Raw genomic sequence first — 72089 nt, 5'->3', positions numbered from 1 at the left:
CTATAGTTTTCCATATGCCGTCTGAATCCATGTTTCATAATTGCAGTACTAAGTGCACTGCGTTAGGCTTCGTCATATTACTCTATTAGTAATGAAATAAATAAGTGGATTCACAGAGGCATTTATGAGTACAAATGTTTCTTGAACATGAGTAAAAACGTGTAACTGAAACCGATCCAAGAAACTTACACCAAACAAATCCATGGTAAAATAAGTCATGAATATAATGAATATCGTAGAACACAAGAAAAAGACTGTTCCATTTGCGATAACCATAGTTGCTATTTGATTAATGTTCCGTTCCAATTCCGTGGATAACTGTAGCGTTTTGTTGTGTTTTCGTTTACGTAAAGTTATAAGAATCCTCGTATACATGTAACAAGTGTTTGTCAATAGGAATAGATAAACAAGTACGTAAGCAATATTTGTGATTTTGTAGTATACAAGTGCAAAATCTTCTGGCGCTGTAAATATCGTAATTTGATGAGGATATGCAATAAATTGATCATCCGAAGGCCATAAAATACACACAACTAATGGTGTTCTAAAGGCCTGTACTGCAATTATACTGGTTATTCCGAAACTTACTATTATAGACATCAGAGAAAGTTTGATAGTCCGCTTTATTCCTTTGATCAGACGGTATTTTAACGGATGACATATAGCCAGATATCGCTCTAGTGAAACAAGGGTAACAAATGATATGGATGAAAGGAAGCTAAACCATTTGAGAATTTCAGCGATTCCATGTAAAATTGGCATGTTACCAAAACGTACTGGACTATGAAGTAAAATATTGGCTAGGTACATTCCATCACCTACCAATGTGAATAGGTCCGTACAAGCTAAACAGAACAAGTAAATAAACGTAGATGTATGTAGGGAAGATACTCTAATCACAGTCCAGATGAACGTTGCATTGCCAATAATGCCTATTAGGATTATACAAGGCATAACAAACTTGAATAAATCCAATTCATACGGTCGGTACACGTATAGCAAAGCAGTAGTGGAATTCAGAAGATCCAAATTGACAGAACATGACGTATTCATGCTTTAATGTTCTTAATTATTTCTCCAAAAACAATAATTTGCGGATATATAGCTCTGTTACAGCTAACTTATGCGCGCAGATTATGCTGATAAAACCATTATTTACCCTATATTGTCTTTTATCGTTAATCAGAGCAGATCACGTATGCTTCATGAAGACCTAGAACAGGAAAGTTGAGAAAGACATATAATCACCTGTTTATAGATACATGATATCCTGAAGTTTGCGGAACATGTTTTCTCCTCCAACCAATGCGATAATTACTAGTTTATATCTTAGCTTTTCTTTAAAAATCGCGAAATCGACAAAATACTTACAATATTCAATAATGTGAAACCGACTATCATAACATTTCGAGGGGCAGGTTCGTGTTTCATATTGCCGCTTTTGAAAAGGAATCAAAATAAAGAAAAAAAACGCAACTAATAATCCAACAGGTAAAGTGACCTAACAAATAAACCAATAAATACGAGAGAACGTGTTGCCTTGCCAAGGAACTCACAAATATGAGATTTTCATTTTGATTTTGGCGGAGGCATCAGTGATGTACAAATTAAATACTGAAAAGTGGCTGATGAAATATTTGATAATTTCGAGTAGTAGCTTGACAGATGAGATCGTGTTTTCGTACTAATTGGGATGATAACATTTTTAACATCTCGTTGTCTACTTTATACAGTAGTATTACAACAACATTTTTTAAGACAAGAACATTTTCAAGATGTCTGGTACTCTTGATTTTGGTGACTATTGGAAATCAAGCTGAGGCCTTATCTCAGCACTATTAATATATCTTATAACTTTCAATTTAATTCCAACTAATGAAGAACTACAAGGCAATATTTTGCACGTTTTTCTATTATTTGCCACATTTCGCTTCTGCGGGGATGTTTCAAAACAGCTAACTTTATATTCGTAATGATTATGTTGATTTGTCCGTTTAAGGTTAAATGCAATTGATTTTCAAGGCTTGATTCCAGAGGGGCGGAAGTTAATAATGGAAACAGCCATGCAGAAAAGAATGAACTCACGCGTACAATAGTGTATCAATCTGAACTAGAACACGGACAAACCGCGGCTCGTGAGTCATCCTATATGTTGCAGGGATAGGAAGGGCGACCATGATAGGACCATATGGGCTGATATGGGGGAGGGGGTGATTGCGGGCAGCCGTTTTCGGCAATTTTCCTTTGGATTTTCTAAATTTTCAATTTTTAAAATTATCCTGGATGATATCTGTCATGAAATAAATCAATGCTTCTATAGGCTATAATAGCCCTAGTATGCCTATTTATACCCTGATTATGCAATATATAGGCCTACAACAATAACTACAACAACAGTAACAAAACCAACAACCAATATTTTCTTAATCTAATATGTAAAAAATATATTCATAGGCCGCGCCTAGACTAGTATAGTCTAAAAATTCCTGAATTATATAAAAAAAAAAAAACGGGCAAAAACAATCAATCGCTGCAGTCAGAAAGAAAGAAACGAACAAGAAAAAAGAAAAAAGTGAGAGAAAAATAAAATAAAATAGATAGAATGGACCACATAGGGACTCGAACCCGTACCAAAGTTTTCCAGCTCAAAACTATAGTATTATATAGTCGAACGATACCAGTGCGCTAACCGATTGAGCTACTGAGTGATCTGTGAAATCGATTGATCTCAAACTGACTATTATGGAATAGTGCATACCAGGCTCTTATGATAAACAATCTCATCACCGCTGTAAATGTCGGAGGTATCGATGGCGAAAATCCTCGATTTTTGCAAAAGTAGCTTAAATTTGGAGTGAAATTCAAATGGGAAAGGAATCGACATACTTTTGAGAAATAATGTAGGCAGTTAGAAATCAAAATTAATGTTCCACAATCCAGATATCGATAATGTAACATAACAGTGTTTTGTGGTACAAGATTTTCGAAAATTGTTCCCAAAAACGGGCTAATAAAATTTAATCGGTACTGTTTTTGGTTGTTCCCATGGCAACATTATTTCTTTGGTCGATTTGTAGTTCAATACAAAAAGGAGAAAACAATCACTCGGCGTAGTTTTATACGGAGCGAATATTTGAAAAAAAACTGCATGGAACGTGTTTTTGATCTTGTGAACACGGTGCGTAAAAATGATTTAAACGAAGGATTTTCAAACGGATTCTAAAAATTTGTATAAAGACACAAAAATAATGTTAAGATATGTCCATGCACCAACATTTGACTCACTGCGATATTTGATTGCTGAGAAAACGCGGTTTTAGAGAACAACTTTATACGTCTTTTATACGTTTTTTATACGTTTCTTCGTGTAACCTTAATATTATCACTCAGAACAAATTTCATTCCTGAACTTAAGTTTCATGAAGACCTATAACTACATTTTGGTATAATATTGAGCATTATGACGAGGGCTGGGTTCGTGTTTCAGATTTTCCCGCTTTTGAAAAAAAAAGTGTAACTAATATTTCAGCTGGTACGGTTTACAAATAAACGAAGTGTTGCCTTGCCAACGAAGCCACGTGGTCATTAGATTTTCATTTTGATCGTCACTTACAGCAGCACATTGCTATTGTAAATAAATGTAATCGATAGTTAAGAAACGTGTCCTGATTTTAGGCGGGAGTTGTTTTTTGATCCAATCAGGCTATTCTTTACAGGCCAGTTTTGTGCCAAGCACTTTTGAAAATTAAATTCGGTATTTCTGAAAATACGTCATCGTGTGTGCCTATTGCATAATGGCTATATTGAAGCTTTCTCCACGACCAGGCCCGTAACCAGGATTTTTTTTTGGGGGGCTAATTTTGAAAAACTTGGGGCGGATTTCGAAAAGGTGCACTTTTATTCAAAATTTGTACCTTTTTTGACCAAACGGGCTATTTTTTGCTCGCTATGCTCTCAGATGGGACTTTTTGGGTCAAAAGGGGGAGGGGGGACTTTTGTGACATTTGGCGATTTGGAGGGGCATCTGCTCCCTCGCCCAGGTTACGGCCCTGTTCACGACAAATAAATACAAGAGCTAATAAATACTATGCTATTTCTGAATGCCCTTTCTCTGACAATAATTATGGTGGGAGTTAATGAAACACAACACGTTAAATGTGCTACTTCTAATGAGGCATTCAGACATGTTAGAAAAGGAATGAATCAAATGCGTGAGTAATATACATCGGAGTTACATTATATTGTATACATCAACAAATAAGAAAAATATGATCAACATTTTATACAATGAAATTTTACTTGACGTATCATATAGTGATAAGAAGGTGACAAAATTAACATCCATCAAAATATCATCCACTTTCGTCATGTCAACAGGGTTTGGTAGGCCACTGGAAAAAATCCCCGTGTGTCGGCACTCTTTCTCTTTTTTCAACGATCCTCCCACAGTTACGCAAGAAAGCAAGTCTTGCTATATATAATTTATATATACATTTCGGTCCACTGAATATAAACTAACATTCTTTCGAAGTAGCCCACTTTATGGTCATACTGAATTTTCCAGTGGTTGTCATTATCATGGTCGAGGCTGATCTATTGATATGCTTTCCCTTACATTAGCAGCGTAACACAGAGTTCGGGATTCGGGAAATATTTAAGTGTCGACATCTAAAGTTATCCATGATATACCTGTAAGAACCATTTAATACGACGATTTTCAATCGGTATCCCTGCTGTTCCATTCATGTAATCCTCCTTCATCACTAATCACTCTTTACTTTCATCTTCGTTTGCCCCCGTTGGAGGAGCACCATCATTTATTTATCATATAAAATTAATAAAGTAATAAATAAACCAACTTGAGGATCGACCTCAAATGGAATAAGAACTGATATACTTGAATAATAAACACAACCATATCCATAGCGTGACTTCTCTCTAGTCCGAAGGGTCGCTAGTCAGAGGGTTCTCTTGTCCGAAGAGTCGTTAGTCCGAAAAGCAAATTAAGTTCGCTAATCCGAATGTTCTCTAGTCCAAATATAGAATAAGGGTTATAGTTTTGGTTAGGGTGTTAGGGTTAGGGTTAGTGTTAGGTTAGGGTTAGGGTTAGGGTTAGCGAGCCTTATTCTATATTCGGACTAGAGAACCTTATTCATTATTCGGACTAGCGAACCTTGGGACTAGAGAACCCGATATTCGGACTAGCGAACCTTTTTCAGAATTCGGACTAGCAAATGGTAAATTACGTGTTCGGACTAGCGAACCTTCGCACTAAGGAGCTTTCGGACTAGGGAACCTTCGTACTAGAGACTTGTCACCATATATAGTCCAATTGCAAAAAACGGGTTTCGTGCAGTGCTGTGAACAAGTGAACAAGTTATAACTCTGCTCTAGGATGTGTCGTTACATAGGTAACATCGTGAAATAGGTCAAGGTCAATAAGATTCCTGGGACATATCCTGAGGATGCAAGAAGATGAACCATGCAGAAGATATGCTCTCTACACCCCATTACCTGGTAAAAGAAGACCTGGAAGGCAAAGAACATCCTACTTGTCTTATGTGCAAAAACTGTTGGGGGTTTCGACAACTTTCTACTGCCAGATGCCATTGCCACTTTGGCTTCAGATCGTAGTACATGGAGAAACTTTGTAGTCGCCTGCTTCGCACAGCCGAATGAAATGATGAATGAATGAATGAAGGGGTATTTTGGCTCAAACAACACAAAAGTATTATTCCTCTGGTAATAACGATTCAGAAAAAGTATAGTTTGGTATGGTTCTCGAGTTATAAGCAAAAAGGTCAAAGGTCACACCCTTTCACCGGGTTACCTATATAACGAGACATCGTAGATGGTGTAAGCTATTCCTTTTTTAATTGGTTTCAAAACTCTTATAAGCAGAGGCAATTTTTATGAAAAGCGGAACTTTTTTAGGTTTTGACACCGTGGTGCCCAAAATGAGACCTTGCTAATAACTCAATAATCATTCATCTCAGATAGGTCAAATTATACTTCACTGAATCGTTATAATCAGAGTTATACGTTGGCTTTATTTCAAACAAGATCTGAGCAATATTCAAATATGACCACTGAAATACATTTTTCTGACAAAGGTGCATTTTAAACATCAAATTCTTGTTAAAGTTTATGATATCAAAGCTGATTCTGGACCTCATTCACAAAAATCTCACGGGCAACTGCAGCAGGCAACTGCAGCACACCAGGAGCAGGGAGAAATCCCCCGGGGGTAATGTCTCCCCCCCCCCCCCCCCCCACACACTTTTTTGACCGGAATCCCTCCCACTTTAATCAACCCCGTAATGTGCTGTGTGTCACATGTCTGTGTGAACATAAATAATCAATTCTCTATTACAGACCCTGAAAAAAGTGTTAAAATATGCCAAATATTTTCAATTAGACCATTTTGCAAAATTTGCCAACCCCACGGCATGTGGATAAACAAACACCCAGCACTTTTATGTTTAAGGTTAGCCGAGAGTTTTTCATGCGCTTGATTTCAGAGGGGCGTAAGTTCATAACAGAAACAGCCATGCAGAAAATAAACAAGCGTACCGGGAAGTAGGCCTACTTACAATAGAATATCGATCCACGGTCAGACATGAAAAGGCTATGAAACTTGGCTTAGCTCGTGCCCGGAGCTCGGATGCCGGGGGTGGGGGGGTGGCACAAGCCGTTTTCGGCAATTTTCACAAGGATTTTATAAATTTTAAAATTGATTGGGGGCACTTCGTCAAGCTACGCCCTGGAAAATGTGTTGATTTTGAATTTATAGCCTTGATATCTTTGATGAAATCAATGCTGCTATTCCCCTGATTACAATGTAGGCCTAAGGGTAGGCAACAACAACAATATCAAAAAGCAATTATTTGTAAATCGAATTTGGGATGAAAATCAACAAGACAGACTTAGCAGGCCTACAAATGTCTGAATTATATAAAGTGAAAAACAATCAATCACGATTCACTGCACTTAGCGAATCAATCAAATAAAACTAAAAAGAAAGGAGCAAGAAAGAATAAAGAAATAGTGAAAAAGAGAAAGAAAGAGAGAGAAAGAAAATGAACGAAAAAGAAAGAAAAGAAAAAAAAAAGAAAGGAAAAAAGAAAGGGAGAAAGAAAAGAGGAAAGAAAGGAAGTAAAAAAAAAGAAAATTCAGCCACACGGAGACTCGAACCCACAAAAATAGTTCATATTAGATCACCAGTCCAACGCTCTATCCACTCGGCCATAGATCACCTTACACAATTGCCTATTCTCAAAGCGGATGATATAACTATAATTGGATGCAATTACATATGATTACAATCGCGTCCGCATTATGGCTCTTAGAATAAACACGCATGTCGGCGCTGAAATTTTGAACCAACTGATGGAGGAAAACCTCGTTTTTTGCAAAACTAGCTTCAATTTGGAGTGAAAATCAAATGGAATAGCAATTGGCAGAATGTTGAGAAATAATGTAGGTATTCAGATGTCTAAATTAACGTCTCGTAATCAAGATATCGATAATTTCACAAACCAGCTTTTTCTCAAGCAAATTCTCCAAAATTTTAAACAAAAACGGGCTTTTAAAATTAAATCGGTACTGTATATGGTTCTTCACCATGGAAACAATATTTCTTTGATCGATTTGTAATACAATACGAAAAAGAAGAAAACAATCGCTCGGTGTGGATTTATACGGAGCGCACATTTGAAAAAAACCTCATGGAACGTGTTTTTGATCTTGTGAACATGGTGGGTAAAAATGCTTTAAACGAAGGATTTTCAAATTTATTCTAATAATTTGTATATAACACACACAAAATGTTAAGCTACATCCAATGCACCAACATTTCACTCGCTGCGATATTTGATTACTGAGAAAACTCTGTTTTAGAGAACAACTTTATACGTCTTTTATACGTTTTTTATACGTCTCTTTGTGTAACCTTAAAGCAACAATAGTGAAAACCTGTCCACGAATTGCTTCGATTTTGGGCTTCATTTAACCCATTTTCAGATTTTTCTAACTAAATTTGTACACCATCATGCAGTTATTGTTAACTACATGTATGCACACAACACAGGGGAACTCACAATAGGCAATTGAACCCTACTGGTTGGAGGAGCACCATCATTTATTTATCATATAAAATTAATAAAGTAATAAATAAACCAACTTGAGGATCGACCTCAAATGGAATAAGAACTGATATACTTGAATAATAAACACAACCATATCCATAGCGTGACTTCTCTCTAGTCCGAAGGGTCGCTAGTCAGAGGGTTCTCTTGTCCGAAGGGTCGTTAGTCCGAAAAGCAAATTAAGTTCGCTAATCCGAATGTTCTCTAGTCCAAATATAGAATAAGGGTTATAGTTTTGGTTAGGGTGTTAGGGTTAGGGTTAGTGTTAGGGTTAGGGTTAGCGAGCCTTATTCTATATTCGGACTAGAGAACCTTATTTATTATTCGGACTAGCGAACCTTGGGACTAGAGAACCCGATATTCGGACTAATAATAATAATAATAATAAAACAGCATTTATATAGCACATTGTGAATCTCAGATTCCTCAATGCGCTTTACAGATTTAAAAACTACCAAACTTAATTTACAATATATGATTTTAACTTAAAAATTATACAAACAATACTATGCATAAAAATAGCAGACCAGCTGCAAGCAAACAACTTTAGAATGGCAATAGTAACACTAACACCTGTGAGAGGCCCACCGACAAAATCCCCAAGGGGGACTGTCGGTGCACCTCACACCGGCATCATCAATACATCAAATATACAGCAAGATAATAAAAATTACACTAATAATCTCATATAACAAAAAAGCACACTGAAACCAAATGCAAAGGTACACAACCATCTCCATCCAAAGATGGAGATGCCAGTGTAGAGTGTGTGAGAGACTCATCGATGTAAACACATCCATGAGCCTCCCACACACAAACAAAATTATACTCAACAGCAGAAATACATGGCATAACAAATCTAAACCCAAGCAAAAACAAAACCTACTCCATCCAAAGGATGGGCGGGGATGTCTATTTAAGAAGCATGAGAGACCCACCGATGTAGCATAAGAGCCCATCCGTGGGCCTCCCATGCCCCTTGAACATGCCCCTTGACTAGCGAACCTTTTTCAGAATTCGGACTAGCAAATGGTAAATTACGTGTTCGGACTAGCGAACCTTCGCACTAAGGAGCTTTCGGACTAGGGAACCTTCGGACTAGAGACTTGTCACCATATATAGTCCAGTTGCAAAAAACGGGTTTCGTGCAGTGCTGTGAACAAGTGAACAAGTTATAACTCTGCTCTAGGATGTGTCGTTACATAGGTAACATCGTGAAATAGGTCAAGGTCAATAAGATTCCTGGGACATATCCTGAGGATGCAAGAAGATGAACCATGCAGAAGATATGCTCTCTACACCCCATTACCTGGTAAAAGAAGACCTGGAAGGCAAAGAACATCCTACTTGTCTTATGTGCAAAAACTGTTGAGGGTTTCGACAACTTTCTACTGCCAGATGCCATTGCCACTTTGGCTTCAGATCGTAGTACATGGAGAAACTTTGTAGTCGCCTGCTTCGCAGCCGAATGAAATGATGAATGAATGAATGAAGGTGTATTTTGGCTCAAACAACACAAAAGTATTATTCCTCTGGTAATAACCATTCAGAAAAAGAATAGTTTGGTATGGTTCTCGAGTTATAAGCAAAAAGGTCAAAGGTCACACCCTTTCACCGGGTTACCTATATAACGAGACATCGTAGATGGTGTAAGCTATTCCTTTTTTAATTGGTTTCAAAACTCTTATAAGCAGAGGCAATTTTTATGAAAAGCGGGACTTTTTTAGGTTTTGACACCGTGGTGCCCAAAATGAGACCTTGCTAATAACTCAATAATCATTCATCTCAGATAGGTCAAACTATACTTTACTGAATCTTTATAATCAGAGTTATACGTTGGCTTTATTTCAAACAAGATCTGAACAATATTCAAATATGACCACTGAAATATATTTTTCTGACAAAGGTGCATTTTAAACATCCAATTGCTTCAATTTTGGGCTTCATTTAACCCATTTTCAGATTTTTCTAACTAAATTTGTACACAACAATATTACTAAAATGGTCCACCAAATGGCTTGAATTTAGCATGTTTCAAGTTTCTCACTTCTCAGGAGGGAATATCATCCTTAAGACACACCCTTTTGGACACTCAACACTATATGTTTAGAGCAATAATATATACAAAAGTGAAAACCTTTCTACGAATGGCTTTAATTCGACCTTCAAAAAGTGTACACAATAATAGTACCAAATGGCTTCAATTTTGGCCTTCATTTTGCAAAGGTTTTTCACTAGAGGGGTACATCCCCATCACACACCCTCCTACGTTGCGTAAGCGTGACGAGATGGCCACTTTGCGGCCATTATTTACATTTTTTATATACATCCGCCACTAACTAAAAAAATGACATTGATTGACCAATTTCGCAACTCCATAATACCCCGGGGTCACTCCTATAAAAAGTTGTAAGCATGCGTGTGAACAAAAATGTGGAATAAGGGTGGTTTATTCTACTGCAACGTGGGCCAGCGCGGGCCCGTGTTAAGGGTCTCAAAATCATTTATTATAGCAAATAAGGGTGTCTTTTTGATACCATGTGTCCGTGCTAAGGGTAGTTAAATCCAATCACATTCTTACCGCCGCATATGGAAAGGTTTCTATACAAAAACGATTCTCTTATAAACCATCTATGCACAGTTTCCACCTCTATACACCTGAGCACACATTTTCGTCCAAGAGCTTCCAAGCAAGCAGTGGATTGTCTCTACACAGTATTTGATTACGATTACACTACACGGTTGAGTGCATAGTATCGTAAGAGCTGTGGAGCTTCTAGCTGGAAAATGGGCCTCTGTGATTGGTTTGTGTCAAAATTATAATACTTATGTTGTTTAATGATGGCCCCTTGCATGGGCAAGTTTACGACGCCAGTTCGAGGCTCGGAAGAGTGAGAGTTGTGAATTAAGATTACATGTATTTTCTGCAACTAGTTGATATACTGCTGAATGGTTGGTACATACTTTTATAACATCCAAGATAGACAATGGCAAATTTTTGTTGCATGGCATCACAAAGACTGAATTGCACAGACTACAGAGAATTCAAAACATTGCTGCCAGACTTGTAACATACACATAACCACATCAGCCCATTACACCTGTTTTACATGACCTGCATTGGCTACCAGTTGAGCAAAGAATACACTGACAAAGTAGCCTTGTTTGTCTATAAGATTTTGAATGTATCAGATCCTGCTCCAGCATATTTAACAGAACTTGTAGAAATGTATTCACCAGCTCATAACCTCCGTTCAACTACAAAAGGACTTCAAGAAACAGTTGACATGTTTAAATGTTTGATTTCGACAACGTTAGCTTACTATTCGGTTGCCATTTTTTACAATTATATACTTTGGTTTTCCGGCTCCGTGGCTACATCAAAAGTTGCACGCCTTAATAGTCTGCCTGTACACAGACACAAATAGGTGATATCAGAGGGGTGATACGAGTTTAGTCAGTTACTTTTCATGAGATAAGGAAAAAGTGCTGTTAAAATATTAATTAGTGTTCATTCTCTGGATTCTCTTCGGGCTCTATATGGTCGAGGTTCAATGTTCTTAAACTTATCCCACATCTCTAAGATCGTTTTGAACAACGAGGAAACGCAATGCCGTCACTAAATGTCAGTTGTGCACTTTTTGAAGTCACTGTAATAGGACAGAATTGTCTACCGTTTTGCTATACATGTCTGTGTTTACCATATTTCCACCAATGTGTTTTATTGAAATGTGTTCATTGTTTGACTTGTTTCTCATATGCCGTCTGAATCCATGTTTCATAATTGCAGTACTAAGTGCGCTGCGATAGCTTCGATTAGTAATAAAATATATGAGTGGATTCACAGAGGCATTTATGAGTATAAAGATGTCCTGAACACGCTGAAAACCGTCTACCTGATATCGATCCAAGAAACGTACACCAAACAAGTCTAGGGTAGAATAGGTCTTCAGTGTAATGAATATAGTAGCACACAAGAAGTAGACTAACCCATTTGCGATAACCATAGTTGCTATTTGATTAATGTTCCTTTCTAATTCCGTGGACAACTGTAGCGTTTTGTTGTGTTTTCGTTTACGTAAAGTTATAAGAATCCTCATGTACATGTAACAAGTGCTTGTCAATAGGAATAGATAAATAAGTACGTAAGTAATATTTGTGATTTTGTAGTATACGAGTGAAAGTTCAACTATTGCTGCAAATGTCGTAATTTGATGAGGATACGCGTTAAATTGATCATCCGAAGGCCATACAATACACAAAACTAATGGCCGCCCAAAGTCCTGCACTACAATGGTGCTGGTTATTCCCAAACTTAGTACTATAGTCATCAGAGAAAGTTTGATAGTCCGCTTTGTTCCTTTGATCAGTCGGTGTTTTAGCGGGTGACATATTGCCAGATATCGTTCTAGTGAAACAAGGGTAACAAACGATACCGATGAAATAAAGCTAAACCATTTGAGAATTTCAGCGATTCCTTGCAACATTGGCCTGTTACCAAAACGTACTGGACTATTAAGTAAAGTGTTGGCTAGGTTCATTCCATCACCTACCAATGTGAATAGGTCCGTACAAGCTAAACTGAACAAGTACATAAACGTAGATGTATGTAGAGAAGATACTCGAATCACAGTCCAGATGAACGTTGCATTGCTAACAATGCCTATTAGGATTATACAAGGCATAACAAACTTGAATAAAACCAATTCATACGGTCGGAACACGTAAAAGAAAAGAGTTGTGGAATTCAGAAGGTCCAAACTGACAGAACATGACATGTTCATGTTGTATGTGCCTGATTGTTTCTCACGGAACAATAATTTGTGAAGATCGCTGTTTCACAACAGCTAACTTATTCGTAATTATTATGTTGATGATAGCATTCTTTTCTCCACAATTGTTTAGTATTGTCACTCAGAGCAGATTTCATTCCTGAACATAAGCTTCATGAAGACCTATTACCATGATTACTTCATTTTGCCACAATGACGAGAGGTGCGTTCGTGTTTCATATCTCCGCTTTTGAAAAGAAAATACTGGTAGAGTCTTCTACAAATAAACAATCATAAATGCGACGGTGCCAAGTACTGCCTTATTGCCAATTAATTGAGGTCATTTGATTTTTATTTAATTTCGTCACTTACAGCAGCACATTGTTATTGTAAATACCTTTAATTGATAGTTAAAGAAATATGTCCTGGTTATTGGATTCAATCAGGTTATTCTTTCTGCGTCAATATTTACAGAGCAAATCAATAGCTTCGTTAGTGTCAAGTGACCATAATTACATTTTGGTACTGTCGTCGGTGAACGTAGGGATGGGTTCGTGTTTCTTATTCCCAGTTATGAAAAGGAGCATAATTGCTCAAAATTTAAGAAAAAAATCACACACAAAATAATTTATTTACTTGATTTGTTTAGCATGTACGGACCTATTCACATTGATTGGTTTTGAAATGAACTTAGCCAATACTTTATCAGACTCGCTCAGAATCAGGCATGAGAATGATCATCCATTTAATAACCTACGAATTCTCATCCCTGCAGAATGCTACTGACCACCCTCTGTTGTAATAGTCGTGCTGGAAGTCGATCGATACATGTTGTAATCAACACAATTCTGAGATTTACTTTGAATTGAATTGAATTTAATTTAATTTAATTTAAAGCTTTTTGAATTTAATTTAATTTAATTTAAAGCTTTTTAATTGAATTTAATTTAATTTAAAGCTTTTTGCTTTGAATTTAATTTTTGTCAGTTGTGCACTTTTTGAAGTCATTGTAATTGGACAGAATTGTCTACCGTTTTGCTACACATGTCTGTGTTCACAATATTTCTACCAATGTGTTTCATCGAGATGTGTTCATACATACTCACGATATAACGACGTTTCTGATTGGATTTGCGCTCTTTTTTGCTGGTCATAAATACCGTTTATGACCAGTACGCAGGGCATAAACAAGCTGCGTCACGCAGCGTTAGAACCCAATTAACACGATCCACGATTTGCTAGTGATGCGTATACGCGCATGTCACCGCGCCCATCTCACGCGGGCGCAAAAGATGACGCGTATCACGCGTTGACTCCCGGCCGTTGACCTCATGAGCCGAGCTGCTCCTGCAAGTAGGCCTACTCATTTTCTTCCAATTTATGAAGGAAAACAGTATGGAAATGTTATTTAAACGTGTAAACCCTTATTATTTTCATCTGTATTGAATTGCTAAGAATGTTGGGTATGTATGAACGGGGTTCATTCATAGGATTTCGGGCATGATCGCTGTTTATGCCCTCGGCTTACGCCTCGGGCATAAACAGCGATCATGCCCTCAATCCTATGAATGAACCCCTAATTCATTGTTTGACTTGTTTCCCATATGCCGTCTGAATCCCTGTTAATGTTTCATAAATGCAGTACTAAGTGCACTGCGATAGCCTCGATTAGTAAGGAAATAAATGAGTGGATTCACAGAGGCATTTATCAGTATAAAGACGTCCTGAACACGCTGCAAACCGTTTACCTGATACTGATCCAAGAAACCTACACCACATAACTCTAGGGTAGAATAAGTCATGAATGTAATGCATAGCAAAGAACAGAAGAAGAAGACTAACCCATTTGCGATAACCATAGTTGATATTTGATTAATACTCCGTTCCAATTCCTTAGGTAACTGTAGCGTTTTGTTGTGTTTTCGTTTATGTAAAGTTATAAGAATCCTCGTGTACATGTAACAAGTGCTTGTCAATAGGAATAGATAAATAAGTACGTAAGCAATATTTGTGATTTTGTAGTATACGGGTGAAAGATCAACTATTGAAGCATGTTTCGTAATTTGATGAGGATATACGTTAAATTGATCATCCAAAGGCCATACAACACACACAACTAATGGCGTTCCAAAGTACTGCACTACAATGATACTGTTTATCCCCATACTTAGAACTATAGTAATCAGAGAAAGTTTGATAGTCCGTTTTGTTCCTTTGATCAGTCGGTGTTTTAGCGGGTGACATATTGCCAGATAGCGCTCTAGCGAAACAAGGGTAACAAACGATATCGAAGAAATAAAGCTAAACCATTTGAGAATTTCAGCGATTCCTCGTAACATTGGCATGTTACCATCACGTACTGGACTATTAAGTAAATTGTTGGCTAGGTTCATTCCATCACCTACCAATGTAAATAGGTCCGTACAAGCTAAACTGAACAAGTACATAAACGTAGATGTATGTAGAGAAGATACTCGAATCACAGTCCAGATGAACGTTGCATTGTTAACAATGCCTATTAGGATTATACAAGGCATAACAAACTTGAATAAAACCAATTCATACGGTCGGTACACGTAAAAGAAAAGAGTTGTGGAATTCAGAAGATCCAAATTGACAGAACATGACATATTCATGCTGTAAATGTGCCTGATTATTACTCCCAAAACAATAAGTTGTGGGGATAGATCACAGTTTCAAAACAGCTAACTTATTCGTAATGATTATGTTGATGATAACAATCTTTACTGCACATTTGTCTGTCAGAGCAGATTTCCTTCTTGAACAAAAGCTTCATGAAGACCTGTTAATACATTTTGGTATATATTGTGTTACAATGACGAAGGGTGTGGTGGGTAACTAATATGCTGGTACGGTGTTCTACAAAAAATTATTATAAATGCGGCGGCGCCAAGTGCTACCTTATTGCTAACGAAGTCACGCGGTCATTAGATTTTCAATTTCGATTGTCATAATCGATAGTTAAGAAACGTGTCCCGGTTTTTGGCGGGAGTTGTTTGATCGAATTAGGTTATTCCTTTTGTGCCATTATTTACATAAGATCCGAACAAATTAATACTTTCGTTTGTGTCAAATTTACCATTATTACATGTTGGTACTGTCGTCGGTGAACGTGGGGATGGGTTCGTGTTTCTTATTCGCAGTTATGAAAAGTAAAATTAAATTGTAACGTGTAGATAATATCCCAATGTCATGAGCGTGTTCTAAGATTCTAAGGTTATAAGATTTTCCAAACAGCCTGGCAATAAGAAATGCGGGCGAATATGCTGCCTTGTAAATTGCCAACGATATCAACGTAGGCGCGTTTGGAGTCGTAGAATATAGAGGTTGTGATGTTTCATGCGCCTTGCTCAGTACGTGCATTCATACGGGCGTTCATGCATGCGTTAGTCTCTGTTTCATGCTGCAATGTGCTTCTTTCGTCACCGAGCAATCCGACTGGGACCGGGACTAACGCTTGTGCTGGATACAAGGGCGACAAATAAGATATGCTGCGGTCTAGGGCTTATTCCCAGGTCTTTCATTCAGTATGCTTTACACTGCTTTCCGAATATTATGGTTGCCAAAAAAACCCAAATATTTCGGTAGATTAAGGACCACAACACGCATATATTATGACTTTATTTTTAAAACGATACTTTCTCGTGGGGAAAATCTGTTGCATTGCATGAACCGCGTGACGCAGCTCAAAACTGTCAATTTCAACGTCCTCCGTGTGCTACTCCGTGCGTTTGCATCAAAGATGCAAATCGCAATCTCTTTTTATACAGACCATCTCACCATGCTCACAGGCATTTCAATGGACAATCTGCGCGTATGAATGAAGTCAAATATTTACACTTTACTGTTGTTTTATTATAATGATTTGTTAAAAACAAAATGGGTCATATAATAGTTAGACTCTCCTTCGTTTATCAAATATCTTTAAATGTTTTAATATATTCAAAAACGGACACATTTTGTGCATTTTCTAGGTTGTCTACCAGTTCATTTTGTACGTACACAATCTTCAATACTAGCCAAAAGACATAGATAGGGAAATGAATGTATTGGTGGGTGACAGAGGTGGGTGATAGGGCAAAGCATGTCATAACAGGAGAACAAGATGTCCCATGGGGAGCTGTCCTTCCCCCTTGGCTACTGCCACTGCACCTCCCTATCCACGTCCAATGCCCTCCCTCTCCTCTTCTCTGCTCCCTTTCTTTCGAAATGCAACGTATGACATGTTCTATGCTATTGTCAAGTCAACAGACCAATTTTGCCTCATAGACAGCCAAAATAGAGAGTGGGGTTTAAATTGTTTCGGCTAAAAATGGACAAACATCTCTCCTGACAGTTATTACTAATATTATTTTATTACAGCATTTTGAGTAAATAATTAAAAATGAAAATCTTACATTATGTTTTACATTGTAATACAATTTAGATTTGGCCCTGGTCGCAATCGCATAGGTTGATTTTTTTAATCTAAGGAATTCAGCGAGTGAGTGACATAGAATTAAGTTAAATTTTTTACACAGTACAGTAGCTCCATTGTGCCGCTTACCAAGAGATCAATGATATGTTCATTCTCAATATTCTCTTCGGGCTCTCCATGGTCGAGGTTCAAAGTATCTAAACATTATCTCACAACTCTACGATCGTTTTGTATAACGAGGAAACGCAATGTCGTCACTAATGTCACTCAGTTGTGCACTTTTTGAAGTCACTGCAATAGGATAGAATTGTCTACTGTTTTGCTATACACGTCTGTGTTCACAATATTTCTGCCAATGTGTTTCATCGAGATATGTCCATTGTTTGCCTTGTTTCCCATATGCCGCCTGAATCCATGTTTCAAAAATGCAGTACTAAGTGCACTGCGATAGCCTTGATTAGTAATGAAATATATAAGTGGATTCACAGAGGCATTTATGAGTATAAATATTTCTTGAACATGATTGAAAACGTCTACCTGATACCGATCCAAGAAACTTACACCAAACAACTCTAGGGTAGAATAAGTCATCACTGTAATAAATATCGTTGAACACAAGAAGAAGACTAACCCATTTGCGATAACCATAGTTGCTATTTGATTAATGTTCCTTTCCAATTCCGTGGATAACTGTAGCGTTTTGTTGTATTTTCTTCTTCGTAAAGTTATAAGAATCCTCGTGTACATGTAACAAGTGCATGCCAATAGGAATAGAGAAAAAAGTACGTAAGCAATATTTGTGATTTTGAAGTATACAAGTGAAAAATCAAATGTTCCTGTAAATAACGTAATTTGATGAGGATATACATTAAATTGATCATCCGAAGGCCATAAAATACACAGCACTGATGGTGTTCCAAAGATCTGCACTGCAATGGTGCTGGTTATTCCCAAGCTCAGCATTATAGTCATCAGAGAAAGTTTGACGGTTCGTTTTGTTCCTTTGATCAGACGGTGTTTTAGCGGGTGACATATTGCCAGATATCGCTCTAGTGAAACAAGGGTAACAAATGATATCGATGAAATAAAGCTAAACCATTTGAGAATTTCAGCGATTCCATGTAAAATTGGCATGTTACCAAAACGTACTGGACTATTAAGTAAAGTATTGGCTAGGTTCATTCCATCACCTACCAATGTAAATAAGTCCGTACAAGCTAAACCGAACAAGTACATAAACGTAGATGTATGTAGAGACGATACTCGAATCACAGTCCAGATGAACGTTGCATTGCCAATAATGCCTATTAGGATTATACAAGGCAGAATAAACGTATATAAAACCAATTCATACGGTCGGTACACATAAAAGAACAGAGTTGTGGAATTCAGGAGATCTAACTTGAAAGCACATGACGTATTCATGCTTCAATGTTCTTAATTATATCTCCCAAAACAATAATTTGTGGAGATATAGCGTTGTTTCAAAACAGCTGACTTATTCGCACAGATTATGCTGATAAAACAATTATTTACCCCATATTTGTCTTTTATCGTTAATCAGAGCAGATTTCATTGAGAAAGACATGGGATCCCTGTATATAGATACATAATATCCTGAATTTTACGGAACATGTTTTCTCCTCCAACCAATGCGACAATTATTTACTTATTAGCTATTCTTTAAAACATGCAAGATCGACAAAATACTTCAACATTCGATAATGTGAAACTGACTATCATGACATTTCGAGGGGCGGGTTCGTGTTTCATATTGCCGCTTTTGAAAAAGAATAAAAGTAAAGAAAAAAACCACAGCTAATATTCCAACAGGTAAAGTGATCTAACAAATAAAACAATAAATACGGGTGAATATGTTGCCTTGCCAAGGAAGTCACACAGTTATCAGATTTAATTTTGATTGGCGGAGGCATCAGTGATGTCATACAAATTAAATACTCTGAAAAGTGGCTGATGAAATATTTGATAATTGAAGTATAAGCTTGACAGATGAGATCGTGTTTTCTTACTGATTGGGATTGTCACATTTTTAACATCTCGTTGTCTACTTTTAGGCAATAGTAATAGAACAACATTATTGACATTATTGAAGACAAGAACATTTTTAAAATGTCTGGTAGTCTTTTTTGGTAACCATTGGGAAGCAAGCTGAAGCTTTATCTCAGCACTATTATTGTATTAACTTACCTTTATAATCTAACTTTAGTGATCCAACTAAAGAAGCAAGAGACGAACTACAAGGCAACATTATGCACGTTTTTCTATTATTTGCCAAATTTCACTTCCCTGGGGATGTATCAAAACTTATTCAAATTGATTATGTTGATGATACTATTCTTTACTCCACCTTTGTCTGTTTGATATTGTCACTCAGAGCAGATTTCATTCCTGAACATAAGCTTCATGAAGACCTATCACTACATTTTGGTATATATTGTGCCACAATGATGAGGGGTGGGTTCGTGTTTCATATTCCCGCTTTTGAATTTTTTTTTTTTTTTTAAACAACAACGAGTAACTAATATTTCTGCTGGTACGGTCTACAAATAAACAAAGTGTTGCCTTGCCAACGAAGCCACGTGGTCATTAGATTTTCATTTTGATCGTCACTTACAGCAGCACATTGCTATTGTAAATAACTGTAATCGATAGTTAAGAAAAGTGTCCTGATTTTAGGCGGGAGTTTTTTTATCCAATTAGGCTATTCTTTAAAGGCCAGTTTGTGCCAAGCCCTTTTCAAATGGCTATACTGTAGTTGTCGCTTTCTCCACGACCAGGCCCGTAACCAGAATTTTTTTGGGGGGGGGGTGGACTGAAAAACTGGAAAATATTTACCTTTTTGACCAAAAGGGCTGAAAAACTCAATTTTTTGCTCGCTACGCTCCCAAATTTGGAGGGGCGTGTGCCCCTCCTCCCCTGGTTACGGACCTGTCCACGACAAACAAATACTATGCCGCCGGACTATGCCATTTCTGTTAATATAATGTCCTTTCTCGGGCAATAAATGTGAATGAAACACAACACGTTAAATGTGCTACTTCTAATGAGGCATTCAGAAAAGGAATTAATCAAATGCGTGAAATGCGTGAGTAATATAAATCGGTGTTACATTTTATTGTATACAACAACAAATAAGAAAGATATGCTCAACATTTTATATATTGAAATTTAACTTGACGTATCATATAGTGATGAGAAGGTTAGCAAAATTCACATCAAAGAATCATCCACATTGATCATGTCGATAGGGCTTCGTAAGCCACTAGCCATGGCCTACGAAGGCTTACTTCTGGTCGGGCTTCGAAAACATCCCCTTGTGTCGGCACTCATTCTCTTTTATTAACGTCGTAATGGTGCTTTTTAAAATTATTACATTTAGACTTTTAACAAACCTTCCACAGTTACGCAAGAAAGCAAGTCTTGCCAGTTCGGTCCACTGAATATGATCATTGAATTTATTATTTTAACATTCTTTCGAAGTAGCCCACTTTATTGTCATATTGAAACTTCCAGTGGTCATGGTCGTTGTCACTATCAGTATCACGATCAAGGCTGGTCTATCAATATGCTTTCCTTTATCTTAGCTGCGTATCACAGAGTTCGGGAGTCGGGAAATATTTAACTGTCGACATCTTAAGTTATCCACCTTTAATACGACGATTTTCAATCGATATCCCTGCTATTCCATTCATGTAATCCTCATTCACCACTGATCACTCTTTACGTTCATCTTCGTTTGCCCCCTTTGGAGGAGCAACATCAAATAACAGTTGGAAAAATACCGTGACCGAATCTGAAAATGATTGCAAAAAGAAAATTTATCATACACAATATATAAAGTAATAAATAAACTTGAGGACCTGAAATGGTATAAGAACTGATATGCTTGAATGATAAACACAACTACATACATAGTCCAGTTCAAAATGTGCTGGTTTCAAGTGTCGTGGCGTGCATTTAATATTGTGAACAAGTTATAACTCTGCTCTAGAATGTATTATTACATAGGTAACATCGCCAAATAGGTCGTGAATAAGGTTCAACGGGATTTTTAGTAAAATGTTGTTCAAATCGTACAAAAGTATTATTCCTCTGGTAATAACGATTTGGGAAAAGTATAGTTTGGTAAGTGTTAAAATGATGCGCCAAATGGCTTCAATTAGTCCAGTTTGCAAATTTTGTATGGATAAACAAATCCCTCTTTTGGCTTCTGCTTTGGACACCCAGCACTATTATGTTTTACTTCTTAATTTTTTTCTTAAAAAGGTTTTTTTTGTTGAAAAATCAACTGAAACTTTAGTTCATGCTTTTATCACATGTGATCTTGATCGTTGCCAAAACTTTTGTCATTTCATGCTGAGATAGAACAAAAACTGTTTACCAAGCAAAACAAAGTATGAGCCATTTAAAGCCCACTCCTATTCATATTGAAATAATCAAACTAATAGATTGGAATTCAATCTAATTCTATTTAAAGCCATAAAAATATTAGTCAGCAGAGCACTTTGCAATATTGTCGTATTCAGAGACATTAAAGCCTTAATGTGCAATCTTTTTTCAGAATATACCTTTATTTTTTTGGCCCGATATTTTGGCATATTTGTAATATTTACACATATTTCAACTTACATCTATGAGCAAACTGTCAAATTCGCCCTATTTGTAGTAAAACGGGATGATTTTCTGTTGGTCCGACATATTATCATAATTTTTCAGATTATGATAATATGTCGGAAAGATCGCAAATCTTAATCTCCTACGAAGCCAGTTTGGTTACGCTCATCCACACACGTGGAGGGAGCATAACCAACCTGGCTGCGTAGGAGACTAACTCTGAGGCCGCACTCGGCGTTCAAATCCAAAAAGATATTTCGAGTGATAGAGGTGAAGTTAATGATATTGTTTCTTTGCAGATTTCCGATTTCCAGTTTTTCGCGTCGAAATGTATTGGGAACTTTCATAATGATTGCATATTATCATTTTGGAAGAGAGAGTGGGGTTTCTTGTTATTTCATCTTAAAATGGACAAGCACCTTTCCTGACAGTTATTACTAATATTATTTCAGCATTTTGAGTAAATAATAAAAAATGGAAATCTTACATTATGTTTTAATACAATTCTGAATTTGCCCCTGATCGCAATCGAATATTCGCATAGATTAATTTTTTAATCTAAGGAATCTAGAGAGTGAGTGACTCAAAGTTAAGTTAATGATACTTATGTTCATTCTCTAGCTCTAGATTCTCATTTGGGCTCTCCATGGTCGAGGTTCAAAGTTCCTAAACATTATCCCGCAATTCTAAGATCATTTTGAATAACGAGGAAACGCAATGTCGTATGTCAATCGTGCACTTTTTGAAGTCACTTTAGTAGAGAATTGACTACCGTTATGCTATACATGTCTGTGTTCACAATATTTCCACCAATGTGTTTCATCAAGATTTGTCCATTGTTTGCCTTGTTCCCAAAATGCCGTCTGACTCCATGTTTCATAAATGCAGTACTAATTGCACTGCGATCGCCTTGATTAGTAATGAAATATATAAGTGGATTCACAGAGGCATTTATAAGTATAAAGATGTCCTGAACACGGTTAAAAGCGTCTATCTGATACCGATCCAAGAAATGTACACCAAACAACTCTAGGGCAGAATAAATCATCAATGTGATGGAAATCGTAGAACACAAAAAGAAGACTAAACCATTTGCGATAACCATAGTTGCTATTTGATTAATGTTCCTTTCCAATTCCGTGGATAACTGTAGCACTTTGTTGTATTTTCTTCTTCGTAAAGTTATAAGAATCCTAGTGTACATGTAACAAGTGCTTGTCAATAGGAACATATAAAAAAGTGCGTAAGCAATACTTGTGATTTGGTAGTATACGGGTGAAAGATCAACTATTGCAGAAAATTTCGTAACTTGATGAGGATATGTGTTAAATTGATCATCCGAGGGCCATGCAATACAAAAAACTAATGGCGTTCCAAAGTCCTGTACTACAATGGTACTGGTTATTCCCATACTTAGTACTATAGTCATCAGAGAAAGTTTAATGGTCCGTTTCGTTCCTTTGATCAGTCGGTGTTTTAGCGGGTGACATATTGCCAGATATCGCTCTAGTGAAACAAGGGTAACAAACGATATCGATGAAATAAAGCTAAACCATTTGAGAATTTCAGCGATTGCTTGTAACATTGGCATATTACCAACACGTACTGGACTATTAAGTAAAGTATTGGCTAGGTTCATTCCATCACCTACCAATGTGAATAAGTCCGTACAAGCTAAACTGAACAAGTACATAAACGTAGATGTATGTAGGGAAGATACTCGAATCACAGTCCAGATGAACGTTGCATTGCCCATAATGCCTATTAGGATTATACAAGGCATAACAAACTTGAATAAAACCAATTCATACGGTCGGTACACGTAAAGGAAAGGAGTAGTGGAATTCAGAAGATCCAAATTAACAGAACATGACGTATTCATTATGTAATGTACCTGATTATTACTCCCCAAACAATAAGTTGTGGGGATAGATCACAGTTTCAGTACAGTAAACTTATTCGTTATGATTATGTTGACGATAGCATTCTTTACTCTACATTTGTCTGTTATTGTCACTCAGAGCAGATTTCATCCCTGAAGCTTCATGAAGACTACATTTTGGTATATATTGTGCCACAATGACGAGAGGTGGGTTCGTGTTTCAGCTTCAGATTCCCACTTTTGAAAAGAACAAATAAATATGCTGGTACGGTCTTCTGCAACAATTATAAATGCGTCTGCGCAAAGTGCTGCCTTGCCAACAAAATCACATGGTCATCACTTACAGCACATTGCTATTATAAATACCTGTAATCGATAGTTAATTACGTGTCCTGGTTATTAGCGGGAGTTGTTTTGATCCAATTAGGTTATTGTTTCTGTGCCATTAGAACAAATCAATACTTTTGTAAGTGTCAAGTGACCATTATTACATTTTGGTACTTTCGTCGGTGAACGTGGGGATGGGTTCGTGTTTCTTATTCCCAGTTATGTAAAGGAAAAATAAATTGAGACGTGTAGATAATATCCTAGTGCCATGGATGTTCTAAGACGGGCAGCCTGCAATTATAAATGCGGGCGAACATGCTGCCGTATCAATTGCCAATGATATCAACGAAGACCCCAGTAAACACAAAAACGTTTTAAAAACGTTTTAAATAAGTTATATTTTGGCTTTTGGTTTAGGTAAAAACGTTTTAATAACATTAAAATGTCGGGTTATATAAAGGTCATGATAACGTTTTAAAACGTTTTGTATGAAAACACACTACAACAATATCTTTTTAATGTTTTCAAAAAATGTTCTTTTAAACTATTTTTGCAAACATTTTTGCCAAATATTTTGTCAATACCTAAATAACATTATGTTAAAATATTTGAACCCTGCAAACACAGAAATGTTCTTAAAATGTTCTTTTCAAAACCTTTTAATAACATTTAAATGTCGGGTTATATAAAGGTCATGAAAACGTTTTTAAAACGTTATTGCAAATATTTTGGGCAAAATTTTTCGCAAAATATTTTTTCAACCCCAAAATAACATTCTGTTTAGAATGTTTTGTATCAAGTTTTCAAGAATGTTTTTGGAATGTTATTAAAACGTTTTTATACCCTTTATATAACCCGACATTTAAACGTTTTCTGTAAAACATTTTTGTTTGCTGAGCAGAAGATTAACAAAAATGTTTTTGAAGGTAAAGAAAACGTTTTATACTCTTAATATACCCTTTATATAACCCGACATTTAAACGTTTTCTGACAACCTTTTATAACCTTTTGCGGATGATGTCGAAAACGTTTTGTGTTTGCTGGGACGCGTTTGGAGTCGTAGAATATAGAGGCTGTGATGTTTCATACGCCTTGCTCAGTCCGTGCATTTATACGGGCGTTCATACATGCGTTAGTCTCTGTTTCATGCTGCAATGTGCTTCTTTCGTCACCGAGCAATCCGACTGGGACTGGGACCGGGACCAACGCTTGTGCTGGATACAGAAGGGCGACAAACAAGATATGCTGCGGTAAAATAATTTTCTTATGCACAAAACCAAAATATTTTACTCACTTGACGGTTTCGCCTATCATGGTCGATAGGCATCATCAGAATGATGTTGGATGATCCTTACTTCCGGTAGGACGTATCCCGACTGTAGAGGGTGTATTTACAGCCAGGAGAGGATCATACACGTGACTGAGGTAGTGGGCCCCTCGTCTCTATTCATGACATTGGGTCCTCGTCTCCTGATCCATATAGATTCTTTGACATATCTGGCATTTGCATCACACTCCTTGCTAAGAATTTTGGCATTGTCCCAATTGATGATATGATTTTGTTGCACTGCGTGGTCTGTTATAGCTGACTTGGATTGTTCACTCGCTGATTGTTTTCGGGGTTTGCCGGGTGTAATTTGATTTGGTTTTGACACCCTGTCTGTCTCTTTCTGGTGTTCTTTTAGACGAGTCTCAAATTTTCTTCCCGTTTCACCAACATATGAGTGATTACAATTTGCGCATGGAATTTCATAAACGCAGTCAGTTGTGCTAAGTGGGTCTATTTTGTCTTTGGGATGAACCAGTATTTTTCGGAGCGTGGTGTTAGGTTTCATAGCAGTGGCAATTCCGTGTTTCCGGAAGATCCTATTGGCTTTGTCTGCGAGACCCTCTACGTACGGGATCACGACAAATCCCTTGGTCCGATCGCTACTATCTTTCTTGGTGTTGGGCTTGCTCTGTTTGTTAACCATTTTTTCTTTCACTTTCTTAAAGGTCCAATTAGGATAGCCACAACGCCCGAACTCTACTCTCGGCTACAGATGTGATGACATTGCTTCGGTTTATCCTCACTACTACGTATTTTTTGTTCCGCGGGAAAATTTATAAACAGCGGTTCGGCGCTGCTATGGGCAGCCCGGTTTCCCCGGTGGTGGCTAATTTATATTTAGAGTTCTTAGAACAGCATGCCTTAGCCACAGCTCCGCTAGATTGTAGACCTAGACTCTGGAAAAGATACGTCGACGACATATTGGAAATTGTTAAGGAAGACCAGGTCGATAACCTCACCAGTCATCTAAACCAGAGCGATCCAACAGGTAGCATAAAATTCACGTATGAAAAAGAGCATGAGGGCACTATTCCATTTTTGGACACTCTAATAGTCAAAAAAGCAGATGGCTCGGTCAAGCTGTTAGTCTATAGAAAGGTCACTCACACTGACCAGTACCTAAATTTCGACTCGCACCATCCCATACACCACAAACTAGGTGTAATTCGCACTCTGTTAGACAGAATGAACAGTGTTGTAACGGAAGACGAGGACAGAAAACAAGAAGAAGAGAAGATCAAGCAGGCGCTCGGGCGTTGTGGCTATCCTAATTGGACCTTTAAGAAATTGAAAGAAAAAATGGTTAACAAACAGAGCAAGCCCAACACCAAGAAAGATAGTAGCGATCGGACCAAGGGATTTGTCGTGATCCCGTACGTAGAGGGTCTCGCAGACAAAGCCAATAGGATCTTCCGGAAACACGGAATTGCCACTGCTATGAAACCTAACACCACGCTCCGAAAAATACTGGTTCATCCCAAAGACAAAATAGACCCACTTAGCACAACTGACTGCGTTTATGAAATTCCATGCGCAAATTGTAATCACTCATATGTTGGTGAAACGGGAAGAAAATTTGAGACTCGTCTAAAAGAACACCAGAAAGAGACAGACAGGGTGTCAAAAACCAAATCAAATTACACCCGGCAAACCCGAAAACAATCAGCGAGTGAACAATCCAAGTCAGCTATAACAGACCACGCAGTGCAACAAAATCATATCATCAATTGGGACAATGCCAAAATTCTTAGCAAGGAGTGTGATGCAAATGCCAGATATGTCAAAGAATCTATATGGATCAGGAGACGAGGACCCAATGTCATGAATAGAGACGAGGGGGCCCACTACCTCAGTCACGTGTATGATCCTCTCCTGGCTGTAAATACACCCTCTACAGTCGGGATACGTCCTACCGGAAGTAAGGATCATCCAACATCATTCTGATGATGCCTATCGACCATGATAGGCGAAACCGTCAAGTGAGTAAAATATTTTGGTTTTGTGCATAAGAAAATTATTTTACTGTATATCTACAAACCTGATGAATCTATTTAGTGAAGATATGCTGCGGTCCAGGGCTTATGCCCAGGTCTTTCATTCAGTATGCTTTACACTGCTTCCCGAATATTATGGTTGCCAAAAATAAATTATTTAGGTAGATTAAGGACCACAGCACGCATATTTTATGACTTTATTTCCAAAACGATACTTTTTCGTGGGTAAATTTGGTGCATTGCATGAACCGCGTGACGCCGTAGACAACTATCACTTTATTTCAACGTGCTCCGTGTGCTACTCCGTGCGTTTGTATCAAAGATGCAAATCGCAATCTCTTTTTGTACGGTCGGGCTCACACGCACTTCAATGGACAATCTGCACGTATGAATGAAGTCAAATATTTACACCTTACTGTTGTTTTATTATAATGATTTCTTAAAAACAAAATGGACATTAATAGTATAGACTCTCCTTCGTTTATCCAATATCTTTAAATGTTTCTAATATATTGTAAAACGGATACATTTTGTGCATTTTCTAGGTTGTCCGCCAGTTCATTTTGTACGTACAAAATCTCCAATACTAGCCAAAATAAGGCATAGATAATGAATGTATTGGTGGGTGATAGGGCAAAGCCTATCATAACAGGAGAACAAGATAAGCCATTGGGGAGCTGTCCTCCCCATGGCTAGCGCCACTGCACCTCCCTGTTCACGTCCAATGCCCTCCCTCTCCTCCTCTCTGCCCCTTCCTTTCGAGATGCAAAATACTATTATGACATGTTCTATGGTGTTGTCAAGTCAAAAGACCAATTTTGCATCATAGACAGCCAAAATAGAGAGCGGAGTTCAAGTTATTTCGGCTAAAAATGGACAAATATCTTTCCTGACCGTTATTACTAATATTATTTCAGCATTTTGAGTAAATAATTCAAAAATGGAAATCTTACATTATTTATAGGTTAATGAACGCGTATTACTTGTTGGTTCGGGGGGGAGTGCATTAGACGCATCAACATCAGCGCAAGTGCATTATTTTGTCTAATTTCTCGAGCAATAAGTAATACAAGTTTATTAATCTATTTCATACACGAGAAGAAAAAAACACGTGATTTTTACTTATTTTATATAACAAATTATCACTAAAAATGTTGGAAAACAGAACCAAATATAAATGCATCAACCCGCCCGAAAAATTAATCAATCCTACGCGACGCGAATGCGCGCGAATCACTGCGCGTAGTACGCGGAGTGCACAATATACACAATCAATGCATGTTTCGTACTTTTCTAACAGCTTTTCTGATTGGCTGCTTTGATATAGGAGTGTATGAAGTTTTAATATAATTTGGATTTGGCCCTGATCGAAATCGCATAGGTTGATTTTTAAATCTAAGGAATTCAGCAAGTGAGTGACTTATAATTAAGTTAACTGTTTACACAATACAGTAGCTCCATTGTGCCGCTTTCCAAGAGAATAGATCAATGATACTTATGTTCATTCTCTAGATTCTCGTCGGCCTCTCCATGGTCGAGTTTCAAAGAACATTATTCCACAATTGTACGATCGTTTTGAATAACGCGGAAACGCAATGTCTTCACCAATGTCAGTTGTGCACTTTTTGAAGTCACTGTAATAGGACAGAATTGTCTACCGTTTTGCTATACATGTCTGTGTTTACCATATTTCCACCAATGTGTTTCATCGAGATATGTCCATTGTTTGCCTTGTTCCCAAAATGCCGTCTGAATCCATGTTTCATAATTGCAGTACTAACTGCACTGCGATAGCCTCGATTAGTAAGGAATATGAGTGGATTCACAGAGGCATTAACGAGTATAAAGATGTCCTGAACTCGTTCCAACACGTCTACCTGATACCGATCCAAGAAACGTACACCAAACAAGTCTAGGGTGGCACAGGTCATAAATATAATGATTATTGTAGAACACAAGAAGAAGACTAACCCATTTGTGATAACCATAGTTGCTATTTGATTAATGTTCCTTTCTAATTCCGTGGATAACTGTAGCACTTTGTTGTGTTTTCGTTTACGCAACGTTATAAGAATCCTCGTGTACATGTAACAAGTGCTTGTCAATAGGAATAGATAAAAGAGTGCGTAAGCAATATTTGTAATTTTGTAGTATAAAAGTGAAAGATCACCTATTGCTGTAAATGTCGTGATCTGATGAGGATATACGTTAAATTGATCATCCGCAGGCCATACAATACACACAACTAATGGCGTTCCAAAGTTCTGCACTACAATGGTGCTGGTTATTCCTAAACTTAGTACTATAGTCATCAGAGAAAGTTTGATAGTCCGCTTTGTTCCTTTGATCAGTCGGTATTTTAGCGGGTGACATATTGCCAGATATCGCTCTAGTGAAACAAGGGTAACAAACGATATCGATGAAATAAAGCTAAACCATTTGAGAATTGCAGCGATTCCTCGTAGCATTGGTATGTTACCAAAACGTACTGGACTATTAAGTAAATTATTGGCTAGGTTCATTCCATCACCTACCAATGTGAATAAGTCCGTACAAGCTAAACCGAACAAGTACATAAACGTAGATGTATGTAGGGAAGATACTCGAATCACAGTCCAGATAAACGTTGTATTGCTAATAATGCCCACTAGGATTATACAAGGTATAACAAACTTGAATAAAACCAATTCATACGGTCGGTACACGTAAAAGAAAAGAGTTGTGGAATTCAGAAGATCCAAATTGACAGAACATGACATATTCATGCTGTAAATGTGCCTGATTATTTCTCCCGGAACAATAATTTGTGAAGATCGCTGTTTGAAAACAGCTAACTTATTCGTAATGAATATGTTGATGATAATATCCTTTACTCCACACTTGTTTGTTTATTAATGTCAGATTTCATTCCTGAACATAAGCTTCATGAAGACCTATTACTTCATTTTGGTATTATATTGTGCCAAAATGACGAGGGGCAGGTTCGTGTTTCATATCCCCGCTTTTGAAAAGTAAATATGCTACAAATAAACAATTATAAATGCGACGGTGCTAAGTGCTGCCTTATCATAAGTGCCAATTGCGGTCATTAGATTTTTATTTCATTTCGTCACAGCAACTGATTGCTATTGTAAATATCTATAATCGATATTTAAGAATCGTTTCTTGGTTTTTGGCCGGAGTTGTATTGATGCAATCAGGTTTTTTATTTGTGTCATTATTTACATAAGATCCGAACAAATTAATACTTTTGTTTGTGTCAAATTGACCATTATTACTATTACATCTTGGTACTGTCGTCGGTGAACATGGGGATGGGTTCGTGTTTCTTATTTCCAGTTATGAAAAGGAAAAAGAAATATTGTGACGTGTACTAGATAGATAATATCCTAGTGCCATGAGTGTGTTCTAAGATGGGTTCTATGATTTAACAAACATCCTGGAAATTAGAAATGCGGGCGAACATGCTGCCGTGTCAATTGCCAATGATATCAACGAAGACGCGTTTGGAGTCGTAGAATATAGAGGCTGTGATGTTCCATACGCCTTGCGCAGTCCGTACATTCATACGGGCGTTCATACATGCGTTAGTCTCGGTTTCATACTGCAATGTGCTTCTTCGTCACGACTGGGACCGAGGCCAACGCTTGTGCTAGATACAGAAGGGTGACCATGGTGACAAACAAGATATTTTGCGATCCAGGGCTTATGCCCGGGTCTTTAATTCAGTATGGTTTTTACTGCTTCCCGAATATTATGGTTGCCAAAAAACAAACATTTCGGTAGATTAAGGACCACAACACGCATATATTATGACTTTAGTTTCAAAACGATACTTTTCCGTGGGGAAAGTTTGTTGCATTGCATGAACCGCGTGTTGCAGTACAAAACTGTCAATTTCAACATCCTCGGTGTGGTACTCTCATTACACCTAAATACAGTCGTTCTAGTAAGGTTACATAAAAGTGCATGCAGAGCTCTTCAAGATCTATGATACCAGATAGCTAAATACGTACCCATAAACCGTGGTTGGTATTTAAAACGAACTACAGGAAAGTACATAACAATGCCCAGAATGAGGAAGATAATAACATAAATAAACTCCACTGAAGGGTTGTTGATGATAGGAGCTGCAATGAGATACACTGATGACAAAACAACAATACATGGTATTGGTATTGGTATCTGTAATAAGAAGAAATATAGACGATTATGTTACTATGGCAAGGCATCATCATTCTATTCATCGCCATTATCATTATCATCATCATCATCATCATCATCATCATCATCATCATCATCATCATCATCATTAACCATGACCTTGCAGACCATATTAACTAAATAAAGGGGCCCTTCTTGACATCATTGGTTCCTGTAGGTCTATACAATTGTCTGCTCGTCTTGATCTTCCTCTTGTCTTCTTCTTCATCTTCGTCGTTTCCTCTTCTCCTTCTTCTACCTCATCAGCATCATGGGGTCGTCCATAATTTTTATGAGGTTACATGTGTATACATTACTTTTATAGGTCTGATGGCGTCTTTGTCTGTAATGCGAAGCGTGATAACTCCAAGTGCAGTTGCTCCATAAACAAGCCAAGATGCAAAGCTGAAGTAATTAACCAATTGATTGAAATCCGATGGGATCATCATCAGTATAGCTATGAATCCCTGTTGACAAAAACATGGATGTATACTAAGAAAGGGTTAAAAAACCAAAACGAGCCCAACAAATTAAATGAGTTGGTATTCCTGTAATTGAAAACCGAATTAAAAAAGACTAGTTTGCGTCTGACGTCAGGGCAAAGGCACGACGTGATTGGTTGCTGACCTGCACAGTACAGCATTTTTGGTCTGGTTGACGGACGTCATACGCAAACTAGTCTTTTTAAGTCGGTCTTCAATTATATATTTGATAAACCTAGTGTGCGTCAGTAACAGTTTATCACTGGTCAATATTGTGTTTTGTGCAAGCTGCCTTAACTTGTTAGCCACTGTTCTTGAAAAAAAAACCTACCTTACATAAAATAAATACTTTCTTGAGAAAAAGAAATATTGAAGAAATACTTTGAAGATATTAGACATAATAGTATCTGTAAGATTATGTTATTTATTCTTAGTAATGTTAACCTGAAGCGGCAATTACATTTGTCGCAGATGTTACTTACACCAACAATACAAGGATAACAGCTAAAAACATAAGTAACATTTCCACAGCCACGGCTAAGACACCATATGGGAAGCGTTCAAAAGTGTTTATGGGAGAAAAGATGGTCCCACTTATATAAATATTTGCCAATAAATGAACAAAGTGGACATATTTTGAATGTTAATTGATGGTAGTAAGAGAGCATGGTACAAAATACATTTATTTTACCTTGCAGATTTAGTTTGGATGAAATACCAGGGATTTTACAACTAAACATCTCAAAAAAAGTTACTAACCCCCCTTAAATAATGACATTATTCAATACGGGCGATTGTATCTGTAAAATGCGTTGGAAGCAGAATTTATTTCTGCACATTTTGACACCTCATTTGTTGCAATTGACTAAATATTGACGTCACAGCGTATATTTAAATCAATGTAACCCAAGATTTGAAAGTTGCAGTAAATTGTATTGATTTTGTATTCAGTATAATGGAAGGAGATCTGTGTAATGATATCTGAGTGTTTTTGTATTGTATGCAAGTGCAACTTTCAAATCTGGACTAGTACCTCGCTACATTAAATTGACTGGTGTTTTATTGTTTTCTGGGCTATCGATCAAATGAGGTGTTAAAAATAATGCGCAGAAATAAATTCTACTTTCAACGCATTTTACAGATTTGTAATACGATAGCCCGTTTTTGAATATTAAATGGTCATTATTTAAGGAGGGTTAGTTACTTTTTTTGAGGTGTTTATAATGTTTATTCTTAGATATTTACTGTTATAAAACAAGAAAATTATCCAATGGCATGCTCAACGTGTGAGTCAATAAACACAAATATGTGGGTCTATCCTTTCCGATTTAATTCTGATGTTAAAGCTGGCATTTACCTTCACAATGTTCACCGCCAAAAAACCGAATGTAGCTAACTTGTGTTTATTTGACTTACCGAAGTTGCAATGACTTATCGAAGTTGCAATGACTTACCGAAGTTACAATAGCCATAAATGGTGTAATTGTTGTCGATTGAACCATTGACAGTAATTGTGGCATATGTCCTTCCCGAGCGGCAACAAAAGATAATCTGAAAATGAAAAAAATATTGTTTTCTAATTTAACTGTTCAAAATGTATCCCTGTTGGACCGCACATGTATCCCTTTGTTTTGTGTGCATGTGTGTGCCAAAATGACTTTGGTGTTGGCATAATTACGCTGAGCTCACATATCTCAAAAGAAGTACAATCACTTGACACCAACTCTGACCACGGAAGACGACAAATTATGAAATATAATGTTATGACAATTTCAAACAAGTCTGTCTAAATAGTGAATCGTTCTTTATTTCATAAGAATCTATTGTTCTTGACAAGAATTTGAAGGAAGACTGAAAAATACAATTTCATGAATATAATAATATAAATATTTTCTTCAATAATTGGAATGTTGCGCAAATAAACCGCCACAATGGAATGTTGCAGAAATAGACTGTCACGTCAAAATGCGACGGAAATTGGAGAGCAAAAACTAAAAAGATGAATACGGTGCAACAAAAGGTTCAAAATTAGTCATACGGAGTTTGAATCAAGAGCAAAATATGCACTCATTCAATTCAAGAGTTAAGTTTACGTAGATATGCATGGAAAATATCATTTATGTCATTTGCAAACACGCAATTTCTAGAAAGTCACGATGCAGAAAAGAAAAATATTCTTGCATGCTTTTGAATATTGTGCGATTTCAGTTAGTCCATATTATTTTCCATCATTAGGTCATGAGGTTCTCTTTGCTATTTTCATCAGTAGTTTCTCCACCAGGTACAACTTCAAGGAGTAACTGCACAAAAGTAGTGATGTAATCTGGGTAACAACACAGAGAGAAGAAGATAGAATTTGATTAGAAAAGGACATCAGTGTTGTTTACAATAAGAGGATTTTTCCCGAATAATTACTTTAACAAATAGTCTGTTTGTGTTTAAAGAATAACAGCTATAAACAACAATGTTAGAAACGTGTTCCTCCATAATAATTTGCGGTAATACTTACTCATGAATTTAGGATGGTATCCATAGTGAACGAATGGGAAATAAAGAATAAAACCAGCCAAAATGAACAGCGCTGCGTAGAGGAATTCAAGAGTAGGTTCATCAATTATTGGTGCCACTACCAAGTAGATTGATGCCAGAATAATGACGATTGGGATAACAATAGGAATCTAGAGTAAAGAGAAGAATCATAAGACAATGTACTTCAATTAAATAACAATTGTTTAAAATTTTGCTTAAATTGAATTTAAAATTAAACAAGTCCTGATTTCCTGTAATTTGTTACTATTGGGCGGGAAAAATCTCATAATGTACTTTTTGCCCTTGATCATGGATGAAGCAAACGATTCAATATAAAGTATACACCTACAAGGCTTTATCCATTTTCAAGGGCCAAAAGTAAATATGAGGTGTTTCCTGCATTTACTTTTGGCCCTTGAACATGGATGAAGCAACCCCTTCAATATAAAGACTGCACCTAAAAGATTTTATCCATGTTCAAGGGCCAAAAGTATGTGAAGTTTTTCCCGCCCAGTGACGTTATGCATTATTTTATTTTATAACTCGTGCTATTAGGCCTACCTTAATTGGTCGAACTCTATCTGGTTGCTTGTATCGAAGAATAAGTACTCCTGTTGCTGCTGCTCCGTAGAACATCCAAGAAGCAAAACTGAAATAGTTGACCAGTGTGTCAAAATCACTTGGTATCATCATGAGAATAGACACAGTTGCCTGTGTATGGTGTGTGATAAATAAGAGACACATCAGATTATCATAAGAAATGGTGGTATTTCTTACATCTGCAATGCATAATAAATGCAGATCTAGAACGCCCATTATGTACCGTCATGTAAAGCGAATACCACACATATGCAACATGGATGGAAAGATTCCATTTGGAAGGAAGACTTTGAACATGTTGAACGGCAGAGGACTGCAAAATATAGAATTTGTAGTACAATTTCAGATTGTATTCTTCACAAAGTTTCCAAGGATGCAGATACAAAATAAATTCCGGCTCTACTCTTCAAAACATATTGGTCTTCTTCCATAGACGTAGATCCCGGGGTGGGGATAAATCCCCACAATATTTAACCAGGGGGGATGGTCCATACAATCATCCCCCAATGTTGACGCGTGAATATGTTTTTTTTGACCAAATTAACCTCATATTTGCCCATTTTAGCCCCCAAAGTGCAAACTTTCGCTCGCTTTGCGCGCATTTATTCCACTTTTGCACAATATTTGATCAGTTTAGCTTCAAAATAGTAAATTTTCGCGCGCTTCGATCGAAATTGTACCACAAACTTATTCTGTCGCCAAAAGGTGACTGCATTCACTATACTTCAATTTTTTCCAAACCTCCCCACCCCCATGTCAAAAAGGAAACTTTCATCTTCTTCGCAAAAATGAATTATTTCAATTTAGGTGGTGGAATCTTCTCATAATAATACCAGCCATAATTGACCTACCTACCATAAACATAACAGCAGTAAATGGTGTTATTCTTTTAGCATGTACCATAGACAGCGCTTTTACCATGTGTCCTTCTCTTGCTGCAACATATGTCAACCTATCATAAGGCAAACAAATTAGTCCAACTAACAACATCAGTTCGGTTTTTCACATTTTTGTAAAAATCTGCATCAACATTGGGTATACCGTGTTTCATTAACACTAGGATTCACAACATGCTCATCTATCAGGGACACAGTTCTTTATTAACTCCAATACGTTTGCACTATGATTGTTTAATTGAGGTTATTGAACTATGCCATTGGGATGAGTCCATTGTGGTCCATTTTCTTCTTTATGGTTTTATATTATGCTTTCAAAATGCAGGACGATGCATTATACATTAATATGCAATCTTTGAATCTTTTATTAGAAACTACGTGCAATCATGAAACGTGGGGTCACAATGCAATGTACAGCCTGTCTCAAAAAAAATTGTGCAAGTGAAAAGCGCCCTCTGTGGCAATTAGAAAATACCGTTGTGACATGATGCTTACATCAACGTCAAGGGCACAGTCTTAGCTCTCAAATACCGTTTGTTCTGTTCAATTTGCTTTTTTCCATATTGTGCCACTTTTACTAGGGAATAGGGCTGTAATTGTAAACCAATGAGAGCTGATGTTGATGCGTCTAATGCACTCCCCCCATCGAGGCTCGTGCATTAGACGAGTCAACATCAGCGCACGTGCACTATTTTGTCTAATTTCATTAACTTGTCAAATTTCACGAACTTGTCAAAGTTCATTAACATAAGTGTGCAATATTTGTTTGTCTTTTAACATGTCTTGAGTGACAAAGAGAACAGTATTTACCATGATAACATCATTGACATGCACATGTATTTAATTTTACAGTAGAATGTGAAATATTTATCTTTTAATTTGTCGTAAGTGGAAAAAGAGGATCACTATACCTGTATTATGATAAAACAGTAAAAACAATTGTGTATTGTTGTGTAGTTGATGCATTCTTTTGATTTCACGAAGGAACTCTTGATAAACTTGATGCTATCATTGATTTACATGTATAGCCCTCTTCCCTAGTAAAAGTGGCACAATTGTCATTTCACCCTTTCGTTGTTAAGTAAGCATAGCTCGAGATTAAAACAAGCAAATTGAACAGAACAAACGGCATTTGAGAGCTAAGACTACGCCCTTGACGTTGATATAAACATTATGCCACAACGGTATTTTCTAATTGCCAAAGACTGAGACAGACTGTATATCTCACCTTGCCCTTGACAAATAAGCCCGCATTGTCAAAATGATGAAAAAGGAAAAGGATTTACTCACCTACTACATGCAAAGCAGTTACCATTTGCTGCTCCGAATGTCGAAAATGCTACTGCTACAGGCATAATCCAAGACATGACTCCCAGGGTCCGATCGGCAAAGGTCTTAATATTTCAAATATATTATAGTAAACAATATATACAGAGGAATGAAAAGGTAATAATATTAAATAAAGGGGAGCAAAGAAAAATTGACTGAAGCGGGAGTCGAACAAACGACCTCTGGTTTGCGAGAGCAGTGCTCTACCATCTGAACTATCTAGCCCTAAGATGGACTGCGCTGGATAGCGCAGATGGTAGAGCACTGGTCTCACAAACGAGAGTTTGCCGATTCGAATCCCGCTTCAGCTGAAGTTTTTTGCTCCCCTTCTTCAAAAATATATTATCATAATAGTATATTATAAGCATATTACTATTTTTTGTGTCTTTCTTTTCTCTTTTTTTCTTATACCTAATCACCATGATTAGGTATGATGACGATGACGACGATGATGATGATGATGATGATGATGATGATGATGATGATGATGATGATGATGATGATGATGATGATGATGATGATGATCTGTATATAATATATATTTACAGCGATAAACTAATTCTTACCACTGCAACAGCTCCTGATTGCAATAGTTCATCAGGCGACATGACAGTAAAGTATGATATGTTGACCATCAGGTACACAGTTGTTACCAGTGGGATACCAATAACAATAGCTAGAGGAAGATTCCTGTGTAAAAGCATGACATACACTGTTACTTGACTAATAAAAAATATTCCCAATTGTCAAACTTTTAAACTGACTAATACTGGAATGATATATTCAAATAAGTGCAAAAGTGTTATGCATTAATTAATGTTGTCTATTCCGATCTCCAGAACTGATTTTGACCGACAACACACAGAAATGAAGTTTATCAGGTGCTTGAGAAAAGTGATTAGCACTATGATTGAACAGTTCAAGTTCAACGGACATTCTGACAAACATTGCTATACCTGTATGGATTTATAAGTTCCTCTGTAATATAGTTGAGTTGATTCCATCCATCATACGCCCACAGTCCTTGGTAAAAAGCCAGACCATACGCAAATACATTGGCTGTTGAGCCTTGGAACGATACCTTTGGATTGATGTACTCTGTGTTACCTTTAAATGATGAAAGAAATTGGGTTTGAAATTGTTTTTTCCATTGTCTATTTTAGAATCTATTGCGCTGCCGATGAAATAGAGCGAGCCCGTCGTACGCATTGATATTTTTTAACCACTCTGCCATACACACCCTCTGATTATTTTGAGAACGGTACTACTCATGGAATAAAGCGCAGCTCGTGGGCGGCGTACCTTATTGTAATAAAAATGTTTAACATATTCATTCATTAATTTAATTATTAATTATCATTGGCTTACCTTTTCCCATCTCAATAAATCCAATTATTATTATCAGAGCACAAGCCAGGAGTTTCGCCACTGTAAAAAGTTCTGAACCGCTGTAGCAGCCTTGACACTTGCACAATTTATAACAACGATCAAAACTGACAAATAATGAAAACAACAAAATATACAACATTAAAATTTATTATTAATCAAATATTTAAAGTTTTTTATTCTCAGACCAAACATGGGAAACAAGAAAAAGGTCCTTGTATGCAGTTTGGAGATCCATTACGGGAGTCCGACTGCAAGAGCCGCCATAAAGCAAGTAGCAATCAGTCAACTTTCCTTGATATCGAGGAGCCCGAGGCATTGTTTAATTTGACAATGTGGTATTCTGTCATAGTGAATACGTTACATATAACCAGAAAGAGTGCCCAACCCAACCAGACCCCAGAAATGGACAAGTGTTTTTTTTTTATGAAAAGTATTAATGTACTGTAACTCGGATTGATTATGAAAATGCGAATTCTGATATTTTGATCCACAAAGGCGGGATTGGAGAGAAGCAATATTTTACTAGAAGATCGGCGCAATTGCAATCTTCATGTAGCAAATCAAACAACCCATCCATGCAGCTCCATGCTATACACAGGCCTACCAAACAACATGACTAAAGGAAGAAGAATACTTACTAACGCAAAGTACAGCTACCAATTTTGTTGCTGACACTGGAGGACCGCATTCACTTCCTTCATAAAATGGTGCCACCACATATTCACCAAAACTAAGACTTATTATAGCAAGCGCAGAAGGTTTCAATACAATGATAGCTGTCCAGGCAAATAGGAAGGCGATAGGTGGACCGTAGATCTCATTTAGATAGGCATGTTCACCTCCTGATTTGGGAATCATTGTACCAAGTTCCGCATAACAAAGTGCGCCTGGAATAGAATAGTAGTAGCAAGTTTCAAGGTCAAAGATGGCAATATACCTGGAACAATCATTGCAATTGCGTGAAGTACATTTCTCCGTGTCTAATTCAACTCTTACTATGTCAACTTTTCTTATTATTGTTCCTTCTACTCGATTCTGGCCAGGTAACCAGGTATTTTCTCAGAGGTGGTATCAACTGTCATGACTATGTAGTAGTTCACTTGAGCCACTAGCATAATATAGAAACTAGGAACAGATCAATAATACTCTTTGGGCAATGGTACATTTGAAGCCACGTGTCCTCTAATCTATTCCCTGGAACTTTAAGATCAATTGGACTTTCAAATACATCTCATAGTGCAGTGTTATATGCTATTATAAAGCTAGCTTATGATACAAATAGTTTGTTTGGTCGCTCAGGACAAATGACACAACAGATCTTACCGAATGTAGCAAGTACTCCACACAGAGTCCATATGACAAGACTCATTCCAACACTTTCAGTGTTTACAAGGACACCTTTAGGCGAGACGAAGATACCAGAGCCAATCATACTACCAACAATAAGGGCAATACCGCTAAGCAGACCAACCTGGAGGGATGATAGAGATAGATAAGGGTGATTAAAAGAGTAGTACAGATCAATCACATGTTTTAATGTTTGCATTTTCAGCAGCATCTTTTGACCTAGATTAACCCTAATTTTGCTTACAATGATATCGGATATTGCTGGTGGTTCCTGTGGCTCTTGTTTGTCGATCAGCATTCATGCTAGTACCTTTTCATTTGTATTAGGTCTCTAAACTACCAGAGGGCAGTTGAAGCAATCACACCTTTTCATCCCACACCTTTTAAGGACACAAAGGAGGCTCCAGATCATTCTAATATCAGATAAACATCTACATTCCGACTTGTGAAATCCTAAGCATATCCTTGCTATGTTACCTATCTATGTGTGTGTCTAGTTCTCTCTACAAGATACTACATAAACAAATACTTAAAGGGGCATTTCGTGATCCACAGCCTCATCCCCCCACTTTTCCCAAAAAAAAGTTGAGATTTTTACACCACTGGATACCTCTGGCTACATCATGTTTATGTACCAAATATTTCTTGCAGATTAATTCGTTTAGCAAAAATATCGCCAAATTTGAATTTCGTTCTGGTGCACCAGAACGAAATTACAATACATTGTCTATGGAGCAGTGTAATACACATAATCATGCATAACTCGCAATCGCAACATCGGAATCAACTGAAATTTTGGAAATAAGCTTTTTTCGTGGATATCTACTGAAAAATGTCATAGAAAGAGGATGCTAGGATCACGAAATCCTCCTTTAATCATGACAGTCAAGTTTTGTTAATGTGTTAGATTACTGGTCAAAATATTTCAAGGTCAAACATTTATGTGACACATGGAGAAACAATTACCTGCCGTTTGAGTCCCACTTTTTCTTCACCAAACGGATCGTCATCGTTCTTGATTTCCATCTGTTTGACGTCCTGTCCAGTATCAGCTGCTTTTACAGACTCCCGGGGTCGATAGTTCAATTCTGACGACATTGTTTCTTGTGTCACTGTAGACAATAATGGAACAGGTATATAGAGAAATAAGGGAGTGTTGCTAAGTCTTTAGGTCTCCACATGCTCAAGGCTCGAAATCCTATTATTGTGACAAATTACAACCAGCTTTTTGCCATACTTGTAATTAATTAAAATGTGAGTCAACTAATTAATTCAATAAGACATAGGCATGTGAGTCAAATGATGTCACCAAAATAGATTGGTCAATGCTCGGCAGCTAGTGTTATAGACTGTAAAATTGGAAAAGTGATGTCACATTATTAATTTTATTAATTTTATCTTATTTCGAGTATTTATGCACAGATGGCAGACTAAATGACATTGTTTTAAGATTCATCTTATCACAAGTTTTGTTTTGTTCTAAAAATTTGTAAGAATGTTTTCAACAAATTGGCAAATTAATACTATCCCCCAAGGTCAACAGAACTGATCACACATTCTCTAGACGCATTAGATAATTTGATTTCTTGGGCAAACATATATATTCATTATGTTTCAAAATTTTGCCTTATGAATTATGATACGACTTCACATTAATTCATATGTCCAGCCGGTCGCAATTTACAGTTATATTTTTATATATATATAAACGCGTTAAATCACGTTTTGCCAATTCGTGACGCACAATCATCAGCAAAACATAATTATATTTTAAAATAAACTATATTTCATTAAAATAATTCTAGTTTACATTTACAAATAAACAGATACATTTACCTGCTTAAACGTTCAACAAGTCCAAGTGAAGTACGCTAGTATCGGAAACTGAAATGTACAATTACCAACGAGAAGATTTCAGGTTCAACAACATCGTCAGTATAATTACGTTGTGAAATGTCCTCGTGAAAAGTGGACTTTCGTCTTTCTAGGTCTGTGGTCAAAAGCTGTGCTAACTCTCACTTATTTTCACAAAAGGAGATAGTTTTATCAGTGATCAATAAGGCTTGTTCCCGGCTCGGTACGACCTTTGCCCACGCCACGTTCTAACCAGATAATTCTAAAACAAAGTACATATTTTGAATTCATGCTACATAAAAAAAATAATATTTAAAGATATCGAAATAACATCACAGAGAGCCCGTATTTATTTGGGAACAAAAACACATCAAAATTAGTCGTGTATCTGTTGGATGAGAGATTGTTAGTATCGGTATTTTTATTTATTTATCACATGCACATCGTAGCCAAATGGCCAAATTACATGTTAAATTACAATTCGATCATATATATTAAAGCATTAAAAAGATTGATCACATTAAGAAATTTAAAAGACATCAAAAACAAATTGCACCCAAAATATTGACTTTAACCAAATATTGCACAGGTATATAAAAACATCAATATATACTTAAGTTCAAAACATGACAAAAATATTATAATACTAGCTGCACTCGACTATAAAAAGGGCATTCATGGCACTGAAGAACAATCCCAAGAGGAGATTGCTGATTTTTAAAGAGTCAACGAGTTATGGGACTCAGCCGAAAAACAATAACAATAATAATAATAATAATAATAACAATAACAATAACAATAACAATAACAATAATAATAATAACTAAGATTTTATATCTACTTACCTCAAATCAAGTTACAGATAACAAAACAATCTTGCTCCCTGAACTTTTCAGACTTCTTAATTAACGAACCTCGTATCCTTCCAAAACACAAATTGGTTTTCCAGTCGACGTTTCCGTCTCTAGATCAACCTCCGAAATTCATTCAAGGTCATGTTCTATAGATACATAATAAATGTACTATGAAACATTTTAACTTGGTTAACCGATAAATGTATCATCATACAACCGCGACCTTGTCGAATGGCTAATACATGTTGCACGTTTGAGACGTCTACATTGGTTTAGGCATGGAAGCAACATTGAGTCACTTTGCTGCAGGCATCAATATTAGCTAAAATTGTCACTCTAGAGATCTGTGGTGTCAGTCAACAGGTGCATACGTTAATTTAAACGGAAGAATAGCACACTCAACCGTAACAGCTTTCAACCTTCACATTTCCTATTTAGAGTTATTAATTTGCCGGCTTAATTTCATTGACGATAAAACAATCAATCAATGTAGAAGATTAACACTGGGATTAACACTGTTTTCACATATCAAAAATATAAGTCTAATATTTTATTAAATATTAAGTGTTATTTATTTATGTATACCGTATTTCTTTGTTTCTTCAAGATACGTAAATACTATCTCTTCACTTCATTTACAAATACAATGTACCTGTGAATAAGTTCTGTGATGTCCTTTTCACACCCGGGTTTGTCAAAGGCATATCCTCACGCGTTGAATCAATCAGGCCCGTACGCAGGATTTTTTTTTGGGGGGCTGTGCTGATTTTGAAAAGTGGACTTTTTTCCAAAGGGGGGGGGGCGATTTTGTGGAAAGTGGACTTTTCCCCCCAAAATTTGGACATTTTCTTGACCAAAAAAACGTAAAAAACCTGATTTTTTTGCTCGCTACGCTCGCAAATTCTTGAATTTTGGGACATTTTGTATACTTTTGCAAATTTGGGGAGGTGCGGTCGCACCCCGCACTTCCCTGCGTACGGGCCTGGAATCAATTATTAAGTAATACGATTCCGGAGATATGATTGGCTTAATGGGAATAGACAGCAAGTTACATACATTTCCTGTTCCAAGCCGATGTACAAAAGATGCATGTATGCTTCCTTGATCTGACATAAAACTGGCTTAAAAGACATAATGCACTAAAATAACACAGACAAAATAGAGATAGGCTATAGGTTTTATATTGTGTCAATAGAATAGATACCCGTGTTAAACGGTCTGCTAGCCCCAGCTGCTAGCATGGCATTATCATAATAATTTATCGGATCACGGACCATTTAACACAGAATTTAAGGTATTGTACAACTTGCTATGATCGGACCATGTTGGGGTTTTCTTATACTGCCATGACTGCTATGGTGGATTAAAAACCCTTAGCCACGGTTGTTTGATGTATATAGAATTGGCTTCATTATTAACTAAATGCAAACTATACATGGCGCTATTTATCCTAAATCATATTTGCAAGGGGTAGGTGATTAATACTGTCATTAAAACAGTTGGAATAGGTGAAATAAGCAACAAGGAAATTTTATAAACATATTTTATCAAACAATAAAAGGAATTATTTGTATTAAAAGCTTGAAAGAATATTTTCCAGTAACTAAATAGCGCCACCAATTTTGTCATAAATAGAGGGGAAATTAAAGTTGAGAATGACTCAAAAGCATCTGTATACATTAGAATGATATCACATTTAGCTGTTTAAGCCTAAAATTTGGTTGTACATGATGTTTTGTTTGAAAAACTAATAAATTATCCCATCAAACAACCGTGTATAGCCCGGTTTGGAAAAACTAGCACCCTGATTTTTTTCAACACTTTACACCCCAAAGACTCATAAATCAAGTCGAATTTTGCTTTTACTAACATTCTGAATAAAATTGCATGCAGATCTGCCTTGACAGCAGTGGTGATGCCACACCTCACCCCTGTTACCCTAGTCAAAACAAACAAACAAAAAATCACAAATCACTGCTGGGGAAAAATGCCCAATTTTAGGCACTTGTCCACCCCACTGGTGATTACTCCCGATTCCAGATAAATACAACAAAGGAATTGACTTTCATTATGTTCATCTAAAACATGTAGATAATAGAACTTACTTCTTTAAATTGCTCCTTTAATTCTTAAATTTTGAAAGAAAGAAGGAAGTGAATTTGCAGAGCATACGGATTTAGCCAATACCCCGGCCTGAGCCTATGCCAAATTTGACACACACAAAAAAGACTCAACAATAAACTTATTTTTGATTATATCTAGGGCTAATCTGTCCATTTCTGGACAAGTGAGAATCCGCACTTTGTATAGATTGAAATAAAGGTTCCCACTTGGCACCGGGACTATTGACATTGCATGATTAAAGTATAAAGAAGACTGAACGATATGGTGATGTTCAACAATGTTTTATTGACTTGATACCGTGATAGGCCTACTGACGTTTTGTACAACAAAAGTAGGCACACTTTATCAAAGTACTTTATCAGAGTAATTTTATCTAGTACTTCATACTCTTGAGCACATGGGCTCTGATTAAATGATCAACTTTCTCTTGCTATTGCTCTGGGATTGACAAGTATTTTACATCATTTTACTTGGATAAGCTCCATGATCATTCTGAACCAGTTTTTGATAACTTATTTTTCTCATCTAATGAGGAATATTTGTGGACATTTTGATATAGTGGATATCATATTTCATCACACTACTACTAGTATATCTGTACTGTGCTACTGAGTATTGATTGTGTTTCACACCTACCAAACTTGTACTCTTCATGGCTGGTATATTATTGTCTACCATTGTTGTCTCCTTATTGATTGAGACTGTTACAATGTCTCCTCTTTCCTACACTAGAGAGGAGTTACTACAACTTAACTGTAATACATCTATCAACAGAGTTCCCCAAGATACCTATTACCAATTAAGGAACTTGGGTATATGTAGTGTTAAGCCTACAAAGCGTGGACATCGTGCGTTCGCCAAACAGCAAACCTCCATTCCTACGCTAATTACAGAACGAAAGGCAAACCATCATCCTAATCGAGGGGTAAACTTGTCAAATTTGAAACAACTGCCTAATTTGTACACGCCACCCCCCATATGTCTCAATGCTTGTCTTTGGAACGTCCAATCTGCTGCAAATAAGACTACGCAGATTGCCGATTATATTCAAGAACATGATATTGATGTATTTATAATGACTGAAACCTGGCTTCATGATTATGATGCAGTCATCATTGGGGAACTCACCCCTCCCGGCTATACTTACCTCAACGTACCTCGCCCCTCCGGTACCCGTGGTGGTGGAATCGGCGTTGTTTTCAAAACACCCCTTAAACTGCGTCAGATTCCACAAGAAATTCACACTACTTATTTTGAACATGTATACATCACCGACTTTACCAAGCGCCTTACATTGGTTGTAATATACAGACCTCCTCCTTCTCGTGACAATGGCTTTCGTACATCTGACTTTTTAACTGAATTTGACTCCTTTGTTGATGATATATCTGTGTCTCCCAGAAAATTACTGCTTGTTGGCGATTTCAACATACACTGGGATGAACAAAACAAATGGGATGTTAAAAAGTATGCCTCCATCATCTCCTCTGTTAACTTCCAACAGCATGTTGACAAACCAACCCACCGATCTGGACACATATTAGACCATGTTTTGTCATGTCCTGATGATGAATTAGTGAGTGATTTCCATGTCCATGAGATGCTTGTGACTGTTCACCACTGTGTCCTTTTTAGAATCAATCTTCCGAAACCTTTGCCACAAAGAATTACCCAGACTGTTCGCAATTACAAGAGTATTGATGCCGAACAATTCTCTCACACATTGTCTAACAAACTGAAAACTGTTCCAGTAGTCGACAATGTTGACGATTTGTACAACTGGTACAATTCATGTACAGTTGATGTCATAGACCAATTTGCCCCAGCTACTACTCGCACCCGCGCTATAAGAAATCGCATGCCATGGTATAATGATAGTGTCCACGCTGCTCGCAGGGAAAGACGAAGAGCTGAAAGGAAATGGCAAAAAACTCGCTCTGATGAAGATCGTGATCGGTTTTTGACCATAAACAGTTCAGTCAATGTGTGTATCTTAGAAGCAAAACAATCATATTTCACTGACAAACTTGCAGATGCTGACAATAAGACCGTTTTCAGCACTGTGAATCATCTCCTTAACAAGCAGGTGCGTCATCTTCCTGCTCATGATGACCCCAAGGTGCTAAGCAATAAATTTTCCAAATTCTTTGTCACAAAGATTCGTAAGATTCGTGATGACTTGCATGCAGGTGTTTGCGACCCAGCTAATGATGTTCCATGTGACAATTGTCCCCAATTCGCTCAATTCCATCCTTTAACGGAGGATGAAGTGTTGCACGTGATCTCTAAGTCATCTAATGCCTCGTGTCTGCTTGACCCTGAACCAACATGGCTGCTTAAGGACCATATTCAATACCATCTACCTGCACTGACAGCTATTGTCAATGCATCCTTAACATCCGGTGTGTTTCCTAAAGCTGCCCACTCTGCTGTTGTTTCACCACTAATTAAGAAACCTTCTCTTGATAAAGACAATCTCCAAAATTACAGACCAGTCAGCAACCTATCACACTTAGCTAAAGTCATAGAGAAATGTGCTTCTGCTCAACTTGTTGAGCACTTTAATACCAATGAACTCACTGATCCCCTTCAATCAGCATATAAAGCTATGCATAGCACAGAGAGTGCACTGATCAAAGTCACCAAAGACATTACTTCTGAGATTGATTCTAAGAAGGTTGTTTTAATGGTTCTGTTAGACATGAGCGCGGCATTTGATACTGTCGATCACAAAATCTTGATGGACCGCCTCAATAAGCGTTTTGGAGTTTGTGGTGTGGCATTAGAGTGGTGCCGTTCTTATTTGCAAGGATGGACAAGTCAAGTCAATATAGGTGGCCATCTATCTGATCCCGTCGTTGTTGAATTTGGAGTTCCTCAAGGATCGGTACTCGGTCCTTTGAAATTTACCATCTATACTACACCAGTTGGTGATATCGCATAATAAATATGGTATTCACTACCACTTGTACGCTGATGACACTCAGTTATATACGTCTTTCGATCCTCGTATCCCTGGTGAACTTGATTTAACTCTTGCCAATCTAACATCTTGCATTGATGAAATTCGATCTTGGATGGCCTCCAACTACCTCAAATTGAATGATTCCAAAACAGAATTCTTTGTTGCCGGCTCTGTCTACAGCCTCAGACTTCTCCCATCGCTTACTCTCACCATAGGTACATCCATGATCATACCATCTCAAGTAATCCGCAATCTTGGCGTATTTTATAACCAGACAATGACATTCACTAATCACATAAATCACCTTCGCCAAACTATCAATTTTCAGATCAAGAATCTGTGGCGCATCCGTAGTTTCATCGACTTTAACACCTGTCATCATGTTGCACGAGCCTTAATAACATCAAGGCTTGACTACTGTAATGCTCTCTTTACTCATCTATCTGCCACAGACATCTGTCGACTTCAGCGTCTCCAAAATGCCGCCGCAAGAGCCATCTTTGCTGTCGGTCGGAGAGTTGATGCTGCCTCACTGCTGGTCAAATTGCACTGGCTCCCCATCTCCAACCGCATTACTTTCAAGCTTCTGCTATATGTTTACAAATCTATGCATAATCTCGCTCCAGTGTACTTATCTGACTGTTTCATTCTATATATTCCTGGCCGACCTCTCAGATCATCGGGTGATACCACTCGCTTGGCAATTCCCAAAGCAAGTGTCACTGCCTTTGGTGAAAAGCGATTTCACATCATTGCTGCCCAAGCCTGGAATGAACTCCCCATTACAATCAGATCAGCTCCATCCATTGATTCTTTCAAGAGACTGTTGAAATCATATTTATTCTGATGTATTTTGTATTATGTATTATGTTTTTTATGATATTTGTACACGCTATGGTACTTTTGTGTATAGCGTTCTAAATGCAGTGTATTATTATTATTATTATTGTACGAAACGTCAGTTTATATTTTTATGTCAATAAAACACTCGTTGAACATCACCATATTGTTCAGTCTTTTTCACATTTTGCACAAAATATTTTTGTAGGCACCCCATCGCTAAATCAGTTTCTTCAAAATTTGCGACAAAGGTTATACTGAAAATGCACCCCCTCCCCCGGGCCCCATCTGTCGCACATCCCCGTACAATCCCCCACCTGTGTGTGTCCATCCGGAAACCGCAAAAACCGTAAACCGCGAAAGCGAGGAACCGATGATTGTATTGATACATTGATAATTGATTGAGTCGATTCGGTCAGATCGATCCATTGACAAAAGTTGGAGCAGAGCCAGAGGAGGTGGTACGGCAGGGTTTCACGTAACTCTTTCTAAATTTTGCTAAACTTCAGCTTGAATTTAAGTATTTCGACTGATTTCAGCAAATACAAGTACGTATAACATTGCTGTTTATTTTTTATGCATTGGTGTGTATATTAATTTTTATATAGTTCAAAAACATGAAGGGGAGTGTCGTATCAAAAAGGTGTTGAATTCGTCAGACATGACAATCACAAAACAGATAGGCATTTGCATGTCCATGAAATTGAGTACAGCTTCTCTGCCCAAAGAGATTACACCCAAGCAAAGCGTACCAATTCGAATTTGCCCATGTGTAAATCTGAATTTGTTCTCAATCGCTTGAATTGATGCACTGCTTTTGGAAAGCGATCCGATGGGCAATCGCCATATTTTTAATTTTATAAATTATGTTAATTGTTATGATGCATCGTCACATCATGGCTCATGCATCAGCCATCGATCCCTCATAGTCGTACAAACGGTACAATGTATGGTACATGTCATGATGTCTGATGATGTCGTACTTGTCGCTTATGCCCAGCGAGGTCACGTCACACTCGGTGTGACGTGCCCTGAACTCCCAATAACTTTCGTAAGCGACAGACAAATTGCAGGAAAGCGTGCCAATTTAAGCTTCCTGTAATATCTATTGCACATATTAACGTCATTTAAGTCACAAACTTACAAACTTCAATATGCACTTCAAATACTGCAGACCAGCTGTTAATTATTACCGATCCTGTAGAATAACTTACATAATCTTCAATTTCATGGAATCCCGTTGCTCAGAATTGCAAATGTCATTTTTATCTGTCAAATCCGCTGTGTATGTGCTCAGAGATTTTATGATATGCTCCATAAATCACAGCTGTGAAACTGACTTTATACCACTCGCTCGCTTTTAAAGCTAGCAGAAAAGCGAAGCCTCCGGCTACCTCGTGGCATGACGTCACACAAAATTTCCGATGGGCGCCTTATTTATTTGTAACCCGTTTTGTGATTGGTTGCAAACACCATTCATCGCAATCGTTAGCCAATCAATGAAGGCGACGGCCTTTTACGGTATGAATTAATGTGACCCGCCAGTAAAGTATGTCTAACCTGATTGGTTTACAAAATAATTGGATATTTGCTAAGCCAGTCAGCGTGCCCGATGCTTAACAACCTGGTCGTAGAGGTTTTTTTTTTTTAATAAGCGAATTCACATGGTGATCCAGCGATCGAGTATAAATTCAGCATGACTTCTGCTGTAACAGGTGCAATAACAATACGTCGACACAATCAGTGACATTTACACAATACAATAATGAATTATTTATGACATGCATGGGCTGGATTTTACGATCGAGGTAAGGTTTTCGGCCTGTCCCTGCGTGAATATCGTGACTTTTCAGCATCAAAGATACTTGCGATGACCAGTTTTTTGCGGACACTTTGATAACAGGTAACTTTTATAGGTCATAGGGTAGAAACGATAGTTGTACAATTGTACGAAAATATACATTTTGTTATAGGCCTAAAATGTTTACAAAAATATATTGGTCCGTACGTTGTGCATTAGTCCGAATAATCAGACCCAGAACAAAATATTAATTTCTGACATGATCGTGTACTGGGTCTGAACTGTTTCCATATGAAATCTTGATGGCAAATTGGACAATAGAAGCACATGGTTCTACGTGACAGCTTTTTAATCCCTATTCAGGTTACGTGAATCACGCTATTGTGGACCATCCTTCTGATACTTGAGTGTTTGGACAAGCGGAACGGTTTTTTGTCTACCTCTCTGTTTGTAAACAAACCAGGAGGTCGAAATCGTCCTCCTCGCCGAATACGAAAGTCAGTGTAATAGTACGGCACTAGTTGTGCATGTATTCAGTTGTTCGACGTATACTTGTCGCTTTGCAATTATTTAGGCAGCTGATTTATACTAAAGTTAATTTTTGATCACTTCCATGGTCAAGGTACGTTGATCGAGAAATGTATCTATCATGTCTATTATCTACTTTCCACGAGAAGTCTAGCTATCTAGCCAAGAATTTGCTCCCACAATCATGACGATTACCGGTATATGATAGTTACTGTGTGGATAGAAGATAAGAGTGTGGACTACTACTTCATTTATTCAATCATCGCCAATTTTCAAACATTAAACCATTCTTCGAAGGTACCAAAATTTTGATGACTTATCTGTAGAGCAAAGTTTGCTAATTTTTAAGAGGATATAACCATGCTAACAATTCTCAGACGTGTCATTTAAGCAACTCGCGTTGTTTACTTCCAAATTTCCATTGCTTTACATGGTGTCATGCTTCACTGACACATTTTGAGATATATATAGTTCCATGTTCTATCCTCGTATCTCTGCTCATATCTGCTGGTGATCAATGAGGTATCCTCCCCTTTTACGTGCAGACAACCAATTGGTCAGCCGTCTTGTCAAGATTGTTGATCAGCCAATCAGTGTGATTGTTTATCACTTCTCTGTTTATGCCCGTAGTATACGCTTGGCGCACAGCACAGGCCATGGAAGTAATAAAAAATTAACTTTAGTATTAATATTTTGCAGAATTTCCTTTAAGCATGCTAACCATCCAGCGCATATTATTTTCCACAAGGTCCCTATGCATACACTTGACGTCATGTGCGTATACAAGATGGTTAACGCACAAAAGGAACCTTGCAACATATTATAGTAAAAATATCTAAATTGATTGTGACATGAGAGAATGTACATGTACCTTCTGCGGCAGTGTACTTTGCGTTGAGTAACACGCTCGCGCGACCTACATGACCAAACCTTGACCTTCCCTAGTGACCACCGTATTCGAAAACCGTGATTGGTCAATTCACAAAAGCTGTGTTTGCGCCGTAAGCGTGTGGTCTTTGCATACTACATGTACGCTCGCAGGGACTGCCTTTTGAGGAGATCGAGAGCAATCGCTCTCTACTGCTCTCCTTAAGGGGGTACTACACCCCTCGATAAATTTGTGTCTATTTTTGCATTTTTCTCAAAAACTATTAACATAGCGGTTAGTAAACCGAAGAGGTTAGTAAACATGGTAAACGGTGATGATAATCATGGTGTCTTGGTGTAGGTCATCTTATTCATCCAGTATAGTATTGATCATGTTAGCTTGATAATCATAAATATCCAGACCTGTGATATTGTTGTTCCTTATAGTAGGGATGCCCACTGGCCACTGTCAATACAGTTTCCACTAGAACGATTTTTCATTCACTGTGTGCGTGGACTCACACACGCATTGTCTATGGAGAAACTGATCGATACAAGAAATCCCAGGCCTGTTAAATGGCGTACATGACTTGTTTTGATCCAAATGTAGGCCTATATCAGGGTGTTTCAAGAAATTCCTGATTTCACCAGAAAACATTAACCAAACTTTTTCCTGTTTGGTCAGTAAATAGAGAGGACCTTCCTTCATGAAGAAATCAACTTTTTTTATTGAAAAATTTAATGAGATGAGAACTACAACAGGTTGAAGTGACACCATTCCGTGCATCAGGTGTTCAAACGCAATTATCTCCGAATTTGGAGTGAATCAGACAAGCAAACTTACATACTCATAAAATTTAACTATTTTTGAAGACAAAATGTGTAGGATGTTAAGAAATTTAAGAATGTTTAAGCCTACATGCCCATCTCAAATCATGCACTTCCCGTGCACTTCTCACTACCATGTCCATTTCATATGCTATCCATTATGGCTTCCATGCACACACAGTGTATTGCTCAATGTAGTAAAGATAAGCTTTGAGTTGGAGCAAATTTCTCAAAATTGGTAGTGATTAATGTTACCAAACTTATGCCATGATGAAATATAATAATTTTTGAAGATAAAATATGCTGACCTTAAAAGATTGAACAATGTTTAAGACTACCGCTTTTCATTTGAAATAATGCACTTATTGTTCATCTCTTCTATGGAGATATTTTCCATGGCGGCCATCTATGATCATGCTTGAGGTTTCACCAAACAAACCATGGGTTTTGAGGTCTTATATTTTTTGTTGTATGTCAACAAAATCGATTAAATTTTCAGGATGATCTTATTTTCATGTTGTTATAAGCAAATATAATGTTCCAGATAAGCTAGTTAATAAATACATTAAGAAAAAGTACCTTAAAGTTGCACTTTCTGTTAGTATTCCTTTTTGGACTTTAACTTTTTAACATGTTCTAGCAGCCCTATATAAAACGGTGACACTCGAAAGGCCATATCTCTGGAATGAAACGTCCGATTAAGATTATTTAAACGCCAAAATGTTTCTTTCATCAATTCCCAGCCAATAAGGTAGGTCTGAATCAATTTAAAAGTACTTCAATTTTTAGTGGACATGCCTACTTATAGATTACTTTTGAAACATGACAAAATGATTTATTTTAATTTTATCCCAACAAACATAAAACATTAAGGTTAGAAGAGGTTGCTAGAAAACGTTTCAATTTCGGGTTAGGCCTATAGTATAAAACATGTAAGCAACATGTTTAAAAGCTGCTGCAAAACATTTTAAGCGCTAGGCCTATTATTATTGCTAGGATTTAATTGCGGGGCGGGGCCGCAGAATCTCCTAAATGTGGACTTTCACCCACCCCTAACATTTAGCCTTTTCGGGTATACTGAACAGTTGAACGACCGTTCTGTCCCTGTTGGCTACATTTTAACATTCCCTCTGAAAAGTGAACTTTTTTGCAAATCTGTCACCCAATGAACCCCTGTTTTATCAGCTTACACGCAATGATATCCACAAAATGGCTTTAAGGCCTTTACTTTGACCAAGTTTCCAATTCTGAGGGGACACAACTCCCTGCATGGCGCGTGACACAAAAGGTGGCGGCAAAAACTTCGAGTGTGCCCCCCCCCTTCCCAAATTCCTGGATCCGCCACTGTCTCAGCTCAGAGAAGAAGTCGGTCACTTTCACATCTAGGCCTAGGCCTACGCGCGGTAAGCCAACGTTAAGTGCGTCCATACCATGCGCGGCAATGCGCATGAAACCATGGTGCCGTGTACGCGCAGGTGCGTGACTCGCCACTTACCGCGCGTGTTGGACACCGCTTACATTTGACGCGTTTGCTGTCATGACCTGACCCATAAGGTTATTGACCTCAACGGCCTAGCAACCGACCATTTTTTTTGTTATTTCCATAGTGATTGAATAGTTTTGCAAAAATGAACGTCAGATGGTTTAATGGCAATATGTACCCGATCAATGTACGAATAAATCAGAGCTGAAAGTCAAAGCATCTCGGAGTCTATTCGCGAACAAGATTTAGCGACTTCCTTTTATTTATATAGATATCATATCAGGGGTAGCGTTTTAAGGGGTCTTGGGGTCCAGGACTCCTTGATTTGGCAGGTCCCTGTCATTTGAAAACTAATATTATGAGGATAATGAAAATGACTGCTTTTTTGAAAAAATAAGTTGTGTAGAAATTGATTTTCCGCAAAAACCAACTTTAAGAGAGTGAGTTTCTTCAAACGAGACAGATTTGCCCTTCAAACTACAGTGATGTCATGATATGAACTTTCGAAACATATGCAAGCAAAAGTTAAACATTTTGCACTATTGTTCAGACCACATCAAAGTCTTGGGAAGGTTTCTCATTCAAAATATTTGCTTTTAACAAAAATATACACCCCAAGTGTGCAATGTTTTGCTGAATAGAGTAATGAAATTGCTTTTTTCACAAATTTTTTTCAATATTTCGAAAAAACAAGGTGAATTTCCAAAATTTTTTTTAAAACATCCCTAATTTCACGTCTCTAACTGAAAAATATTTACTCCAAACTGATTTTTTTGTATGTAGTAACAAAAAGTTCTTGAATGTTGGCTGGCACATAGGGAAATAATCCAAAATTTTGCCCTCCATGAGCAACACACAAACATGGCCAAGTTGGTATTCTTTGATTCTGCCTCATTGGCTACACTGCACTAGCTTCAGAGAAGATTGCCCGGCCTCTTGCTCTGACTAACACATGTGTTATAGAAAAATTATTAAATTTGTGTACATCGTGGAACATTCAACTACGCTTGTTACTCCGCGACTAATCATGCTATATACACGAGCGTACAACACTACTCTATGCGTCCATATTAGCGAGGTTATCTGCATACAACAGCTTACTACGCACAGCCACGCAAAGAGTATGTTCCACGATGTACACAAATTTAATAATTTTTCTATAGTGAGCAACATAGGCGGGGCTTTGTATTCCATTTGTCACCTTTCATGGGCGTAGAATGCAGCTTTAAGTCAGTAATAGCCCAATAGAGGTTATCCGTGTTCTAGCTGCATATCCTAGATCAAAGACTGCTATACCTTGTGACTTTCAAAAGAAGTACCTGCATGTGCAACCATGACTGTTTCAAAATAGCCCGCCAAGAGTCATGCAGGTAACTCCAAGGTCATGCATTGAATTGGTTTGAATGAGGAATACTACGGGAATCGGCGCCTTTTGTTAGAAGTCACACATGAGTAAAGTGGATAACCTCTATCAGATTATCAGTCTGTTGTTACAATTGTGGGACCATTGAATTAGCCGATCGGTATCACACTTCCATGTTTACGTTGTGCATGCTCCAAAAATGTAAATAAAAGTTGTTTCGAGACCGGGGGACACAAAATTGTAAATGTACCGTACTGACACTGACGGGCAAAGGCCAAAAATTTGAACCCTTGTGCCTCTTTTGACAAACTCTCAAAGAAGGCTACTTTACAGTGATTTTCGCTGGAATGCGGTGGGCAATTTCAATTTTTTCGTGCTCAAAAAGAAGGGGAAATAGTTTACTGGGTGGGCAGCTGTAATATTCATGGTATCCAGACCAGAAACTTGAATGGATTTGTTTTTTAATAAGGGTTCCCAAAATAGAATTTAGCAAATTTCAAATATCTTGAATTATAAGGGAGCAAACCAAAAGATCAATGATATCCTATGAACGAAGTTAGTTTAAAGGTTAAAGGAGGGTGTTAAAAATGTTGATTACATTCCTCCTATGTATTTATTAACATCAATGATATTTTGGAAGGGATTACCAGTTATGGACAATGTCTTAGCTAGCCACCCGTCTGCCCATCAGAAAGTCATTTCAGACAGGAAATTAGCACCTGGCCTTTGACAGATGCTACATGTACATTATAATTGTAGGTGTTGAGAAAGGCTATTGACCTTTTTAGTGGATCAGATTTGCAAACAAGTCTATAGCAGTACATTATTTGAACTCCCAATGGGCTGCAGAAGTCTGGTAAATGTTTTAAAGGTCAAATTAGGGCAGGCAATTTTATTCAAATAATAAACAAACCTCAATTCCTAGCTAAGACCCTGGTTATGGAACTTCATTGATCATTTGGTTTCCCCATTCAGTGATCCTAGCGATTGTGTAAAAAATTGAAATTGTTGGGTTTTTTTGCCTAAAAGTAGAGGATAAGTCATTAAAATTGTATTACTAGGTATTTTGAAATGAAAACTGGCAAAAAACCCATTGAAAACAACAATATTGACAAAATTGAAGCCCCATGTAGCTAATTTCTACTTAGGTAGAGATATTACTGATTTGTGAGAAATGTCTTATTTTGTCTTTAATATACAGCTTTCAGCCAAACCACTTGCAGGCTAGCACATCTGTACTAATACCAAAGGTGCAAAAAAATGAATTTTATGATATTCTGAATGAGCAAATCACTGAATGGGTCTTTAAAGGCATTTAAGATGAAGTACATTCACCTTTGTTGAGGTTTAAAATTAGCAATTTTGTTCACCTTTGTACATCCAGTGAACTTTGGACCTGTATCTAGAGATAGCTTTGATTTATTCAACTGAACTGAACACTCACATGGTTTAGTTTCCACAAGTTCGCTGATGTGTTCTAGTCAGATATCTCAGGGCAATTCTACATGTAGTTGATTGATTGTAGGTGAACCTTATTTGAATTATTGACAAGGAATAAATCAAAAACACAATGGTAAATAAGTATTTTGTTATCGGCGTTGTGCAGGGAAAAAACAACCTATGTGTCATTGGCCCCTGAACATGTTTAAAGCAAAACTGCGCGTGTAACCTGTTGGCAGTTTTGTTTTAAACATGTTCAGGGGCCACAAACACATAAGTGGTTTTATCTGCCCAACGACGTTATGTTGGCATGAAACTTGAAATTTGAGCTTGAAATAGTACTTGTTACAATGTAAACAACAGAAGTACATCTTCACTATTTCCTATTTACTGTACATGTTGTACCTTCCATTAGTTTGGTAAGAGGCACTTTTAAATGTTGATAATAAACAAATAAACATTACATGCTTTTCTTTTTGCTACCATTACATACTAGTATTTATAAGCACTAATTTGTTTTGTAATCTCAAATGTTGTCATTCACAGATGGAGTAACCAAAGATTTTAGCAGACCAACAACATTTGTTTCACTGTTACAAATGAGCAGGACATAGCATCCCCCATCAATCATCATGTCCAAAATGCTTCAGGCCCAAGCAGCCCTCAAGAAGGGCCTAAGCAATCCCAAATTTGCTCTAGGGGCAGCAGTAGCCTTGATTGTTGCCTACAGGGCTAGGCAAGGTAAAGGCTATCTGGGACAGGCTACACACATTGCTAGAGTTCTGGTAGAAGAACTACGCTCCAAGAAAAACCCCAAAGAAGAAAATGGAGAAGACACAAAGGGACGAATAGAAGTCCAAGAACACAGTACTAAAAAGTCATCTACATCAGTAGATGCAGACTTCTATCGCAGAATTCTGAAACTGCTAAAGATAATCATGCCAGGAATTTGGACTAAAGAATTTGGACTTCTATTGCTTCACACAAGCTCGTTAGTAGCAAGAACTTTCTTGTCTATCTATGTTGCACAGTTAGAAGGAGGGATGGTTAAAGCGATAGTACAGACGGATGTGTGGGTGTTTCTGGGTTACATAATGAAATGGTTAGGTGTTGCGATACCGGCCACATTTGTAAATAGCGCCATCAGATTCCTAGAGAGCAATTTGGCTTTGGCATTTCGTTCACGTCTTGTGGCACATGCCTACAAGCTGTACTTCAAGAATCAGACTTACTACAGAATAGGAAACTTGGACAGTAGGCTGGCAAATGCAGATCAGAACTTGACTGAGGATATCACTACCTTCTGTGAATCCGTCGCACATCTGTATTCACATCTCAGTAAGCCTTCATTAGATGTACTCTTGATGGGTGCATCACTGTATGGTCTGGCACAGAAAGGCAATGCCAGCAGTCGACTACCAATGTTGCTAGGAGGGACATGCTTCTATGTGACAGCCATGATCTTGAGGGCAGCATCTCCAAAGTTTGGAAAGCTTGTAGCCCAAGAAGCACAGTACAAAGGTCATCTACGCTATGTGCATTCTAGAGTCATAGCTAATGCTGAGGAAATTGCTTTCTATTCTGGGCATGATGTGAGTATATTGTAGTCAGTTTCCCCTTTAGAAACTTTTTTTTTTTAATTCTTATTACATGAGGAGCAACACAAGAAATTCAATGTGCCTTCTTTGCAATTTTTTATCCAAACCAGTGATTTTAAACTAAGATAACAAAATAGTTATATTGTATCAAACAAAATAAGACATTAAGACAATGTATTAGTCATGAAGTGAACTATCTAAATTAAATTGAAACATGAGAACTAGAGAAGCCCTGCATGTAATGTTGTTAGCGGCAATCATGGCCGAATGTTCAACTCGGTTCAATAGAAGCATACCAATATCTCTAACATACACACTAGTCTATTACACAGAAAATATAAAATGTGCACCATAGGTTGATCCCAACAATGTATTGAATAGACTGTACTGTGGCCAGGGATTTTTGTTTGAAGTCAATTGATAAAGCATGCAGGACCTCTATGCTTTTATACTTTGTGTTCAGCCAACCAAATTGTTGATAGCTACTTCTGTGCCTTAGAAGTACAAGCAAGTGATTTTGTTAGGTACCATTATGAACACTTCCATGCGAGAGCAATATATAGAATTTCAGCTACACTGCTTTTTTTCACCCTAGGTTGAACATAATGAGCTCAAGAAAAGCTACAGGAAGGTTGTGCAGCAGATGAACCTGATCTTCCGCAAGCGTCTATGGTACATCATGCTGGAGCAGTTCTTGATGAAGTATGTGTGGAGTGCAAATGGCTTGTTGATGGTAGCTATTCCCATCATCACAGCTAAAGGACCAGATCTGGCAGGTAAGTGAATATAGAGGCAGTCAGCCTTTTCCGCGGGATCCGCCATCTTGTGGGTACTGTCATTCTGCATGTCATGCGTTAGACATTACGCCCCGATTACGCGGAAGTCGCAGCGCATGACACACCTTTTCAGTCAAGTGTCAACATGGTGATTTTAGCAAGAAGGCACTCCGTACCCACAAGATGGCAGCGTTGACATCACAATGACTATTATCATGGAAAGTTATACAATACTCAGTGGTTTTTTTCTCTGCTCAAATGGGCAAATTTTAAATAAATTTGAGAACGGATAAAAAGGACATTTAACACTAACAGTCTTCATCATTGGTTATGATATCCAAAAAGTGGTATGTTCAATTGTTCATAGATTGCTTTGTGTACCTTCTCATCACATGTACATGTATACAATGTAGCTTGGGCATGATCCTGACAACTGAGTTTTAGTCTATTCAGGCAATATGCTAGACAAGTATCCAGCCCTTGCCCAGAGCCTGTCTATATAAAATACATCAATTTTAATCAAAATTTCATAAAATTATTGCCCATATGCATACTGTAATCATTACAATCAGTTGTCACATTTTCTGTATATTGCAGAGGGTGAAGTGTTAGCTGATAGTGAAGCAGTAAGTCTCAGGACTCAGGCCTTTACCACAGCCAAGAGCCTTCTACTATCCTTAGCTGATGCAACAGAAAGAGTCATGTCATCATACAAAGAGGTACATATGTATGGATTTATTGAGTAGAAGAAAAAACTATTTATGTCAACAAGATTGATTGGTTTATTCCATACAGAAGAAGATATTTATGTTGTTATTAATCAGTGTAGGAGACATGCATCATTATTATCCAGGAAATTATTACTCTAACTCTGTAAAACAGGAAGTTTGTTCCAAATGGAGCAACAAGTCTGGCAGGCATGACCCTAGACCTAAGAGGGTCATCATTCTGGTGGTCTACTTAAAAGCAATCACCTTATAAAACTCCTTTCATTAAACTTACAATCAGATAAAAGTAAATGGCAGGAAAATCCTCATTTATTAAATACTTCAGATTAAAATAAATTGTCAAGTATATTTGTTTGTCATTAGAAGCATCAACCTGTTATCTAGAATATGCTTTCATATTTTTATAGCAGCAAATGTATCAATTATTATCTCAAGCTTTAGTTATGATTTCAAAAGATGTTACAAAATCCGTATAAAACTTGCACAAGTTGATAAGTGGCTCCTTTTTAAATAACTGGAAAAGTTGTTCATGAAAAAAATAGTATAAACATTAAAGATGCAGTTTTGAAGGTTGCTCTTTTGTCCATTCAAATCTCACAGATTGTAATATACTGTAGGTCAGGTCAACTGCATTATTTGAAAGTTGAATTGACCAATTGGGTATTTGAAAACTGTCTTCTCTTTCATAATAAGCCATTGTAACCAGACACAAAAATGGGTGACATTGTAAATTCGCTGTAGAGCTAGAATAGTGATGTAACAGGATTAATTACCATAGCGATAGGTGAATACAATTTTTGAATGTATTGCCCCGCACCATTGATTATAAAAGAATAGGCATAAAGACCTGGATCATAATTCTATAGAAATTATGCTGACATCACTCACACCTGTAAGTCTTGGGGGGGAAATCAGAACTTGTGAACCGTTTACTTCATTCTTTTCATCTACCTCACAATAGATCACAGAGCTTGCTGGTTACACAGCCCGTGTATCTGACATGCTGACGGTATTTGAAGAAGTCAGCAAGGGACGCTACACACGCACAGGGGTGAGCTCATCAAAGAAGCACAACACTCAAGGAAAACACACACACAAGGCTCTAGAGAGAATGGAAGGCAATCTTACTGTAGATGGTAAGTAAGCGAAATAAAAGCATAAGATTGGAAAAGAAGTACTTAAATAATTGAAGACCGAATTTTAAAAAATTAGTTTGCATCTGACGTCAGGGCAAAGGCGCAGCGTGATTAGTTGCTGACTTGATTGGTTGGTCTGGTTGACAGGATGTCATACACAAACTTTTTAATTCAGTCTTCAATTATAATATGTGCTGGATTACCAACAAACACCAAATTTATGGGTGTAATCCCATAGCAACTTTAAGACACCATAGGTTCTACTTTTGTAAGCTGCAGGCTTGACAATAAAGGTGCAGAGTATAATGTGCGCTAGTTTTGGGTATATTATTAAGGAGTCATTCAGTAGCTCATCTGCGGTGCCCAATCATCAAAGAGTCTTAACTGTATTTCAGAACTTTCCGGTAAAGAATTAATAAGCCCAATCAGCATTGTAACTTCTGGTTTTTGAGAGCAGTTTTGGGACACTTTAATCTCTGACATATCGGGAAAATTAATTTATGACATATTCATACTTTTCAAACAATTTGTATTCTAGTAAAACATTTTAGATAATATTTTGTTCGCACAAAAACTAATTTTTCCTAAGTGTCCCAAAACTGCAAAAACTGTCCCACAATGCATTGCAAATTTCATTGCCGATTTGGCTTATTGCAACACCTTCAATATTCTAATTGAAGAAGAGTAGCACACTAAACACACATATGATTTTTTTTTAATTTCAGGTAAAGTGACCATTACTGATTCAGCATTAATAGTTGCAGATGATGTTCCAATCATCACACCTAATAGAGATGTAGTGGTATCTAGTCTGACACTCAAGGTATGCAGAGGTAGAATCTTGTTTCACCTTACAAGAATCAATTTGGATTCTGGCAACAGCTTTTATGAGAATCTTTCCCATTCACTTACATGTAGTGTGTAGGGTTCAAAAATCACCACACCCAATAGAGATGTAGTGGTATCTAGTCTGACACTCAAGGTATGTGGAGGTAGAATCTTGTTTCACCTTACGAGAATCAATTTGGAATCTGGCAACAGCTTTTATGAGAATCTTTCCCATTCACTTACATGTAGTGTGTAGGCTTCAAAAATCACCACACCCAATAGAGATGTAGTGGTATCTAGTCTGACACTCAAGGTATGTGGCGGTAGAATCTTGTTTCACTTTACGAGAATCAGTTTGGATTCTGGCAACTGCTTTGTATGAGAATCTTTCCCATTCACTTACGTGTAGTGTGTAGGCTTCAAAAATCATCACACCTAATAGAGATGTAGTAGTATCTAGTCTGACACTCAAGGTATGTGGAGGTAGAATCTTGTTTCACCTTACAAGAATCAATTTGGATTCTGGCAACAGCTTTTATGAGAATCTTTCCCATTCACTTACGTGTTGTGTGTAGGCTTCAAAAATCACCACACCCAATAGAGATGTAGTGGTATCTAGTCTGACACTCAAGGTATGTGGCGGTAGAATCTTGTTTCACTTTACGAGAATCAGTTTGGATTCTGGCAACTGCTTTGTATGAGAATCTTTCCCATTCACTTACGTGTAGTGTGTAGGCTTCAAAAATCATCACACCTAATAGAGATGTAGTGACGTCTAGTCTGACACTCAAGGTATGCAGAGGTAGAATCTTGTTTCACCTTACAAGAATCAATTTGGATTCTGGCAACAGCTTAAGTTTTATGAGAATCTTTCCCATTCACTTACATGTAGTGTGTAGGCTTCAAAAATCATCACACCCAATAGAGATGTAGTGGTATCTAGTCTGACACTCAAGGTATGTGGAGGTAGAATCTTGTTTCACTTTACGAGAATCAGTTTGGATTCTGGCAACTGCTTTGTATGAGAATCTTCCCCATTCACTTACGTGTACATTATGTAGTGTGTAGGGTTCAAAAATCATCACACCTAATAGAGATGTAGTGGTATCTAGTCTGACACTCAAGGTATGTGGAGGTAGAATCTTGTTTCACCTTACAAGAATCAGTTTGGATTCTGGCAACTGCTTTGTATGAGAATCTTCCCCATTTACTTACGTGTAGTGTGTAGGGTTCAAAAATCATCACACCTAATAGAGATGTAGTGATGTCTAGTCTGACACTCAAGGCAGAGATAGGCTTTCATTTCATCTAACAAGAATCAATTTGGATTCTTACAACAGCTTTTTATGAGAAACTTCCCCATTTACTTACATGTAGTGTGTACTTTTTAGGCTTCAAAAATCGATGCGAATCTCTTTTGATTCATGCAAATTAGTTTAGGAGTTGGTCAGAATGGAGTCTCGCATTCTTGCCAAATTCCTAGGCATCGGTATGTTGATAAGAATTTCAGGATACAATACGTGCTGTGATTGAAGTGTAGAATATAACTTTTGACCATAGTATTTCAACAAGAGCATAGACAGTATCACATACAGCTTTTTTTTAAATAAACTACATGCTTTCCTTTGTCATATGTAAGTATACTAGGATAAATATATAAGGAAGGTGACCTGATATATTTGGAAAATCGAATTCTTTAAAACTCACCTATAACATAAAATATTGTTCCTGCAAAAAATTCATGCAAAAAGAACATGTAAATGTGACTAATTCCTTATGGAATTACTGACATTTTATACATCGTGATTTTGGTAGTCTACAGTGTTTTTGCGAATGATAGTCATTATGATCATGCAATAAATTGATATCAAATGAGAGATCCTATTTTTCTCATTAACATATTGAAATTAGGTGTTCCAAATCGGTGTATTTCAGAAGATATGATCAAAAGACTGTTGAATTAGTCTCAAATGTGGTATACCACATTTGAGAATAATTCAACAGTTTTTTGATGATATCTTCAGAAATACACCGATTTGGAACTCCTAATTTCAATATGTTAATGAGAAAAATATGAGCTTTCACCTGATACCAAAATCTGCATTTTGATGGGGTAAAGTTAAGTGGGGGATGAGGTTGTCAATCAGGTTACCCACCTTTAAATGAGGAGGTATTTTGTGGGTGTGATTTTTCAGAATTTTCCTAATATCAAGATTTTTTCCAGCTTTATCAGGATTTTTTTGACAAGTGCATTTACACCCCAGATTATCAATCATATCAGACTGTTAACATAAAGTTTGGTACTTCAATAATTCTTTACACTTTTGATAATGTATCAGGGTTTTTAAATTTGATGATATCCATACAGGTTACTGATGGCATGCACTTACTGATAACAGGACCAAATGGCTGTGGCAAGAGTTCGTTATTCAGAATACTCTGTGGATTATGGCCAGCATACAGAGGTCAATTAGTACACCCAGATCCTAAACACATGGTTTTCATTCCTCAAAGGTAAGAATCTATGGGAGAAGAAAAGGTGTTTAACTTGCATACACACCGTAAAAGCGAGGTTCGCTGTAAAAGCCAGGTCGAGCGAGGTTAGCGTATGTAAGGAGAGGTTATCTTTTACATAGTTATCTTTTACATAGGCAGACCTCACTCTGTATGAGGTGTATGAAAAACACTCTTTCTCGCTTTTAATGTGGGTAGTATGAATGAATGTCTCGGTATGAATGTACAGATTTCACACACAAAGTGTGGGCACCCTCGCTTTGTATGTGGGACCAGATAGGGGTGTGTGTGCATGTTGGTTAGGGGGTGAGCTTTTCAGGGACCCAGAATATTTCATATGATCTGGTATTTTGGTTCCAATTAGTGACCCAAACTTAAAGACTTAAACAAGACCAAACATTGATTTTCAGGGTCTACTGGGTACACCATAATCATGAGAGATTTAATGTCAATCATGCATAAACCTCAATGTCTAAAGCAGTATTCAGACTTTTTATTATATTACAATATTGTATGTACAATATATGTACGATTATTTAATCTATTGCCATTCTATTTCCAGTAATGTTTAAGTTCTAACGAATGTTTGATGACGTAAAATCGATAATATATTTCTGCTAAATATTGTATGTAACATATTATCGATTTTTCGTCATCAAACATTCGTTAGAACTTAAACATTACTGGAAATAGAATGGCAATAGATTAAATAACGTGCATATTGTACATACAATATTGTACGTACAATACTCGGAGTCTGAAGCTCGCTTAATGAATTACCATTCCATGTTGAATCAAACCTGTTTATTGTCAATGTTTTCTATTGCTACAGACCATACATGTCTCTTGGTACCCTACGAGATCAAGTCATATATCCAGACTCTCTAGAAGTGATGCAGCAGAAAGGACTCACAGATAGTGACCTGGAAGACATCCTTGATATTGTTCACCTCAGACATATTGTACACAGAGAAGGAGGTGAGGATTTAAGTGGATCCATTTTTAGGTTTCATTATAAGTGTTTTGTACAGTGTAGCTTGAACTATTTAAAAAATCTAGACTTTGTTTGAGGGCACTACTCAGTTATGACACTTTTTGAGAATGATTTTAGTGCATTTGAATGCCCCTGTGATGTAAAGCTATTTCTTGCACTAAGATAAAGAAAATCAAACTGGTTAGTATCACCTTAAGATCATGTATACTCTCACAAACAAGTTTTGACTTGAGTCATAGAATAAAAGGATTGTTTTCTGTGATTGTTATTTAAATTACTTTGACAATGTGACACCATAAATAAATACAGTATGCAAAAAATCTGTTGTAAAATAGTCAATTTTATCAGGGCTGTCAACTTTTTGGGGAATTGCTTGGCGTGAGACAATGTCGAACAGAGGCGTACCCAGGCGGAATTATTTTTTGCCAATGACAATGGGCATTTTTACCCATGATTATTTGAGTCACAGCGCTCACAAATTTAAGAAGATGCGTGAGATTTACTACCTAGGAGTGAAATTATACTACCTTGGCGTGAGACCATGAGAAAGTGACCCAATGCGTGAGACTCACGCCCAATGCATGAGAGTTGACAGCCCTGATTTTATTATGTAAACTGAATTTATTAGGAATGGAGGGGTTGGAAATTGTTGAAGTTTGTCATATTTCCTAAAGAACATGGTAGTTATTTGGCTTCACAACTAACTACAGCTGTAGGTGGTTGTGGTCATAGCGTTAGGGTTTGACACACTGGTGAAGGAGCCGCACAGTACAGGAAGAATAATACAGCCCATCTAAGCCCGGGGGAGGGGGATGATCAGTACAAATGACCATACAGGGATGTGCCGCAAACATGGGTAACAATTTCAGCCTTTCGGTAGATCAATGACCCCTTTTTCCAGGCCAATTTTGGTTTATGGATTGGTCCTTTTTCAAAATTGTCTCAATTTTTTCAGAAAATAGCCCAATTTTGCCAAAATTTTAGGGAAAATATTTTAAAAACTGAGACAATTTGGGTAAATTCTGCCAAAAATTTTGACTGCTGGGATATCAATGGATCCAAATTTCTTGAAAAATTGGTATATTGGTGGGTCCCCTTTCAAATTCTCAGCAGCAGACCCCTACCAAAACCAAACTTGAGCTCCCCCACGGGCATTTATGATAAAACTTACGATACTGTTACAAGAATGTGGCCTCTAGATACATCAATAGGCTTCATTGATCTTTAGGGCTGTTCTCTAAGAATGTTCTCTAAGAAGTCCCATTGAGTTTTCTTCTTTGTGTTTTTTGTTTGTTTGTTCAGGTTGGGATGTAGAGAGTGATTGGAAAGATGTGTTTTCTGGTGGTGAAAAGCAGAGAATGGGAATGGCCAGACTGTTTTATCACAAGTAAGTTTATACCTTGAACAAGATTAGTAATTTGGGTCAAATGATCTGTTTACAGACCTGCCAACTGTCCCTCATTTTGAGGGACTGTCCCTCATTTGGGGTTTACCAAAGTGAAAAAGAGGGACAGTCCTGCTTTCTAAAAATTTCAATGATGGCAAATTTAATGTAAGAACAGCAGAAAATGATGCAAATTTCACTTTAAAATTTTGCTATAGCATTCTCTTTAGTCTATTTTGATCAAATTAGACCTGCAAAACCTCTGAATTCTGAAAGTATTGCACACCTCAAGTATTTGAATTTGTCGGCATCTGGTTTGTGTACATGTACAAGGTTTTGACCTCAATGTCCCTCTTTGGTCTGTGTTTATCATTAATGTGTAAATGAGCATGTTGTTAGAAAATCATGAATAGAGTAATTTTCCAAACAATTTACAACAATCATGCTGTTATTCTTTCCCTGTATAGTCCAAACACAGGCAGCATTTTTTATCATTGTCTTTATTTCATGTCTGCTTCTAGACTTTATATTAAGCCTCAAATTATGCATTTCAGTGTTCCATGCCTGCAAAAGTCATAGGCCAATTACCCAACAAAATGGTTGAAAGTAGTTCGACAAATAATAGCATTTTTAATTAATATTACTATAGCTAAAATAATAGTTTCTCGATCATGAGAGCTCAATAGGCACGCAATGACAATTGCGTTGGCGTACAACGCCGGTGTCAACGCCTACCACACACGCTTTTGGTAGCGCTGCATTTCCTGTGCGTGCACAATCGATCGCGCTTTTGTGTCATTCCACTAAACTTGCGACATTACGCAGTGCACGCAGTACATTCGTACTCTCATGATCGAGAAATTATTATTTTTGCTATAGGTGTAGTCATCTTTCAGAAAATAAATATGTCACATGTTTTTCTTTTCAGGCCAAAATTTGCCCTATTGGATGAATGCACTAGTGCAGTCAGTATTGATGTTGAAGGCAAGATATTTCAAGCAGCCAAGGATGCAGGCATTATCATGCTTACCATTACACATAGGCCTTCACTATGGTAAGATATACAACATGTCCCATAAAAGTTTGCCCTACTGGATGAATGCACTAAAGTTTTTGTCAAATAAGAACGGCACTTGTTTACATTTTGAGAGCGTGCAGAGCGTATCCATGGAAGTGGGGTTCTGATTGACTGAATCAATCGTCTGACAATCATAGCAACAGACCAATAATTCTGATTGGCCGATTGTGTGTGAAATCGTTGGTCGGCGCAGATCAGCGCCCTTAAAGTGAACACAAAGCTCCGCGTATGTCGCTCATTAACAGGGCGTTCGCTTCAAGATAAGACAAGATATTTCAAGCAGCCAAGGATGCAGGCATTATCATGCTCACCATTACACATAGGCCTTCATTATGGTAAGATTATTCACTGATCGCACGGTCATCTCAAAACAAGGTTCGACACGCTGTGTGTGTTTACGCCTGCCAAACGCATGCTTTAATTACCGTGTACGCGTTACAAAAAGCTTTCTGGCGCGTGGCTAGGAAAAAAAGGAACAAAAATGCATGTTTTGTGCATGCGTTTGCAGGGAGAACCTCATTTTGGTAGCAAGATGGCGGATCTGTGCAAAGGGCGAATAGAGTGTCACTAAGTCCCGCCTACTCCATACTTCTCCAAGTTTATAAAAAAATTGACCTAGGTGGATTTTCAGGGTCAGAATTTCGTTTCACAGTGCGAGAACACTGTTGGCAGGGCACCCTTTTTAAAGGGTGCCACTTGGAAATTTGGAAAATCCTTAAAAGGGTGGGGGTTTAAACTTTGTTGGTAAAAAGGGTGGATTGATATAAAGGGTGGGAGTAAAATAAAAAGGGTGGGAGTGACAGCTTACAATATATTTTTATTGAATGATAAAATCATCCTAGTTTCCAAGAATAAGTGCCAAACCACAAAAAGTGCCAAACCACAAAAAGTACCAAACCACTGCTAGCAAACCATATCGCAAGATAAAATTCCATTTGATGCATGTTTACATCCACTAGGCTATTGTGTGATGATAGGTGCAGAATTCGGCGAACTTGATTTACTTTGTGACTTCATCAATAATGTATACAAATAGGGGAAAAAGCAAAAAGTGGTGGGGGTATGGAATTTTCAGTGTAAAGGGTGCCTCAGTATAAAGCGTGGGGGTCAGGAATTTTCAATATAAAGGGTGCCTCAATAAAAAGGGTGGGGGTAAAATAAAAAGGGTGGGGGTCAAACTCCACTGCCAAGTATGGAGAATCAATCTTGATTCTTGCAGAATAAATTTGCAGGAATCATTTGATTCTTGCAAATCAACTTCTGTGTAAACTACCAAACCTTTGTGAGAATCAACTTTGATTCACATAAATCTGTTTAGGAGAATCTTTGCGAGAATCTATTCTCGGATTCGCGCCAAAATTCTGACTCCGATTTTTCAGACATTTATGTGTGTTTGCACTTGATTTTCAACTCGGGATGTAGGGGCAAAATAAGCGTAATGTAAACAGGCCCAAAGTATAATTAATGCTGAATAAAGTGATAAATTTAGAGTTGTAAGAGTTAAGTATAAAAGAGGTTGAATGAACTGTACTTGGGTCTTGGAATATCCAAAGGTGGAGACTCCCTCTTTAACTGTTTTTTTTTAATCTTGTTTTTCGTCCGTACTATAGGAAGTACCATACCCATCTTCTCCAGTTTGATGGCGAAGGAGGCTGGCGTTTGGAAGAACTCAATGTTGCCACCCGTCTCACACTGAATGAAGAGAAACAGAAGCTGGAAGCACAGTTGGCAGGCATACCACGTATGCAGCAACGACTCAACGAGTTGTGTGAAATCCTTGGGGAAGACTCAGTGCTGCGTAACACCGACTTCTCCTCACTACACTCAATAGCCTCTGTGGCTTCCTTGACATCATTGAATGAATCATATGATAACAGTGAATTGTAATAGTGAGGAATTAGGATGAAGAAGAGAGCAGCACTCTGGTATGTTTGTTTCACAATGATTGTGAAAGGGGGTGAAATTTTGTAGCATTGATTACAAACAGATATGTTTCCTTTTTGTTTAGTTGTCCTAAAGTTTTGTCAGTGCAATGAATGGCAAGGAGAGTCCAACTGTAAGTTTCAATTTGAAAATTTGATTAAACCGAATAAACCGTTGTCTGTTTCTCATAACGACGTATCATATGATGAAAGATGGAGTACCATCTGAAAATTCCGAGGTAGGAATTATTTCCTTGTGTTCGGATCAAAAGTTTAAATCAAAATCAGGGTCATGATACATTGTTATGTGAAACAAACAAACGAAACATATGGTGGCAAGTTGTACTGCCGCCAGTTCGCCTATGCCGAAACTGATGTACTAAAATGTGCGTTTGTTTAATAAAAAGGCCTGTTGATTTAACCATGGTAATGATTTAACTAATGTAAATTCATTTTCATGGTGATAATAAAAGTGGCAAGCACTTGAATTATGACACAGTTCTGTAATACTCACTTCACTTTCTAAAGTGTGTGTATTGCACTTTTGGATATTCTCAGGAATGTCAGTTTCAAGTTGAATATTTGACTTTCAAAGTGTCATTTGTTTAAAACGGTATCTTTTTTATACACAATGTTTTGTTACTTTCAATTCAAAAACACTTTTGTGTCTGGGTGTAAGAAGATAGCTGCACTATATGCTACCAGCTACATTGTGTCTACTCTGTAGAGTACTACCAGTGTAATGAGTGCAGTACCAATCCAGTACCACACAGTGTGTGTACATGTGATTCTGATGAGTGTTCTCGAGAGTACCCACACAGGTACCCACACAGGTACCAATGAAGTAGCTGGGCAGCAGTGTACCTCTGGGAGTGGTAGCAATAGGAATCTGGTAGTGTAGCTTTTTTGATGTTACTATAATGCTCAATTTTGTAAATGTTGCATTTTTTCATCAGTTCATAGTTTTACAAATCATACCAGCACAGTACGGATGCAGTCATTCTAATTTGTTTGATTTGCACACATACATACACACCCCCCTGACCCTAAACACCACCCCACACACACACACATCCCCATTTGCCTTTATCGGTAAAATATGACCAATGAACTTTGCCTGTGACTTGGACTTCATTCTTATAATTTCTTTTGTTCAAATGTAAACTGAGTGTATTTAAAGGAATTATTTATAATGAAAATAGTATATAGTCAGTGCTGAAAGTGCCAAATGCAGCTATATAGTACTCTTGAGAAAAATCCAGTAATTTGATGTGTTTTGAAACAACAGTAACTGGAATGTTTGATACTTACACTCTTCCAGTACATGTGTTTTTTAACAATGTAATATGTTGAAAGTGACCATGTGTTATTGATTTCTAATTTGTTCTGTATGAGAATTTTTCACTACACTTTGATCAGCTCGTAATCGGCAGGCCTTATAGCATCACAGATTTATATCTATATATTTTATTTGGAGAATTGTCTTGTGACATCTTGCCAGAAGCATCACAAGTTATTAATTGAAGTCCATTACATTGTTTATTTTCTTTAACAAGCACAATAGAGACTTGACAGGTCAACTATGGCACTTTTAATGTGGGTCTACTTTTCCGCGTAGTGATAAAAGCCTAACAATTCCCGCTGATTATGAGCTGATCAAACTATATATTGCACCAGGAATTGGACTTTACTATTATGAAGATCAACTCAGAATGTCAGAATTATATTCTTTGCATCACAAACACAAAAATAAGTGTAGAAGCCAGTATGTAGTTTTGATGTTTGCAACAAATGCAGTACTCAAACATTGAGAAGACAACCAATAGCCCCAAATAAAGCTAATCATTTGAGCAAAAAATGGCAGCTGATAAGCAAAACGCAGCA

General features: G+C 37.3%; 4 protein-coding genes across 4 annotated transcripts; 1 reads left to right on the top strand and 3 right to left on the bottom strand.

Annotated features, from left to right (window-relative positions):
- Positions 1 to 20468: 20468 nt before the first annotated feature.
- Positions 20469 to 33861, bottom strand: LOC140148720 (b(0,+)-type amino acid transporter 1-like). The gene is made up of 4 exons (XM_072170763.1): positions 33665 to 33861; positions 32046 to 32195; positions 31542 to 31710; positions 20469 to 21171 (listed from the first exon to the last, which is right to left on the bottom strand). Exons 1-4 carry the CDS (start codon positions 33728 to 33730, stop codon positions 21092 to 21094), a joined length of 465 nt encoding a protein of 154 aa, XP_072026864.1. The 5' UTR covers positions 33731 to 33861; the 3' UTR covers positions 20469 to 21091.
- LOC140148710 (kappa-type opioid receptor-like) lies at positions 29157 to 30356 on the bottom strand. Its single transcript, XM_072170750.1, has one exon. The coding sequence runs from the start codon at positions 30288 to 30290 to the stop codon at positions 29157 to 29159; it is 1134 nt and encodes a 377-aa protein (XP_072026851.1). The 5' UTR covers positions 30291 to 30356.
- Positions 33862 to 34019: 158 nt separating the features above from the next.
- Positions 34020 to 42352, bottom strand: LOC140148719 (b(0,+)-type amino acid transporter 1-like). Its single transcript, XM_072170762.1, is given in 13 exon segments — positions 34020 to 34533; positions 34720 to 34888; positions 35301 to 35450; positions 36195 to 36291; positions 37526 to 37629; positions 38131 to 38254; positions 38521 to 38671; positions 38933 to 39004; positions 39007 to 39057; positions 39592 to 39840; positions 40277 to 40424; positions 41267 to 41412; positions 42137 to 42352. Coding segments are annotated over 12 exon segments (1539 nt in total). The 5' UTR covers positions 41399 to 41412; positions 42137 to 42352; the 3' UTR covers positions 34020 to 34441.
- A 7022-nt stretch (positions 42353 to 49374) lies between these two features.
- LOC140148718 (ATP-binding cassette sub-family D member 2-like) lies at positions 49375 to 70193 on the top strand. Its single transcript, XM_072170761.1, has 11 exons — positions 49375 to 49485; positions 57794 to 58839; positions 59441 to 59621; positions 60219 to 60340; positions 61311 to 61485; positions 62211 to 62308; positions 64682 to 64827; positions 65660 to 65805; positions 67124 to 67208; positions 68134 to 68259; positions 69894 to 70193. The coding sequence occupies exons 2-11, from the start codon at positions 57880 to 57882 to the stop codon at positions 70168 to 70170; spliced, it is 2316 nt and encodes a 771-aa protein (XP_072026862.1). The 5' UTR covers positions 49375 to 49485; positions 57794 to 57879; the 3' UTR covers positions 70171 to 70193.
- The last annotated feature ends 1896 nt before the right edge of the window (positions 70194 to 72089 follow it).

The sequence above is a fragment of the Amphiura filiformis genome, chromosome 3 (genome assembly GCF_039555335.1).
Source record: "Amphiura filiformis chromosome 3, Afil_fr2py, whole genome shotgun sequence".
Classification (NCBI taxonomy): domain Eukaryota; kingdom Metazoa; phylum Echinodermata; class Ophiuroidea; order Amphilepidida; family Amphiuridae; genus Amphiura; species Amphiura filiformis.
Note: the sequence above shows the minus strand (reverse complement) of the source record. Positions and strands in the feature narration are given on the sequence as shown.

What these genes read in the sequence shown, in the direction of transcription:
- LOC140148710 (XM_072170750.1), bottom strand. Translation starts at nt 30,290, where the DNA reads ATGAATATGTCATGTTCTGTCAATTTGGATCTTCTGAATTCCACAACT.
- LOC140148720 (XM_072170763.1), bottom strand. Translation starts at nt 33,730, where the DNA reads ATGCCACAATTACTGTCAATGGTTCAATCGACAACAATTACACCATTT. An exon ending in TTATGGCTATTGTAACTTCG is followed by an intron (nt 32,196 to 33,664) that starts GTAAGTCATTGC and finishes TTTTGTCAACAG; the next exon opens with GGATTCATAGCTATACTGAT. An exon ending in ATACCAACCACGGTTTATGG is followed by an intron (nt 21,172 to 31,541) that starts GTACGTATTTAG and finishes AATCATTTTCAG; the next exon opens with ATTCGGTCACGGTATTTTTC.
- LOC140148718 (XM_072170761.1), top strand. Translation starts at nt 57,880, where the DNA reads ATGTCCAAAATGCTTCAGGCCCAAGCAGCCCTCAAGAAGGGCCTAAGC. An exon ending in TATCTAGTCTGACACTCAAG is followed by an intron (nt 62,309 to 64,681) that starts GTATGCAGAGGT and finishes ATATCCATACAG; the next exon opens with GTTACTGATGGCATGCACTT. An exon ending in ATGGTTTTCATTCCTCAAAG is followed by an intron (nt 64,828 to 65,659) that starts GTAAGAATCTAT and finishes CTATTGCTACAG; the next exon opens with ACCATACATGTCTCTTGGTA.